At 33.3% G+C, this 72089-nt stretch overlaps 3 protein-coding genes across 4 annotated transcripts; 1 reads left to right on the forward strand and 2 right to left on the reverse strand.

Annotated features, from left to right (window-relative positions):
* Nucleotides 1-9592: 9592 nt before the first annotated feature.
* On the forward strand, nt 9593-10441 carry LOC141666080 (uncharacterized). The gene has a single exon (XM_074472064.1). The coding sequence runs from the start codon at nt 9593-9595 to the stop codon at nt 10439-10441; it is 849 nt and encodes a 282-aa protein (XP_074328165.1).
* A 12636-nt stretch (nt 10442-23077) lies between these two features.
* Nucleotides 23078-26564, reverse strand: LOC141663952 (uncharacterized). Its single transcript, XM_074469798.1, has 4 exons — nt 26409-26564; nt 24332-24402; nt 23489-23593; nt 23078-23405 (listed from the first exon to the last, which is right to left on the reverse strand). Exons 2-4 carry the CDS (start codon nt 24374-24376, stop codon nt 23286-23288), a joined length of 270 nt encoding a protein of 89 aa, XP_074325899.1. The 5' UTR covers nt 24377-24402; nt 26409-26564; the 3' UTR covers nt 23078-23285.
* A 3239-nt stretch (nt 26565-29803) lies between these two features.
* LOC141667691 (protein FAR1-RELATED SEQUENCE 11) lies at nt 29804-37061 on the reverse strand. Of its 2 annotated transcripts, XM_074474279.1 has the most exons (5): nt 36860-37061; nt 36490-36584; nt 32525-33549; nt 31488-31931; nt 29804-30758 (listed from the first exon to the last, which is right to left on the reverse strand). In XM_074474279.1, exons 3-5 carry the CDS (start codon nt 33500-33502, stop codon nt 30132-30134), a joined length of 2049 nt encoding a protein of 682 aa, XP_074330380.1. In that variant the 5' UTR covers nt 33503-33549; nt 36490-36584; nt 36860-37061; the 3' UTR covers nt 29804-30131. The 2 variants fall into 2 exon arrangements, with proteins under 2 accessions (XP_074330380.1, XP_074330379.1); XM_074474278.1 differs by lacking the exon at nt 36490-36584.
* Between the last annotated feature and the right edge of the window lie 35028 nt (nt 37062-72089).

The following is a 72089-nucleotide window of genomic DNA, read 5'->3' on the forward strand; positions in this document are numbered from 1 at the left end:
TCCACATCAAAGGTTAGTTGATATTTGTTTGTTTTTTTGCCCTGTACAAGCTGAGCTACATTGAATTAGTGTCAACACTGGTTCCTAATTTTATATCCTTCTAATGATAGCTAAAAGTTGTTTTAGCAGTCGTGGTTATGGGAGGCCTGCTTTAGATATTCAGGTTTTTATATAAAATTTCTAATCGCACTGGTGTCATCTTATTAATAATTATTTCCCAACTAGTTTTTTATACATCAGTGATCTTTTTGTTATATACGTTTGAACTGTTAGTCTTCTGTTCCTTGGGTTTTTATATGCTTCTACAGCAGAATGATTTGATTTAATATCTTGCTTATAGTTTGTTAATATATTAGCATATATTAATCCTGTCAGAATTATTTTGTGCTGCTGCAGAGAGCATATATGCCAACAGTAAGAAAGACCAAACTATCGCAATCTCATCAACTAAAACTAGTACTGCAGAAAGTAATACATCCACTTCCAAACTTGAAGAGGAACTTAAAATTACTTCTCGGCTTCAAAAATTTGCATTTAATGATCTTAAGATGGCCACTAAAATTTGTAGGCCTTATAGTTTTCTTGGTGAATGGGAATTTCGTTGTGTATTTAAGGGGTGGATCGAAGAGAATGGGACAGCACATGTGAAATCTGGAACTGGTGGTGCAAGTGGAGCAAGGAAAGCACGGCCTTGATACTTCTGCATCTCTTAGTTATATCGTAATATTTTATTATTTTTGTGATCAAGTTATAACTATTATACTTATCATGTTTTGTTAGATTTTGACCGAAACAAGTAATCTTATCCATGTATCTATGTTTTGTCATAATAGTTGAAATTGTATGACTTTAAAGTTTATTCAAGTATGAGTTTAAAGTTTATATTCGAATTAATTTGACATTGCATATCTTAGTTGGAATTGGTTTGTGTATTATTTTGATTTCTTTGGATGAAATTGATTAAAACAGGGAGGTCTTTTTAAGTAACAAGCTATTCAAAAATTACCACTAAAAATGTTGCCTTTGCCTTATAAAGTGTTGGCAAAAATAATTCAATTGGTGTAGCTATAACGTGATGAGGTGTTGGCAAAATAAGAAATGTTAATCGAGTAGTGTTGCCATAAATAGAGAAAGATGTTGCAATAACAATTAAATCAACATCAATATTGTGTTGCTATTGACTTGAGGGTGTTGCCATAGAGTTAAAACCAACACCAGTGTTAGTGTTGTTGGAACTTATTTGCAAAATGCTTCTCCATCTGCTTTACTTGTTTACTGGCATCATGTAGCGATATTATCATCCCATCGATCTTAAACATTGTATCTCCTGATATTTGTCAAAGTATAATATTTATGAACACTGCTGGTGATACATGGAATGATTTAGCTACATGATTTGCTCATACGAATATACCTAAGGTCTTTATTGTCAAATGTGAAATTGCTTATCTTAGTCAGAGATCAATGTTTATTTCCATTCCACTAAATTTAGGGCTCTTAATGATAAACCCGAGTAAATTTCTGAGTTGCCTTACTATAGCTGCAATAAGTGTATATGTGAAGTCAATAACAAATCGAACTTGTACATAAGAAAAAGTCTTCTCTCTGAATTTCTTATGGGATTAAACGATTCTTTACAGTCACTCGAGGTCATCTTCTCATGATAATACCTCATTCATCCTAAAGGGAAGCATATCAAATGAAGAATATCAAAGAGAAAACATGTATTCTAATGTGCTTGTTGGGTCATCTGCTATGTCATTTAAGACAATGAATATGGTAACAGACACTTCAATCTATGAAGAAGAAAAATAGTGTCCGTGACACTTCAACCACTCCCTTCTGTGAATTTTGTCAAATGACAGGACACCTTCATGATAAATATTGCCTTTATAACTACCTTGAATGGCCCAAAATATTTGGTAAACCCAAATCTAAACCTAGAAATCAACAAAATAAAGGTAAATCTCAAGCTAATAGTGTTATTCTTGACAAGAACTCTTAGTCTTTCTCCAAGACTTCAGATCTTCAAGTGAAACATCAGTCAACTCTTTCTCTGATGGCCAATTCAAGGAACTTATGCAGATGATTTAGGTTACGAATAGAGAAATACTTATTGCTCCTAATTCTGGAAGGTAATCTTCAATAAATGTTCTTCGTGGAGCACGTATATTTTATCAACTTGCTAGTTATACTAATGCTCATCTCCAAATTATGCAATGTTAAAAAAGGATGAGGCTTGGGGTCGAAAAGTTAAAAAATCTTAACTTGGCTATGCTCGCTAAACAAGGAAGGAGGCTAGTGAATAATGATAATCGAGGCACAGTATTTTCCTGATGGAGATTTTTTGACAGCACATCTTGGGCCAACCTTTGTTACATGTGGCATAGTATTCTGGTAACTCAATATTTGGTTAAAAGAGGATGTGGGAGAAGGATTGGAGATGATAACGGAACAAACATTTGGAAAATACCATGGTTATCATGGTAATGAAATGGTATTTTTCACTAAAATTGAAAGATAGTAAAGTTAGTGGTCTAAATAATGTGGCTCAAAACAGGTGGGATAATGATATCATAAATGATCTTGGTAATGAAAGAGACGGACAGCTGATTAAACAGATTCCTATTCAAAGAAGAAATAGGGCAGATTCGTGCTTCTGGAACTACGCCCAAAATGCTCAAATGCAATACTTTATTAATATGGCAATAGGCCAAAAAACCATTGCAGCCTGTTTTTGAATTTTGCAACAGAAAATGGGCATTACATCAGCGGCGAACGTTGGATTTGACTCCTAATGCAATGCTTTTTGTCATCAACTACAACGATACAAATCAGTGCATCAGGAGCATACTCCAATAAAATAAGTCAATTGTGTGACTTGGAATGTCACTTGATCTGCCACGTAAAATTTTAACACGTCATAATATGACATGTCATCATTTACCACCTCGGAATATTGATCCACAGGTGCCACATGGTGTGACCCAGTTTTTAGATGAATGACGTATAATAAATTAAATTTAGTTCATATACTGATATTATGTCCAATTTATCAAAAAATAAAACGAGTTTAAACTTTTAGGTACAAGTGATTGTATAGTTACAAATATATAGTAATTTTTTCTATATTTTAAAGCACTCCACGTTACTAAATTATTTTTTTGAAATATCTTTATTTCTAATATAAAATAAAATTGAATCTTTAAACAATGAAAATGTCATAACACATAAAGAGTTTGAGAAAATAATTTACTTTAATGAGAATGTTTGATTTTAATCACAAGAAAATACAACACCTTGGTTAAAAACTCCCCTCGATATCTATTAGATTATATTTAAATCCCTCTAATAACGATAAATTAAGTTAATTTTCATTTCCCTAATTTGAGGTAAATGCCAAGTTATTTACATCATTGAATTCTAAAAAATAGGTTTCCTTTATAGATTAAATCTAGGGAACCACAATAGGGTAACTATATTGCTTACTAAATCTAATCTAGGGAACAACATCGCCCTAAATAAAAATTCTTATTATTATGTGATTAATCGCATCCTTATTTAAGTTTTTTAATTTCTAGCACCATACCTGTCTATTCTAATATATATAAATTTTTACCAAGAATTTGCCTCTAGAATGTTGAAACAGCTACGGGACATCATTTTTTAAAGGTTTTACACATTCAAGTATTTTCGGTTAAAAATAAACATTTATATTTTTGATAAAAGATTATAATTATATGATTTTTTTGACACAGAATATAATAAATTTGGAGTTGATTTTATTTTCATTTTAGTAGCTTATTAATTTGAAATACAAGTAACTCTTGGTACTTTTTGTATATGTAATTTTTTTGTAAAATTTCAAGTTTAACAAATTAGTAAATAATAAATAATTATTTCAAAAATCTAGCTTATGAGATGACCTGGTTACTTGGATTTCAACGAGCACTCAATAAAATTTAAGTGAAGTGAAAATATTAAAGTGAGAGGCAGTGAAATTTAGCTAAAATATTGAGCCCCAAAGGTAGCCGCCTTACCCATATTTTAAAATTTAGGTGAAAATAATGAGCGGCAAAGATAGGCGCCAGAGACAAAGAAATATATTGTTTCTTTTTGAGAAATTTAGCATCTTCCAAATCAAGTATAAAATCATTCCCCTTCTCTCACTTCAACTAAGAAGACCTTGAACTAGGGTGTGGAGCAAAAGGGTTTCAAGTTGAGGGATTGTGTTAATTTTCAAGCTTGAGGTTTCAAATAAAAGTTAAGATTTAAAGTTGAAGCATTTACAGGGCTTAGAGTTTAACATCCAACTGAGTGCACATCAAAGCATGGTTCTAATGATGAATGCTGAACCAAATACTTATATTCCACCTCCTTCTAATCCTACTTACGAACAGGTATATTATATTTATTTTGTAAATGATGTTTGAATAATAGTTACATACAGTTGTGAGATACAAATTGTATTCAAGGTCTTTTCTTTTAAATGTAGATAATAAATCATGCAGTCTCAACTCTGGGGAGCAGAAAGGGTTCAAGCTGCATAGCAATAGCCAAATTTGTAGAAAACAATTACGATCAACTTCCAATTAATTTTAGAAAGACCCTGCTTCGTAAGCTTAAACAACTAGTTGATGTTGGAAAGCTCATCAGAGTGAAGAATTCATTTAAGCTTCCCCTTAAATGAAAAACAAGATATGAAAAGATTTCATAAGATTCTTTTTTTATTTCATGAATCATTAATACTATATAGATCATTAGTATTTCCATGGTTTTTGTTGACAATTCTCAAACTTCACATATATATGGTGGGTGAATTGTGATTTCCTTAATTATTTTTTTGTTGTTAATTTCTTAACTAGCGGAATATCTATATTTTCAAGATGAATTAATTTAAGGTGAGTACAATTTTACAATTTATAATCAACTAGTGAAATAGATTCACCCACTTCTATAAGCAAAAATAAATATCATTTAATTTGATGATGTTAAAAAGTTGGGTTATATAATATGTATGTGGGAACAAATATAAAGCATGCCTGGTCAAATATTTTTATCACCTTGATATTGAAGAAATGTTGTGCAAATTTTTTGAACGTTTAGAATTTTATACCAAGTTGGTAATGGGATATTTTTATAATTGAAGAAGTATTAGAAACTCATTTTGACTATTATTTTTTTCATGCTAAGTTCATGACGGTGGAAGAACTCAAGATGTTGAGAATTATATGTGCCATTGTGGTAGCAAGCTAGGGTGCATTATATACAAAATTTACAAATAAAAAGTAAAAAATTAGGATGTAATAATTTGTGTCAACTAAAATGACAAAATAATATAATTGTATGAATAAATTATCTCTACCTACTTTTGAACACAAGCTTTTTATTTACAACATATACATTAAAAAATTACTTTAACCGCTATAAAAATATAGTCATCTCCCCTCCATACCATATGTATACATTTTTATTGTAACACAACATCAGTGAATGATTTTTTAACACCCCACTGGACAAGAGTTGATAATTTGTTATGTAAATTACCAAGATTTATTTTAGTAGGCAGGGGAATAGATTCTCATTTCTCAGGGTTTGCCTTCTATTTTAGTACATTCTTATTTATCAGGATTTGCCTTCTATTTTAGTATACTCAAGGAGGTAGACTTGTCTCGCTTTTGTGCGATGTGGTGGTTGTGTTGAAAATGAATTGGATGGTGTATTAGGAGATCTGGATATCTCGCATCAACAACACTTTCGGCAACTATATAGCTGGTGTCTGGCAGGTAGATAGCTGGGGTACGTTTGGAATGGTGGTGAAAATCACATGTGCTCAACTCTCACAAAAAATATTTGTTCATAACATGATGTCTCTAAACTCAGTTGTTGCAACTGAGTCCTCTGAATATTGCAATATCAATCGAATTAATGTGAGGGTCAATTGTGAAGCTATTGTTTTGGGGGAGATGTTTGCTGGATTGTCCGGGAAACCATTACCTTCATTTTTAATTTTCGAAATATTTGTATTCAGTTTGTTAAGCAATCCAGAAAGAAAACGGCTAATTATTTAACTCTATTTGTTTTTTAACCTGGTTGCATGAGATTTGTCCCGATTCAATCTCTTTCAAGTCATTAGTGAAATCTGCTTTAAATTTGGCAAAAAAAAAAGGTAGACTTTGACAAGATTTTCAAAATAAAATAAATTTTGATATGAATTATCACTTACAATATTTATACAACTACACAATGGGAACATATTCTCATTTCTTATGGTTTATCTTCTATTTTAGTATATTCTCATTTCTTAAGGTTTGTCTTGTATTTAAGTATATTTACTCGGTAGACTTTGACAAGATTTTCAAAATAAAACAATTTCGATATGAATTATCACTTACAATATTTGAGTCTGCTTTTCAAAATGTGCTTGGTCCAATTGTTCACACATATAAAGGCTTGAATACAACTACACAAAACCAACCTCAACCTCACCTAAATTCTACCAAGTCGTGTCCAATTTACGTGCCCCAGTAAATTCTAACATATAAGAGTAGCAAATTAATACTTTGTATTTGTTATATTTTTTTAAATTGGGCCATATTTGTTGGCTCCAATTTTATCCCCAAAAACTGGATGGAATTTTTCTGCTAATGAATTTATTTGGCACTCCTAAATTTAAATAATTTCACTCGATTTTAAACTAATATTTTTTCGAGAAATGGACCAAAATGTCACTTTGGGATATAAAATGGCAAAAATGTCACTTCTAAAAATTATGGCCCAATATCGTTTAATGTTTCAAAAATAACCCAAAACTCTACGCGATGTAGCGTTTTGTTTCATTTTATTATTTTTTGAAGGCTATCATGTTACTTCAGGTAAGTTATGATTTTTTTTATTTTGAGCTTGTTTTGGTGTAATATTTAGGAGCGCTGAAACACCACTTAATATTATGTTTTCGACATTTTTTTCTTTTATATCTTTATATTTAAAAGTATACCATAATTTAACAATTTTTAACAGGGTTCACCAAACCGTTTTTGGGACCATTTTTTACCTCAAAATGACAATTAGGGCGACCACCTTATTATTTGTAGATGGATAATGCATACTAAATCAAGTTTCGTTTATATACTGATTTTTTGTCAAATTCATAAAAAAAATAAAGTGTGTTAAATATATGATAATTATTTTTGGTTTTTTAGTAATTAAAACAATCCACATAATTAATTAATTTTTTGAATATCTTTATTTCTAACATGAAATTTTTTTGATACTTTAAACGATGGAAATTTCATGACACACAAAGAGTTTGAGAAAATAATTCACATTAAAGAGAATGGTTAAATTTCATCAGGTAGTTAAAAAAATAAAACCCCCTTCCATACCTATTAGATTATATTTAAATCCCAAGTTCATCCCTAATGGGGCAAACAATAATTTATTTACATCATTTAATTCCATAAGAATAAGTTTCCTTAGTAGAGGTTTCTTTTGGGAGTGCTGGTTAAAACTATTGTGCTGTGAAAGAAAGTGCTGGTGAATAAAGTGATGTAAAAATTAGATGATTGTTTGGTAATTTTTTTAATTTATGCATATTTTGATATATAATATATAAAAATAATATATTTGAGAAGGTAAGATGGTGAAAGTGAAACAGCTTTTTCCAAAAGTATGGGTGACATGCTTTTTAACCAAAAGCACTTTTCCATACATGGGCTTTTAGAAGTTACCAAACACCTGTCATAACTTTTGAGCAAAAAGTGTTGTACCTGTCTGCAACAGTAATACCAAAAGAAGCCTAAAGAACCATATTAGGGTAACTATATTGCTTACTAAATGTAGGGAACAACAACAATAGAGTAAGCAATATTCATTACTATTACTATCTGACTAATCACATTATTATTTAAAAATTTTATTTGTGGCACTATAATTATCTATTCTCCTCTAGATGGATTTTCACCAAGAATTGTGTCTACAATATTGAAATAACTACTACATTAGACAAGATTTTTTAAAGGTTTTACACATGTGAGTATTTTGGGCTATAAACAAAAATTTTTAATTTTGATAAAATATTACAGTTATGTAATGTTTTGACATAAAATATAATTCTGTCAATAGACATCGGTCCTTAGACATCGGTCAATAGACATCGGTCCTTAGACATCGGTTGCTCAGACGACCGATGTTAAAGTTCATTTAGACATCGGTTATTTTAAAACCGATGTTACTTATTGTTTTAGACATCGGTCCAGAAAATAACTGATGTCTATACTTATTTTTCAAAAATAAAAAACGTTAGTTAGACATCGGTTTTCTATATAACCGATGTCTTTGTTTTATAGACATCGGTTGTATTTTACAACCGTTGTCGATGGTTAACTTAAAAAAAAATAAAAAAAAACGCGGAAACTTTCCCCCCTTATTCCCCAAATATTCCCCCCCTTAACCAAAAAAAACCCGTTTCTCCCCCCTAATTATTTTTCCTGTCTCTCTCTCACTCTCTCTCTGCTCTCTCTCTTACTCTTACTCTCTCTGCTCTCTCTCTCTGAGCTCACTCTCACTAGTTCTCTTTCCCTCTCTCTTCCATCTCTCTGCTTCTCTCCCTCTCTCTCTTCCATCTCTCTCTATCTCACACACACACCATATCAGATTATAATAAGTACATAGGTTTTAATTAAACCCCAAATTAAAGAATACCATCAGTTAATTAAAATCCATCTACGAGAAACCCGAATTTCTAAACAGGTGTGTTTGTTCATTTAGGTTTGTATGTTCGATTAGGTTACATTTGTTCAATTAGGGTTTGTTCATAAATTTTAATGGGTTTTTTCCTTTTTGAACAGGTTTTGAAATTCATTGAGCCAAATAAGGTTTGTACTCTAATTTTATATTTTTTCTTGAGTTGTTTTAAATATGCATGTATATATATTTACATAAATCTGCATTTTTTTAACATAAATTAGGTTTGTGTTCTTGTGTATATATATTTAGGTTTGCCTAAATATATCAATTAGGTTTGATATTTGCATGTATTTTTCTTTTCTGGTTGATATCTTCCGATTTTTGTCCGTTTAAAGTTTTAAGTAATAGTATGTTTTTAAATTCGATTTTGTCCATTTGCAGATTATCTCATCAAGTCTTGGAATTTGACAGTGCCTGCACATTTTACTTCAAGAAGGAGGTTAGAAATTCTTATTCGTTTGCTTTTTTCCTTTTTTTGTATACATTATGTAGGAAGGGATTCACCAGTAACCGATCTGTCATTATTTATGTATACATTATTTGATTTGGATTGTTGTTTATGTATCAGATTTAGTGTATCGTTCTCTTTTAATAGATGAGATGCCATGAATGTACTAGTTGTCATTTGTGTAAAATCTTTCAATTTTTTAAGGGCATGTTTGTTATTAATTCGCGCTTGAATATGTGCACTTGTATTGATTATGCTAGTTAAACAATGTTGACTTTCTTGGTTTTGTTTATATGCACTTGAATATGTGCACTTGTATTGATTAATTCGCGCTTTGATGTTGAAATGACCATCTGGTGGTTAGGTTGCTAGATTGCTGGTCATACATTTTCATTTATGGATAAGTCGTGGATATCGAAAGATAGGGATTCTTTAGAATTTGAAATTGGCGTCGAAGAATTCTTAATTTTCGCTGAAGAAAATTGTAAAGATCCTAAAAGAATTCCTTGTCCATGTGGTCGATGTGTGAATTTTAAAAAATTCTCAACCAAAATCATAAGGGGACATATCTACGATCATGGTTTTAGTTTGGGGTATGTTGATTGGATTTGGCATGAAGAAAAATCTACTAGGAGTACTTGGTCTTCTATAGGTAGTACACGTCCTGCTTCAGACCAACCTATAGAGCACTTTGTTGCATCAGAAACTGTTGAAGTTTGTGAAGCGGCTTTTAATTCGGGTAATTACGATAAGGATTCATATGATTTTCAGAGGTTTGTTGTTGATGCGGAACAACCGTTGTTTGAGGGTAGCGAGTGCACAAAGTTAGAGTCAATGTTAAAATTGCACAATTGGAAAGCTAGGTTTGGTATTAGCGACACTGCCTTTACTGAGCTGCTCTCTTCAGTTGGCTCGATCCTTCCCAAAGATAATGTGTTGCCTCCTAACGCATATGAAGCGAAGAAAACTTTATCCGATTTAGGTCTAGTGTATATAAAAATTCATTCGTGTCCCAATGATTGTATACTGTATAGGGGCATACATTCTGATGCTTCTCAGTGTCCTCATTGCAAGCTGTCACGTTGGAAAGTACGGAAGAATGGCCAACTTAGGGTCAATGTTCCAGCCAAGGTCATGTGGTATTTTCCTATAATTCCAAGATTTAAACGGTTATTTAAATCTCCCTCTACTGCTGAACTCATGACTTGGCATGCAAATCAGCGAATAAATGATGACAAGATGTGACATCCGGCCGACTCTCCTTCTTGGAGGAATATCGATTACCGGTGGCATGCCTTTGGTAGTGAATCTAGGAATATTAGGTTGGCTTTATCAGCGGATGGTATCAACCCGCATACTAATGGGTTAGTCAATCGATATACATGCTGGCCAGTAGTGTTGGTAACGTACAATCTTCCTCCGTGGTTATGCATGAAAAGGAAGTTCATGATGTTGTCAGTTTTAGTTCCTGGTCCACATGAGCCGGGAAATAACATCGACGTTTATTTACAACCGTTGATTGATGATCTGAAAAAACTTTGGGAAGAAGGTGAACCAAACGTTTATGACGCCTATAGTAAATCATATTTCACTCTAAAAGCAATTTTATTCTGGACTATAAATGATTTTCCAGCATATGGAAACTTGTCAGGCTGCGTGAATAAGGGTTATAAGAGTTGTCCAATTTGTGGTGACGATACTGTGGCTAAATATTTAAGTCACAGTAGGAAGATGTGCTTCCAAGGTCATCGCCGTTATTTGCCTAGGCAGCACCCTTATAGGAGGCAGAAGGCGGCCTTTAACAGACAACAAGAGTTGGGGAACGCATGTCAACCCCTTTTCGGAGAAGAAGTGTTAGCGCGTCAGGAACGAATTGATTTTTGTTTTGAAAAAGAGGTGAAGAAGTCGAAGAAGGTGGAATGTCCATGGAAGAAAAAATCTGTTTTCTTTGAGTTAGAATATTGGAAATATCATCATGTTCGCCACTGTCTCGATGTTATGCACATCGAGAAAAATTTGTGTGATAATCTGCTTGGGACGTTATTAAATATGTGAAAGTCAAAAGATAGTGAGGCGGCACGTCGTGATATGATTGATATGGGTGTTAGACATGATTTAGCTCCTCAAGTAGGAGAAAAGAAGACCTATCTGCCTCCTTCCCCTTTTACTTTGTCGAAGGTTGAAAAAAAGAAAGTGTTGAACTCATTCTTGTCTATGAAACTTCCTTCTGGACATGGATCAAACATAAAAAATTGTGTATCCATGTCTGATTTGAAGATATACGGGCTTAAGTCCCATGACTGCCATATCCTTCTCCAACAACTCCTTCATGTTGCCATTCGATCCGTTCTCCCAAAAAATGTTAGGGTCACAATCATACGACTGTGCTTCTTTTTTAATGCTTTATGCAGCAAAGTTGTCGATGTCTCGAAACTCAATAAATTGCAGTCAGATGTAATAATAACCTTATGCGATCTAGAAAAAATATTCCCTTCATCATTTTTTGATGTAATGTTACATCTTATTGTCCACTAGTGCGTTTATGTGGACCGGTATTTTATAGATGGATGTATGCCTTCGAACGATTCAATAAAGTGCTAAAGAGCTACGTACGAAACCGATATTATCCTGAAGGTTGTATGGCAGAAAGCTACCTTAAAGAAGAATCAGTAGAATTCTGCACAGAATTTATGAGCCAGACTTGTACAACTGCCGGCATTCCAGTTGAGCAAGGCAAGCAATCTGGTCCATTATCTGCCGCGATAATAAAGGTCGTGGAAGAAAAAGAGCGAGATGAGGCTCATCTGCATGTCCTTCAAAACAATGATGAAGTGTATTCCTATATCGTGTACGTTTATTTTATTAACTTGTCCTATTTGTTTGAAGATGTAATTTTTGTGGGTTATTTCTAATATTTATGCATATTCTCAGAATGCACAAGGAGTATTTGGATGAAATTTACCGAGGGAAAAAAAAAAGTGTTCATTGGCTCATGGGAGAGCACAATCGGCTATTTGCCGATTGGTTTGAAAAAAAAGTAGGTTTTGTGTATTGTCTACTTAAATAGTTGTTAGTTGTAGTTTGCAACTGATGGATTTTTTTATTATATAATATTATGTATAGGTAAGTAGTGAAATGAAGGGAAATCCCGATGCTGTTTCAGAGACGATACGATGGCTCGCTGGAAAACCATCATTTTCTGTTTTAACTTATCAAGGTTTTTCAGTCAATGGAGTCCGATACTTTATGAAAGACCGAGATGATGCGTGAGTTGTTCAAAACAGTGGAGTTTCTGTGGTTGCTAAGGCAGTCCAGGTGTCCAGTGCGAAAGATTTAAACCCCATTGAGAGTGATATGACCTTTTATGGCATAATCTTGGAAGTATGGGAGTTGGATTACCATGAGTTCAAAGCTCCACTCTTCTTGTGTAAATGGGCAGAGAATGATAAAGGCATAAAGATCGACGATCTTGGCTTCACACTTGTGGATTTCAATCGACAAGGCCATAAGAAGGATAAATATGTCTCTGTTGACCAAGTCAACCAGGTGTTTTACATTAAAGATCTGGTTGATCCTACTTGGCCGATCGTGTTAACTTCCACAACTAGAGACTATCAAGAGTTGTATAACGACGATGATTTGGGTGACACGATCATGGAACATCCTCCCTTCTGCTCTAACATCCCTGCTTCTGATGTGACCAATGAAGACGTTGCGCATAGTATTAGGCCTAATGTTGAGGGAATTTGGGATAAAAAATGATCCTGTTAATTTAGCTCTCTGTACTTTTTGCTTGTTATAATTTAATCAGCATATTTAATTTTCCTTTGTAATTTTTTTGAGTAAATGAATTATAGTGACTAATGCATTTTTCTTTTGTAATTTTTCTTTTATAATTTTTTTGTATTTTGTTTTTGTAATTGTTTTGAAATTTTCCAGTTGTAATTTTGAATGCATTTTTATTCATGCATATGTAATTTTGAATGTATTTTAATTCATGTAGAGTTTCATTTATTCAGTGACTAATTATTTCTTGTTTTATTATTCAGAGTGAAGGACAAAAATGGCAAAGAAAAAGAGAACCAACAAAAGCAAATCTAAAAAAGTTAAAGAGGTCGAAGAACATTGTGATCAGGAGGTTGAAGAGCACTGTGATCAGGATGGACAAGCACCAAGTGAACCTCAAACTGAAAAGCAACAGTCTAAACAAGAAACAACAACTAATTCTAATTCTGCGAAAAGAAGGTTGGGAGCTGCACGAGGTGTTTCCTCTCTTAAAAAAGTATTGGTAAGGAAGGCCCAGGGCAAGAGATTTAAAATCAGATACAATGAGTTTGGAGTTCCTGTCGGAGATACTAGGTGTACCTTACAGTCCTACATAGGGCACCTGGCAAGAACTATGATTCCTATCGACATTGACAGCTGGCCAAATGTGGATCGGGAATTGAAAGATAAATTATGGCTTGATATTAAGGTATTAAATTATAGTTGACACACACAACTTATTTTTAGTACTACTATCTAAGCCTTATAAACTTGTGTATTTTATTGTCCATAGGGTACATTTAAAGTTGCTCCGGAAAGTGAGGCTATGGTGCTTAAGTCTGCAGGAGAGAAGTGGAGATAGTTTAAAACTGATTTAACAACTAAACACGTGATGCCATATGCTGAAAAAAGAAGAAACTGAAGAGGCCTCCAAAAAATTATCGGTTTGTGGGTCAAGAAGCTTGGACGAGATTTATCGCGCAGAGGACAGGTGATAAGTGGCTGGTATGGATGCATTTTCTTTGCCAGTGTACCCTTTTTGGATTTAGAATATTTACTTGGATATAATTATTCGTTGTATGATGCAGAAACTACGCACCCTGCAGAGCGAAAGAGTGCGTAATCGAAAATATCATCATCGTTTGTCAAGGAAGGGTTACATTGGTTTACAAGAGGATGAAGTAAGAACCTAGCTATAATTTTTTCTCATCTTCAATAAATAAAGCACCTTTTAATTTTTTCTCATCTTAAACAGATAAAGAAAGGCAAACTAAAGCCCGAGGAGAAACCAGATCGGGCAATATTTTGGAAAAAGGCTCGAAAGTCAAAGCTAGATGATGAGGAACTTGATGAAGATAAAGAAGCAGTATTTGCCAGAATTGTAAGTAAAAATTATGAAAAAAACTGCATTTAATCGAGAAAAACAGATTATAATGAGAAATCTGTTTATTCCTTCATTATTCATAATATGTCCCTAAGATCTGATGTGTATTCATATCTGCATTAGGATGAATTACTCGAAAAGAAGGAGAAGGGTGAATTCGTACCATCTGGAACTGATGATGTGTTGACTACGGCACTCGGAACTCCTGAGCATTCAGGAAGGGTTCGAGGAGTTGGAGGTTTTGTCACCCCAAAAATGTTCTTTAATCTGCCGAAAGAGAGAAAACCTGCAATTACCAAGGCGGAGTTGTTGGCCCGTGATAGAGTGCTACAGGAGGAGTTGGTAAGAACAAGGCGGGAAATGGCTGAGCTCAAGTCATTGTTTACAGGATCTAATCAGCAGTCTCCGAATTTTTCGGAGAGAGCAAGTTGCCAACCAGTTGAAGGAGAACCAAAAGCAAAAGAAATATTGGTGAATGATGATTGTATTGCTTATGATCAACCCCCTCCATCAGAAAAGAAGGTATATTTCACAAATATTATTGTAATTATACGGTTCTTCAAATTGTAGAGTAATTATATAATTTACTCCTTACAATTATAGGGTCCACAAATTTATGAGCTTTCGGTGGATAGCATCGAAAATAAGGTTGCTTTTGGTACTGTTTTCGAAGATGATGAAATGAATGTTTCGATTCATGGAGTGCCCCTGAAGCCTGGACATGCTCGTGTGTCGGTTGATGGACATATCCAACCAGATGCTTTAGTTCCCGTGCCTATACCTGGTGAAATTGAACATGTTCGTGAAGCCGTTGGTTCACACTTGGCATGGCCTCGAAATTTAATCAGCCTACGGACAATTGTGGTATTTACATGTGCTTGTTGGTTGCTAAAGTTGTATAAAAGTTGAAAAATAGGGGTTAATTAGGTGAATAAATGTCTACTTATATTCTTTCATTTTTTGTAGAAAAAGAAAAGAGATGTGTCGCAGTCAAAGAACAAGGGTGAGGTGCATAAAATTCAACAAGAGTTCACTCACGTCAAGGTCAGCAAGAAAGTGCCACGCCAATACAAGGTATTGTACAATCATATTACGACATTTATGAAAGCCAGCGGGGAATCGATCCCTATTCCATGTGATTCCGATGTGTTTGGAGTTGAGAAGACAATATATATATTGCATGAGAATTTAAAAGCATTGTTAGAGTTTGACATGATTGGACAAGCTGCGATATCTGCGTATATGGCGTAAGTAATTTATTTTCGTGGTTATAGGTTCTGTTTGAATTATCGCACAACTGGTCTGCTAGTAATTTTAATTTCTCCCACATATGTATAGGCACTTGCATAGTACAATTAAGAGGGTTCGCAAGAATGATGATGTGGTCCTGTATGGATTTTTTGATCCTGGCGCCAACTTTAATTTGAATGCTGATTTTCAACGAAATGTTGGTAGTCGGTTGAAAGAGGGTAATCAAAATCACATATTCTTCCTGCCACATAATCATCAGTAAGTATTTTTAAATGCATATTGTAATCTATTAATTTAATTTTCTTTTAGGTTTTTAGGCTATTTTTTAAAATATCTGACTTGTGTAAATTTATAATAATACAGTTGTCACTGGATTCTGGTCGTAATATGGGATGGCGACATTTACATTCTCAATCATTTGCCTCATCCAACTCATTTTGATGATTTAGAAAAAGCTTTATCAGAGTAACATTATTCCTTTTATTTTTTAGGTTGTTTTCATTTATTTCTTGTATTTGAAATATGACTCTTGACACCGTGTCATTATAATATGCAGGACAATAAAACAAGTTAATTCTCAAACAGGAAGGGGTAACAAAGCTCCTAAAATCAAGAATCTTGTAGTAAGTAATTTATATTATAATTTTTATAGTACGACAGTAATCTTGATTTAATCAGTTTGTAAAGCCAGTTTTTTTATCTTAACAGGGATCCCCGAAACAGCCTGGTGGGGTTGAATGTGGTTATGTGGTCATGAGGTACATGAAGGAAATTATTGAGGACAGGGAAATTTCTTTTACTTCTAAGGTCCATACATTCATTTTTCTATGACTGAATGTGGCATTTTAGATGCATTTTTTTTATGATTTCCCTTTTCGGTTTACTAAATTTTTAGTGGGCGACCAAGACTCGCAAGTCTTACACTCTAGAGGAGCTAGACCAGGTTCGCTGTGATGTTATCGACTTTATTCAAGACAAAATGTAGATTGTAAATTTCCTTGCCTCGCTACTGTAAATTCTGGTTTCATAATGTACTTGCTGATCGAATTTGTAAGATGCATGTTTGACAATGTGTTAGAACTATTTTCGCTATATATTTGTTGTTGGTTGGTTAATATAGATGTTCTGAATTTTCTAGTAGATGTTTTAGGTTGTTGATTGGATAAAAACTGTTGTTGGTTGAATCTGGGTTAATTGTTGGTTGATGGGGTGAAAATTGTTGGTTGGTTGGATGGAAAATTGTTGGTTGATTGGATTTTACCATATGGAGTTTTCTGGTTCATGCAAAAACAGAGATGCTCAGTTTAATTATAATAGAAACAGACATCACATTGTTATTAGAACCGATGTTAAAAAACCATAAATAACATCAGTGTACACATATAAAAGCAATGTCTTAAAATCACAAAGACATCAGAAAAATAAAATATTCGATGTTAATAAAGGAATATTAGCACATAAAAATAGGGTAATAACATCGATTTAAAATTAAACACCCGATGTCTATTTATCATACTAACATCGGTTTTTTAGAAAACAACCGATGTCTATTATCAACATTGACATCGGGTACTTAGAAAATGATCGATGTCTATTATCAACATTGACATCGGGTACTTAGAAAATGATCGATGTCTAATAAGATATAGACATCGGTTTTTTATTTTTAACCGATGTTATTTTATAAATATTGATTGTGTGTTATAGTTTTAAACAGGCCTAATCGTCCTAATATTACATTTCTGAACTTGACATGAAACAATTATATAACATCAATGTGAATTAGACATCAGAAATTTTTCAGAAACGATGTGTAATATTACATAGACATCGGTTTTTAACCGATGTCTATGAGAAAATACATTTAACATCAGTCGCGAAGACATCATATATTTTTTACATAGACATCGGTTAAAAACCGATGTCTAAGGTCTTTTTTCTAGTAGTGTATGCAAAAAAAATAAAAAAAAATGGGGGAAAAGTCCCGCTCTACCTAAAATAACCCACACAAATTAAAATAAAAAACTTAAAAAAGAAAAAACACAAACACAAGTTCATCTTACTCTCCACACAGACACTCTCTCGCTACTGCTCATCCGCTCATCTCGCCGCCGCACATCTCCCCGCCGCACATCTCACTGAAGCTTCTCATTTAAAACTCTATTTCATCATTTCAGCTATGTTTCAAACCTCCACTTAGGTGTTATTACGGGTACGAACTTGATTTAATTTGTTAATCTGGGGTTTATAATCCTTAATTTTGGGGCATTTTTTTATTATTTGTTTACAAATTCTAATTTTAATTTGTTAATTGTGGGGATTTCAAATCCTAGTTTGGGGTGGTTTATATGTGTGCCCTATTTATATCGGTTCCGATTGTTAGATTTCTCTACGAGCTTTACTGGTCTATGGTATGCGATTGTTTCGATGTTTCGAGTGCTTTTTTGTTGTTTTGTTGAATTTATGGTGTGATTTCATGTTTTATGTTTGTGTAGGTTCGCGATGACTTGTCATTTCAGAGGTGCAAATCGCGATTGATTCGGTTGAGTTTTCCGATAGGGAGGATGATGAAGGCGTTGCTTCGGATTTTGCGGATATTGTTACTCAAATGGCTCAGGACGTGAGTCATTTTTGTCGAGTTTATGTAATATTATGTATTTATGTTGTGATAAAGAGTTTAGTGTTGGTTTACGTTTTTTGTTTGTCTCGAGAAATGTTGTAGTTATTGGAATTGAACTAAGTTGAGCTAAGTTTAGTGAAGCGGAACTTGAGTTTGAGGGAGTGTAGTGTGGGAATATAATATGGATTTTTGTAGTTGATTTTCTATAATACTGTAGGTGATACCATTTATATAGGATAGTGTTAAACAGTTAGAAACCGGATAATGAATTTTTGTCTGGATTGTACATGTAGAATATGGTGGTGAGTTGCACGTGCCGAAATAAATGAATAAACCAACAATTTGTATCACGAGTAACCACAAGCGCTTACCTAAATAGTACATTTTTTTCTGACCGCTAGGGGTCATAATTGTCGATGTTTTTTATTGTTGTTGTAGCATTGTGTAATATTATTCGTTTGTGTAGAGGATTTTTAGAAGGGTATGATGAAATCCAAATATTTTGCCCCATATAAAAATGAAAGTAGGCATGTCCTAATTCGTAAAAGTTATATGCTTTTATTGCTTATAAACTAGTTTGATACACTTGTGAGATAAAAACAAACACATTCCTACTCTAACAGGTTTGGAATTTACTGGTTCATGTTTGTTTTCATTCAAACTCTTTGGTTCCCTTGAAGCACGTAAGGAATCTAGGCTCCAAATATATTTAGTTGTAAAAAGTTTTTACATAGTTGTTGTAAATAGATTTAGGCGATGTTGAGGTGTTAGGGTGTTGTAGAGCCAAAGATATAAAACCATCTACCTGATAAAGGAGGTGGAGCCAAAAATTGTACTACTTGTATTTGATTTGCTAAAGCGCTTGAGCTTATTGGTTAGGAGTTCAAATAATTTATAAAGCATTATTCTAATGCTGAATGATGAACCAAATACTTATATTTCATCTCATCCCCGCAATCTTACTTCTGAACACATTTTCATGTTTATTTTATAAATGAGATATGAATAAAAGTTATATATAGGTCTGACTTACAAACTTTATTCAAGTTCTTTTGTTTCAAATGTAGATGATATATCATGCGGTTTCAACATTCGGAAGCAGAAATGGTTCAATCTCCATTGCAATAGGCAAATTTATACAAAACAATTATGATCGTCTTCCAAAAAAATTTACACCTTGCTTCGTAAGCTTAAACAACTAGGTGATAATGGAAAACTCATTGAAGTGATGAACTCTTTTAAGCTTCCCTTTAGGTAAAAAACAAGATATGAAAAAATGTAGAAAGATTGATTTTTAATTTCATGAATCATTAATACTATATAAATTAATAGTATTTATATGTTTTATGTTTACAATTCTCAAACATAACATATATATATAACTTTGTTTTATTCTAAACTCAAACTCAGTTTTATTGTTGGAACTTATTTGCAAAATGCTTCTCCATCTGCTTTACTTGTTTACTTGCATCATGTAGCTATATTATCATCTCATGGATCTTAAACATTGTATCTCCTCAGATTTGTCAAAGTATAATATTTATGAACAATGCCGGTGATACATGGAATGATTTAGCTACATGGTTTGCTCAAACGAATATACCTAAGATTTTAATTCTCAAATGTGAAATTGCTTATCTTAGTCAAAGATCAATGTCTGTTTCCACTTACTTCACTAAATTTAGGGCTCTTAATGATGAACTGGAGTAAATTTCTGAGTTGCCTTACTATAGTTACAATAAATGTATTTGTGAAGTCAATAACAAATTGAACTTGTACAGAAAGAAAAGTCCTTTCTCTCAATTTTTTATGGGATTAAACGATTCTTCAATGTCATTTGAGGTCATCTTCTCGTGATAATACCTCATTCATCCTTAAGTGAGGCATATGGAATGAATAATATCATAAAGAAAAGGTGTCTTCTAATGTGCTTATTGGGTCATCTGTTATGCCAGTTAAGTAGTACAATGAATATGGTAACAGACACTCCAAATTTATGAAGAAAAAAAAGAGTGTCGGTGACACTTCAACCACTCTCTTCTGTTACTTTTGTCAAATGACAGGACACATTAGAGATAAATATTTCTACCTTTATAGCTACATTGAATTGCACAAAATATTTGGTAAACCCATACCTAAACCTGTAATTCAATATGTGAATGTTCTTGAAGCAAATCTACTCAAGAAATTCTTTGATGATGCTACTGGATTTACTAGAGTTCAAGACTGAAGTTAAAGTCTGAAAACACTGACTATAAGATTGTATATGTGTTTGTATTTCTGTATTTAGATAGTTTTGACATCATCAATTAGGAATTTGTACATATTTATATAATGCACAAGTTGGGGGGAGATTGTTAGAAAAAATTGATGATATCGGTATTTAAACTATCAGAGTTTATTGAATCAGCATTTGATATCAGTATTTGACAGGGGTGATGTCATCATCATTTATCATCAATATTTGTTGATCAGTATTTGACATCAGCATTTAGTCACATCAGTAATTGTCAAGATGGAAATCAGGAGATATCAAAGGTGGAAATATTTGCATATATATGCCGGTATGGGACTTTGCTTATTGTAGCAATCAATTGATGAATATTTATTAGGATTCTATATTGTATTGTATTAGGATTCCTTATTGATTGTGTAGTTGTGCAGTATATAAGCACAGATTAGATTTATACTTAATGTGTTCGAACATTATTATATTATTCATATAACCTAGCAGCTCTCAAAGATATATGTTCATCCTTTGAGAGAGTATTGTAATCAGTTTTTATACATCAAGAATAAAAACTGTTCTTTGAATTGTGTCTGTTATTTCGATTTGATTGTTTAACTATATTCAACCCCCCTCTACAGTTCATTAAAGGCCTAACATTCCTACTACTTTGTTCTGTGATAACAAATTAGCCCTTATATTTCTTTCAGTTCAATTTTCCATAAACGTACTAAACATTAAGGATGGAAAATTGTACCGAACCGATGGATACCCGATCTGTATCGATCCGATTGGATCTTACCAAACCCGAATATTTCGGATTCGGGTTTAATTTTTAAACCCGAACTTCTTTCGGGTCCGGTTTGGTTTTTGACCTTACTATTTCGAACCCGGCCTGAAAACCCAAAACCCATTTCGTACTGATTCGAACCTGAACCCGATCCGAAACCCGTACTAATATATAAATTATTTTATATGTATACATGTATTAGCTTTTGCTTATTATTTCTTATAATTTTGTAAATATAATATGGCATGTATGTATGGTATGTATAGTTGCATATGTGTAATATGAATGGATTCATTTTTAATTTCTATGAAGACACACTCAATCAGACCATAGTCTATCATCACCCATCTCTCCAATCTCTCCGATGGAGGAGCCATGACTTCATATTCTTTTTTTTTTATTACCATGACTTCATATTCTTACATGTACATCATAAGTTCTGATTTTTTTTTCTTTACATTTTCATCTTTATTGAATATAGATTGAGGTTTCGACCCATCCTCTCCGTTGATTCTTATGCTCTGGTACTTTAATTGAGATTTGACTAGGTTGAGTATAACTTATGACATTTGTTAAACCCGAACCCAAAAAAACCGTCCGGGTTCGGGTTTACTGATTCGGGTTTATTTCGGGTTTGGGTTCGTATTCAGCAAAAATAATCGGGTTCGAATTTAATTTTTACAAAATCCATTTCGACCGACCCGTTTGTCATCCTTACTAAACACATTGACATTGATTATCATATTGTTCGTACTAAGCTTCTCAAAGGTATTATCAAAACTGCTCACTTATCCACTTTTCATTAGCCTGCAGACCTTCTCACTAAGGCTATGTCATCTTCTTCTCTGCAATATCTTATATTCGAGATTGGGGTTTGCCATCTATTTTAACCCTCAATCTTGAGGGAAGGATGTAAATATACAAGACAAGTCCACGTCAGTCAAACAAGAAGGTCAACAACAAGATGGCGGTAAAGTTAGTTAAAACAAAAGTCGACAATATGTTAGAAATGAGAATGTGAGCTAGTATTGATAGTGAGATAGTTTGATAGATTCAGTTAGAGATTAAGATAGATAAATATACATCATCAACGATGAATGTTCTTGTCTACTCCTTTCTCATCCTTCCCTTGGCGTTCTGATACAAACGTACGAGTTCAACATCCACCCCAACACGCACTATATGAGGCCTAACACCTACCCAAGTAATCATTTTCTTAAGTTTATATAAGCTACTCCATTATCAACCCGGCACGAAATAATTGCTTTTATGTCTATATTAGTCAACCTCAAAACTATCAAACAATGAAGTAGCTTGAGAACAAACATAAACTCAATATCTTGATAGAATATATGACCCATTAATCATCTCAAACACACAAATTTACCACAAAATTAATGATTTATTAAACTTTCCAGAAACTTTCCTATGTTTTCTTGAAGAGCAAAATGCCATACTGCACAACAAGACCCTTTCGAAGGGTGATGATACTAAATATGTCTTTCGAGCTACAATCGACGATAATAGATGTGCTGAACCAAACCTCTTTAAATTTAAGACCAATAACAGCACAAGAACAATAGCAACACTCCTTAATTGCTAAGAACATAAAGTTACTCGTACCATGTCCTTGACCTTGTTACAGTTTTTTTAATTTTAAAAGGGAATCATAAATTAATAGTTAAAATGATAGTTTATTTCCTTCTGACTGAATGTAACATACTTAATTATTAATATGAGAACCGCTGTTAAAAAACATATCATTCAGAATCAGAACTCATTATAAAAAATATAACTTAAAAAAGGTCTGTTGGCATGCCAAGTATGTCAATATCATATCCGTATAATGCTAAAAACAAATTTTAATATTCATACTCAGATAGAGGCGTATTCCAGAATACCAAATAATAGGTATTCTATCAGGTAACTACTTTATGCTTATAACAATAGATATACTTGCTGTAACAAATTATTTGTCCCATATTAAGATGTTGCTTTTCATTTTTGAAGAATTAAAACCTCCACATATGTGGATGTATTTCACTATCAGAACTAAGCTTGCGCGAGATTCTTCTCTTCGATGCTAGCATCGAGCCTTTCTTTCCTGTGAGCACGTAGCCTCTCCTTGAGTTTTTTACTCTCTTCAAAATTTGCTTTTCGCTTCATGGCTTTCTGCAAATTAAATTATTTGAGGCTCCTATATTGATAACACTATAATATAAATCAAATGAAACATCACACTACGAAGATCTTACTTCCTCTCGGAAACAACGATCAAGCTTTATCTTAAGATTAGTGCAATCACCAAAGAATTTCCCAAGGGGGTGGTCTACATGACACTTCTGGAACTGCTCAATGATCTATACAAAACAACCAGAAATATCACATTTTACCAAGTATTATAGTTACCACATTCTGTAATTTAATGCATGGGTTAAATGGGAATCAGAATCGTAGTGAATACTGAGAACCAAAATTTTGAAAGAAAAAATTGCACATCAATAAAGGACAGAACCGGGCTTGTTTACTTTGAGATAGTTAACAATGTATATATAACTATGTACACGAATAATAAAAAAAACGACAGCCCTACCAATTCTAAAGATCCAACATAGGTTTTGGATTTATGATTTAATACATCTAGAAAAGGGCCTACTTGGGTACTTCCCTATTTTCATAGTAGCTTCCATTTCATTGTCTTCTCTAGTTGTACGTGTTTGTATAAAGTTAGGATTTCAAATCGTGAATGTATAAACTCTGTAAAGAGTACTCTAAATGAGAAAGTTGATCCTTGTGTAACTAAAATGACTGGGATCAGCATAGAAATTTCAAAACAACTTAAATTACTTCATTTAAAATCAGGTCAATTATGTCCAATAAAAGTATAGAAGTTTCTTCTGTTACCATTATCCACAACATACATATTTGTCTTAAAATTGAATTTTACGCAAATCATAACGAGGTAAACCCGTTCCAAACATTTATTATATAATTATACACTTCCGCATAACAACACGGCATTTAAAAAATCATTTTGTGTCCGTAACTTCTACATAACACAAAACCTAAATTACACAAAACAGAAACAAGAAACTTACTTCAGCACACATCGGGTGTCTGTGTAAAGTTAACGGAGGATGCATTTCGCAGATTCAAGCCTTATTACACACTGCAACATGAAAAACAAACAAACGTTTAAACAATGTCAGCTAATTTAAAAACTTGCTAAAAGGCAAATCTGTTAAACAAACATATAGAATCATATTCAAATTACAAGTTCTACTAATGTTTAGTCCTATATAACACACTGCTAAGATCGCAAATATTATCAATCATTGTAGCTCTAAACACCTTCAAACTTTGATGCCAATCATCTTATATTTCCTGTAAGATAATATGAGACACTTCACTGGTTCAAAGCAATGACGAATTTAGCATCAAATTGCAGTGGGATAGAGTCCGTGGCCAATTCTGCACTACGCATTTAGAAAATAAATCAATTGCTTCTAAGCTTTCATAATTGTTTGCCAACCATTGTTTTGCTACCAGCCTTTCATTTCTGACATCTTCTTCCAACATATTAAGTAAATATGAGTAGACATATGGTGATTTGTTTTCCTTTTGAGTTCAGAAACTTTCTCATGCTGACTTTGCTTTATGTTGTTTATTAACTTTTACGTCTTTTGTATGTGCCTGTGTGTCACCTGTTTGTAGACAACACTGTTGTCGGGAAACTGGATCTTCTCATCAGATGTCGTCTCTAACACTCTATATGTGTTCATTACTATCGCTTGATCCTTATATTCTTCAGTTGAGATGTACGCACAATAAGAAACTTGAAATTCTTTATCATCATATCTATTAGACATTAGTTGTCGACTACTCTGGCTGCTCTATAATGCTCAAGTTTTCCAAATTTTTGTGTTTGATATTTGAACATTTTTTAACAATGACTAGAATGGAGACTAAATCAACAACCGTCTTTGAGATTTAATTCTTTCTTTTATAAAGAGGTTTGTGATCTGTTGATTCAAACACGGAAATCCTTAAAAATCCTAAACAAAGTAACTGGATATGCGATTGCTTCTTATCACTACTACTAAATATAAAAAAAAATGGGTTCCATATATAAAAAAACAAGCATTTTTTTATTTTCTTAGTACACAAGACATAAAATATAGATAGTCAGGCCTAAACAGAGTGGAACTAGTATACAAGTTGAAACTAGTACTGATATTTCATTACTAAAAGTGAAACCTCCAAAAAATATCAACATAATAATGAACTAATATATTTCAAGAGCACAAATACAAAGCACGCAAACTTACGGGTGACCCATCAGGTCTAGTGATGATTATAGTTCATACAGACCATACCGATTTAAATTAAAGTTATGTGTCCTCTAGTAACTGAGTTAAATACACAAATACAAGGGGTATAAACAATTTAGCAGTGAAATGCAGAACAAACAAAAATTAGGACTCGGGACTAGAAAATTTAAGTGCGTAAACGAGTTATCAGTAATACTCCCTCCGTCCCAAATGTTTACATTTGGGTGGGGCGCGGAGTTTAAGAAAAATGATAAAGTAGTGGAGAAAAGTTGAAAAAATTAGTAAAGTAGTGGGACCGATTAATATTATAAAGTGGGTATAGTGGAGGAAAATAGTGGATGTAGTTAATTTAAAAATTATAAAAACTTTACTATTTTTGGAAATTTTTGAAATGTAAAGAATTGGAAGGGACATCCCAAAAAGGAAAGTGTAAATAAATGGGAGGGAGAGAGGGAGTACTAATAATGATAGCAGCAGCAAACATGAACACCGTAAGAAATCTACACACAAATACTGATAAATGTTATCAGTAAAACAAGATTGATTGATGTCTCCGGTGGAGAAATTACACAATTAGGGAGTGTTGAATATTCGGAAAAAGAAATCAAAAATTTGTTAATAAACTAACAAATTAATTTTGTTGCGGAGGAAATGGTGCGATCTAATAAACGGAATGAATAAAATTAATTTGTTTAACAAAGTAACACATTAAATCCAAATATTTTACACCTAACTAAATTAATTCAAGCTTAACAACTACATACATACATACATACGAGTTTACAAATCATACCTAATAATAAATCTGGGTAAATGAAAAACAGGAAATGGAAGAAAATCAAACCTGGAACGGTGTCGTATAGTGAAGTGGAGAAACCGGGTCACCGGAGCTCCGATTAGGAACACGGCGATAAAGATTTTGGCCAGCAAATTAATTAAACCTCCGTGTGTTTGAAGTAGTTTTTTAATCCCAAAAAACTCTTTTTAGAAATGCCAACAGGGGGAGCTTTTCATTTAAATAATACAAAAAGCTATTTAAACATTTATTTACCGAACAATTTTATTAGAAATACCTAAATTCTCTGAGCTGGAAAATAAATTGAAGAGATATTTTAAGATTTACTTAGATTTTATTTTTATTTATTTTTATGATTAAATAAAGTATTATATTAATTATTTGTAATAATTAATAAAGAAAAGTATCCCTAAGTAGGTCTATCGATAAATCGGATTATCGGATTAGATATGATCATCCATTTAATTTTACGGGATTCGGATTCGGATCATGATCGTATTTTTTAGAACATGATCTATATCACGGAATTTCGGATTGGAGTTCCGATCCGTATATATTTTTGAAAAATAAAAAAAATTCACTTTTTTATGTAAATATTAAAGAGATTCGGTATGATTTTAAATTCTAATAACTCAATATTATGATTAATTATTTTCCATAAACTCAAGTATTATCTCACACAATTTTCATTGCTCTGAGATGTGATTATAAATGGGGTTATGCAATACAAGACAGGTAACCCTGTTAAAAATTCTACAAAATGCAGTAGCATTTCTAAATGCCTAGATCCAGTACACTCAAGGTCTTTACTGACTACAATCTGGTGTAATTTTAATAATTTTTAATATAAAGTATAGTTTTAAATATATTATATATCATATAAATTCGGATTGAATTATTAATGGATCGAATCACATCAAATCCATATTTTATGTTTTTCAGATCGGATTTTTCTGGGTTGGATTTTTTCGGATCAGATTTATTTTTAAATGATCCGTATCCGCTCTATTAAATTTTGGAACAAATCGGACCGGATATCTGATCCATTGATCCATGACAGCCATACCCCTAAGTAGAGATGCACAAAAAACTTATCGGTCCGGGCTTTAAAAAGCGCGGTTTTTTGAAAACGAATAGGGCCGGGCTTTTTCAAAAATCAGGTCGGGCGGGGCTTCCTAAGAACTATAGGATCGGGCCAAACCGGGTTTTATCCTGGCTTTTTATTTATATATTAAAAAAAATTAATTTTTTATAACTCGAATTATGAGTAGTTTAAATACCGGAGAAAATAATTTTTTGATATATCAGATAGAGTAGTTTAAACACTGAAATAAATAATTGTTTTTTAATATTATATATAAATAGTCATATATACATTAATTGCTTCTAATATTAAAATATAATATTTTAAAAATCATAAAAATTATTGTGTATTTTCAAATTATATATAAACAAGTCGGTTTTTTAATCTGGATTTTCAAAAACCCGGGCTTCTATCCGGGCTGAACCGAGCTTTTATCCGGACCTTTTTTGAGCCGGACTTTTATCCGGCCATTTCGGGTTTCGAGCCGGGCTAGATTTTTTGAGAAAAAAGGAGGCCCATTTTCCGGATTTTTTTCAGATCGGATTGGATTTTGGGTTTAGGAATTTTTTGAACATCAACCCCTAAGTCAATGAAGTTACATAAGGTTTTAGTGTATTTTAATAATAAAATTAGTAAATTTATAATCAAATTATATTATTACAGATATATCCACGGGCATTAACATTAAAAATTTATTTGTACTCATCTAATACTTACGAAAATCAAGTTCTAACTAATAAATTTATACGTACTCGTATTTTCTTAAAGGTTCGAGTCTCCAAAAGTAGATGAATTTTAATTATTAACGTTAAAATCCATTAATCAAACATTTCTTTATGCATAAAGTGGTCAAATTTATTAAATTAGATATCAAAATTTGGTCCAAAATTATGTAACATTTTTATTAATTAAATTGATGTAAATGCAAGATTTCATTATTAACAATTATTAGAGTTGTTCAAAAGAAACTGATTAAAAGCAATGCACATAAATAACTATTAGTTAGAAGAATACATATTTATATATCTGGTGAACCTAAAGTTTCTAAACAAAATTTATAAATGTTAAGCAGAACTAAATAACATTTTAAAAGGCCAACCCTTTCGCTTAATATACATTTTAGTATCAGTAGTCTAAAATTATATTTAAATAAAATATTATTTTATTTAGTTAAAATATAATAAAATGAAAAATGTATACAGTTTTAGTGATTTAACTGGTCGGAAAAAATGGTGAGTTTTGTTACATTTAATAAAGTTAGTTAAATGTCATTTATTCATGTCTAGAAGTAAAACCTGATATTACTTGTATGCACATTGATGTAAATTGAAAAAATCTATTTATTTTCGTAACTACAACATTTTGTTAATAACCATTAATAAAAAAAAGTTTCTGAAAGTTAAGATCATTTAACTATTAAATTGAATAGGTAATCAAAATTATACAGGGTATTTCAAAGATACATTTTTCAAGTTTTTTTAAAAAAATGGCTTTTTATGTTTTAATTTGAAAAATATGATTTTTCAAAAAAAAAATTGGCAAAAATATGATGTTGCAACCCGTGAGTTCTCATATGCAACAAAAAAGATTTCATACTTTTCGTTGTTTTTAGTTGCAAACTGTAATTTTACAAAAAAAATCAAAAAATAGTAAAAACGCAAACAAACTTAGAAAGTATTATTTTTGATATTTCTCGAAATTATACGATGCAAATAATTTTATGTCGCCGTTTTATCTAAATATTTGATTTTAATTAATAATTAATATTTCATATTGAAATGATCATTTTAATGCTAAATTAAAAAGGTCCACTTAATTTCATAAAAACAAATTAAAACAAATTTAATATATAATCAATAGGTAATAGGTGTAATTAATGATCATAATTATGTTATTGAATGTTAGAAAAATATTTTAATAAAAACTTCAGAAAAATGAGAATTCAACAAAAATAGCTTCAAATATTTTGGAGTCTCTTGCTATTATAATATATATATAAATATAGATTTACTTATAATACAACATGTGATATTTGAGTTTCACTATTATTAATTATTTTGTATGCAATGTGTTGGAGTTCACCATTAATAATTATTTTGTAACCCACAACGTTGCATTTCGAATTCAATTTTGGTATCAATTTTGTATCTTTAACATTATTTATTTTATTATAATGGATCATTTCGAATTATTTTTGAGATCATTTCAAGATTATTTTTGGATGTAAATTGTTAGTCAGGTCATAAAATATGTGATATTTTTCCCTATTCTAATCCTTATTTTTACTATCTCAATAACACTTAATTATTTTTAAGTTTGCACTGAAATTTTTTATAATAAAAAAAATACAAATTCAAAAGACTGCAAAGGCATTGTTTACTTGACTGTGGTCTCATGAGAGGCTCAAAGATTGTGCTTCAACTTCGAAGAACATACAATTTGACACAAGAAATATAACTTGCACAGACTCCATGTTTTTAGATATGTCAGTACCAATTATATCATTATCTGGCAAGTACATCAAATTGTAGTTACAAAAATGTAGGCAGGGACTAACAGCAAGACATCTATCAACTCTTTTTCCGAAAGTAATACTAATCTCAAATGTAAATCACTTAATTCTTATATTTCGACGAATGTTGATCTCCGCTTTCTACAACAAACTCTTGCTATGGTTCTATGGTGCATCACCTGTAATCAAGATTCTTTTTAAAAGAAGCATTTTCTCTCATGCCTGATGACGAAATGGGATGCTCTTTAATCCGAGACAGAAGTATAGAAACTTGGTCAGTTGCAATACTAAGACGATCTTTTGACTTGGCAGATTCTGTGATAAGAGTTGACACCATATTTTGTAATAACTGCACCCGTTCTGCGTGATCGCTTGAACTAGTATGGAGGAGCTTGGCAGACGGAGTGCTGATTCTACGCCATCGGAGGGGAAGGTACCTCTCTGGGATCTGAAAGCAATTTCCCGTAGAAAGAACTCGAAGTGCATGCCGACAAAGTATTCCGGAGAACTCAAACTGATGGCAACTGCAACTTATTATTCCTTCCTGTGGTGACCAGTAAACACTCCTTCCTCCTTCAAGTTTTGTGTGGTGCCTAACAAGAAAAACTTCATCCATCTGAAATGAGGCATAATGGGCCGCCAAAACAAGTTGTTCTTGAAGCTTTGAAAATGCAAAAGGGGTCAATATTATGGCAGCATGCGACTCCATAGGAGCCCCAGTTTTGAGGCATATGTTTTGAATATTCTGTTGCATTGTTTGTTGTTCTCCTGCTTGATCTTTAAAATCCACAGCAGTGGCAACCTTTTACATAACTATGTTAGTTGTTGCAAGTAATGACTATAAATTGTATACTAAGCATGTGTAGACTATAGATTCATCTCATGCAAATATACAATGACAATTTGCTGCATCATCAACTGTTTTAGGTGATTTAAACTAGTCAACCAAACGTTCGTTTGCATATTACTATACAAATTCATCTTCTCCAATGAGTTCCAAACATTAAAAAAAAACGGATTGAGGAAGTTTGAAAGTAGCTCCCGTCATTTGACAAATCTGTCACATCTTAACTTTTTTATTTTAAAATTTGATTTCCAACAGGTAAGATTGTAATGAGCATGTTAGATTACATTATTCATGAACGCTCGTGAACCAACTCCATAAGTACGCACGTGAACAAAATCTTGAACAAACTCAATGAGTAGGCTCGTGAACAAAGTACATGAACAAGCTCGTTTAAAGCCTTAGCCACTGGAGATTCTATTTGTGAAACTTGCTGCCCCACAAGTTTTACATTGTGCACACTATTCTTCTACCATTCAGGAACCTCTATGATTACTGGGATGCATAAAAATAAGTTATTTTGCTTATATTAAGTAATTCGGGACCTTTTTCCTTATGAAGTATGCATATGTTTGTTTATAACTGTCATCGCCGAAACACAGGGAATACTACATGATATCTCCAATTACCGCAGTAGAGAAAACAAAATTAAAAAAAATGTTAACTTGGAAGATAGAATGAACATACTTGCTCCACAAAATGTGAAAGTCTTGTTTGTGCACTGAGAAACCTCTGGATGAAAGCATTAATAGACTTTGCATGTCCGGCTGTGGTCATTCCAGCGAAGAAATAGCTTCTTAAATACGGCAATGCCCAAAGAGATCGTAACGCAAACAAACTTGCTATATGCCTGTTTGTATGAAGTCCAAAGGAAGTGACCATGTCCCTCCACCCAAGTTCAAATTCCTCAATTGACTCCATATTAAATAATCGATAAAACTCCACCTTCCACTCATTGTAGCGTTCTCCCAGGACTGCATTAAACCAAGATGGGAACTTTGCCACAATCAACCAAATGCAAAGTGCATGCTTGGTGGTAGGCATCTCAATTGATATTGCTTCTTTCAGACACATATTTTGATCTGTTAATATTGTCTGTGGAGCCTTCCCATTCATGAAATCGGTGAATGCCTTTTAACATATGAAATGGAACAGAATAAATAAGCTCACAATGATCTCATCTTACACCTTTATTTGCATACAAAAATTTTAACATTAATTTTCGTCATTTAAACAACTCATATATGAAACATAAATATGCTAAAAACATCCGATACATTATTACGTTGAAGGTTTAACAGGTCATTAATATATAAAAACCCAGTGAATAACAAGGCAAACAAAATCTTATAATATATCTAAGGATAAGAATGTTACTACTTTGCAATTTTAACTAGTTTTATCCGGAACATGTTATTGATTATAATTTGTATGAAGCTAGACATGAGAACAAAATACATGCTCATCGCAAGAAGCAATTGAATGCTTGATGTTGTAAAATCTAGGATTGACAATTTTTAAAGGCTAGCTACTAATTGAACTGACTTTTCGACCGAAGGACTAATTATTACCGTTCCCATAATTCTGAATCTGTTTCACAATTTGCCACTATCCCTCTTAATGTTTGAAGAAGTCAGCAGAGTTGATAGTTCAGAACGAGTTAACAAATGTGCTAGAGAAAAACACTGGTTAACCTAAGAGAATATGATAATTCTATGATTTACCTTCAGAGCCCAGGAGAATGATTTCAAGTTTTCCTCCCTTAAAAGAACACAACCAAAGAAGCAAGGCATGCCATAGTTATTCATTCCAACCCATATTCCAAGGGGCATGTCAAATGCAGTTAAACGACGCGTTGTATCAAATACAAGTGCATCACCAAACACCTCATATGACCTAATTGAAGAGGCATATGACCAGGCAATGTTCTCCAGCCTGTTGTTCAAATCAAGCGTATACTGAAACTGAAAATTAGGGTCTTTATCCTTAATATTTCTGCACATTCTCAGTAAATCTATGCTCTCATCTTCTGGATCAACTTTTCTAAATGACTGAAGTAGATTTCGAACATCCTTCTCCGTGAAGGGCAGATATCCAGGTTCCACACACTTCTCAAGCTCCATGAGCCTCATCATTTGTTGTACTGAAATTCCAGTTTTGGCAAACATGAGAATCCTGCTCTTGTCTGTATCTGAAATGGTTCGATATGCAGGAAGAAAACGAACTTGGTTCGCCTCCAGAAGTTCATGATTATGATTGTTTCCAAATCCAGTAACTCGCCATTCTGCTGCTCCCATTTCTGTTGTCTTGCTTATCCGCATATATGCTTGACAATTACAGCGTGAGGACTTGCGATTTCTTTGAGGTTTATTTTCAGTCAAGGCTTTGACAGGAGTATTGCCTGCACGGTGGCAAACGAAGTATCGTCTCGTAAGCCCTTTGCCCACCCCATCTTTACCTTCTGTGCGATGCCGGCGAATAGAAAATCCATTTCTTTTGGCAAATTCACTGTAGAAGTCATAGGCAGCGTCATGAGTGGTAAATCTTTGTCCAATATAGGGAATTATATCATTTGATTCCAAGGAGAATCTTGAATCATCTGGCGATTCCTCAGTGCTGCTTGTATCATCCAAAGACAGGGACCTTTGCTCAGAGTGATCATCGTAAACAACCATAAGATTTTCAGTCTCTTCAGACATCATAGCCCCCTCAAATCTTATTGCAGATCAAACAGAAATCATCTAGTAACCTGCCACATCAAAAAAAATAACCAGAAATTTTTTTAGTCAATTCTCATGGGGGAATACAGAAGCACCACATTCAACATAAGGAGTTGTGACAATTAAATATGAATACTAGCATATGTTGGCATACCGGCCGCTCAAATAGTTAAAAGATTTAAGACAGACTAAATTAAAACTCTCAATGTCTACTCCATTTCAATATGACAGAATAGTTAAACTGTTTGCATAAAAGCACCTGTACAATTTTTTGTTTCTAGTACTCTATCAGCCCACCGTTAAAGTCCAATCGTGATGTTTCACACTTCTAAGTAAATATTACCATTTCATTATAATCACATAATGGCTGATTACAGGCATGTCAGTTTTGCTTTGTTCTCGGAACACAACACCCCCCCCCCCCAATTTCAAAATGATACGAAAGGTGAACTAAAAAGACAAAAGAAACTTAAGTGATCATAAGCAATAGCTAATCTCAACAAAAAAGATTACTTTCTATTAACTGTCAATTATCTTGGCTAAACGCGAGAAACCAACCATACACTGTCTTAAAAAGAGCCAGTAGCACACAAGAATATCTAAATGATCTGAAACAATCAAATAAACCAGTACATATAAAATAATGATACAACTGAACTTTGAAACGTAAGTAAATGAAAGCACACCTAACAAGACTTGTATATATCACAAATTAATACCAGCTCATGCGACATAGTCAATAAAGCACCAAAAGGCATCAATTGATGCTGTACAGGCATATACATTGGACCTGCAGAATCTAATTGTATAACTAAATGGAGGGGATGTAAGGCATATACAACTTCATCTAATAACAAATACACTACGTTCACCCACATACCTTTCAAATAACTAACTAAAACACACCCATTATTTAAATGAAGGAGATGCTGTGGACTACTGACACCATCACGATAATTCACTTCATTGGGAACTCTATGGTAGTTCCCCATAGGTGGTTATACTGTGTAACAGGAATATACGCCACAACACCAACAAAAATACCATGTAAGAAGTCAGAAAAATTAAATGAAACACAAAGAACCGAACTTCCATACAAAAAACATGATCTGAGCAAGTATCTTAAGATTTCAGCTAAGTGATTCAACTTTCTTAGATTTTGAGGTAATGCTTAATATTTGAAAGTAGTAAATATATCTTAACTCCTAATGAAATTTGCAATGACCCACTAAACTTTTGGCTCCGCTGATCACCCAAACATTATAAATAATTATAATTTATAATTTTATATTTAATATATAAATATAAGTACTTATATAATTAACAAATTATCAAAACTAACATCTTTTTCCTTCTAGCTCCTATCGATAAATTGCTCGTTCCTGGTCATATTAATGTCACTTAATATTTCATTATTATAAATTTCAATAAATGTGTAAATAGTTTACCCTGTTCTATTAAATAATCTTTATATCTCAATTAAAACTTTGACATTTATATATAATCTAAATAACCATAAAATTAAATCAATCATAATGGCCACTGATTGATTGTCGGCAACATCGCTAAATAAGCACACTGAATGTTATCTATACTGATTCAGTATCATAATTACTACACTCCAGTTTTCCCTTTTCAAACAATTCTAACACATGTTATATGAATTTACAATTCAAAAGCTTAATAGCTTGATTCATACATCTGTTGGTTATCATAATTCATACATAATTTAATTATAACTTTGAGCAATAGAAAGAAGTGGAAATACGTAAAAGTTGTAAAAAAATTATTAAAAGCAGATACAGTATGACAACCAAACCCTGGTCGCAGAGTACAATGAATATAAGCCTTCTTATAAATGAGACTTATCACCTTCCATTCACCTATAATACCTCTATTAATTTTATTTTGGTTTACAATCTTGTTTCCTCTTTTGAAATCATTACACTTGTCATATACAAGTACATATTTTATTTACATAGTAAATTATCCTTTACTTTACATACTAAAGTTATTTATTTGAATAGTCATAATTGTGTATTTTAATTATATAGTAAATTATTAAGTTCAAAATAATAAATAGGCCCTCTATAAGTAGAAAAAGAGTTCATACCCATTAGTATCGTCTTCACTCCTTCAATGTAAGGTCGAGGTTTCAACCTTGCCAAAGAAAAAAAAGTGTGTGCGTGTGTGTGTTTTTAACTAGCAGATAACGTCTAGTACTTTGTTAAAGGAGGTATCTTTCACCTATTTAACGTGTTATTTCATTGTACTCGATTATAATTTTAATTTCTAAGTAAGTTGTTATTAAAAGAAACAAAAAATTTAAAACAATTAACCGGTTATAGTTAGATCTCAAACTTACAACCTCAGGAAAAACATAGCCCCAGGTTTTTTAAAATTAGTCTACCTGAGCTGACTGAAGCTTATGGTCAAGATATTATTTATTCAAATTTATTTTTCAAGGAAGACACTTTAACTATATTAATGAAGTTCTCTTAAACAACAAAGCGAAGCTCTTCATTAAAGGGTAGATTATCACACAAAAACTGCTACCTTGAAACATTTATCACTTCCAAACGTAACCAAGTAAAAAAGATCACTCAAAAATCTCACTTACCAAACCAGTCAATGAAAGATATTTAGCACAAGATTATGATTTTTCCAAATTCGCTTCAAATTTTGTACAATTTCATCACAATACTAATTTAAGCATCAAACATAACTGACCTGAATATACATAAATTATAAATACAACCAAATATTATGCAATGAGGGTGCTATGCCTATACCTCCCCTAAATTTTTTCTATTGCAGAAGGCAATACAGTACCTCCGAGCTAATAGTAAAGATATATATATCAACTAAAACTATTTTCAAAAGACATTTCATCTGTAACTATGAATAATCGACTCAAACTAAAGCTCTGCATCCTGATGTTAGATAAAAAAAACCTCACTAGAGCTTACTCATTGCCATAACAAACACAATGACCACATAAAAATGCTAGCTTCAGCAGACAATCTAAAAAACCGCAACCACCCGAAATCAACCACAATCTTAGCTACAAAACCAATTAAAGAAAAAAGATTTAGCACAACAAACCATGATCAAGAATCTTCCAAATTTGCATAAAATTTCAAATACATTTCCTTAAACAAACCAAACTAAACATCAAGATAACTACTTTTGTCATTTTCAGACATTACCAAAACCTTAACCAACAATAACTCAAACCTTAACTGAGATATTATATACATACAAAATGTTTATAAGCTAGATTGAACATACCATGATCAAATAAATAGAAAGATAAAAAGTGGGTCAGTGAATACTTACAAAATATAAAAAGTTGAGTCTGTAAATTAAAATAGTGGCTTTAAAGATGGTTGAAATTTGATGGGGGGTGAAAAAAGAGGGAACAAATTGAATTGAATTGATGTGGAGGAGGGGGAGGAACCCTAATTTGCGCAGATGGGGTGTGTTTATAACGTGCGCATATGCCTTATCTAACGCCTGCTTGCCTTGTATGTATCATGGATGCAAGCTTACTAGATTTTTGAGTTTAAGATATTATGTATAAATATAAATATAAATATAAATATAAAAAATAAAATTGAAAATTGAAAATAATTTATAAATAAAAATTCAAAAATAAAAATTACTAAACCAACTCAATCAAATCAACTAAACATATACGGTTTGTGGGGAGGTAAGATTTATGTGGAACATGCCCTTATTTCGAAAAATAAGGGAGACTGTTTCCGAAAATATCTCCGGCTTGATGTACGATAACAAAAATGATATGGTAAATATAAAAATAAAAAAAATGATAAATACCGATACAACAAAAAAAATAAGATAAATGCATGAAACAAACGTGATCTCATGGTTGTATTCACATGGAAAATACATGCACGGAAGCCTCTCTGAATTTTAGATGTTTTATGTTCCCAAACTAATAGTGTCCGTGATTTTATCAAAATTGTAAGGACTTACTAGACGGAAAACCAGTAAACATAACCTATCTACTTTAATTTTGCTCATCTACTCTAATTCGTCGTCTCCAAATAACCTTATCTAATATCATTTTATATGTGAGATTTAAGGTCTCCATATATAAATTCAATTGATCAGCCCACGTTTTACGCGGTCGATCTCGAATTTGCTTTTCCCCTACCAATATACCTTAAACCCTCTAACCAGGCCTGATGCACGTCGTCTCCGAACATGTCCATACCAATATAATCTACCTTCCCAAATTTTATTTATAATAGACTAAACACCTAATGCGCATCGAAATGCATAATTTGATATCTGATCCATCATTGTACAACCACGGATCCATGCAACATACGCATTTTCGCCGTTTCTAACGACGTTCTTAAGCCTTCCTCAGTGGTCAACACTCTGAACCATATAAAATGTTGGTTTAACTGCAGCCTTATAAAATTTACCCTTTAATTTGAAAGGAACACTTTTATCACATAATACTTTTGTAGCAACTTTTCATTTAATCCATCCGGCCTTAATACCATGCGTAACATAATAATCAAGTATCCCGGTTACTATCAATAATAGAACCAAGATACTAAGAATCAAAAAATAACTAGAGATATTTTTAGCTTAGTTATCTATTCCAATCTTATACTTTAATAATAGTTGGTGTTAGGAATTTGTAAAAAAAATTATATATATGTAATATGCACTGAATGTATTTTTTATCATAAAAAAGCTCCTTCATATGATTTGAACGTAGTTTAGTAACGTTTTTTCATGAAAGTTGTGTCGAACAAGTTTTTACTTAAGAGTCCAAAACATCACATTTGCATAAGCTTTTCGTAGAAAAGATTGTTTGATGAAGTTTTTGAAATATGAAAGAAAACCCACAATTAAAATAATATTGAATCATATTTTTGTGGAAAAAAAATTACAATAAAGAAAAAAGTTACATGAAAAAACTACTTCAATACCCGATACTTTTACTAAATAAAAGAATTGAGATAATGGGCACAATTAGTGCAATTGAGTAGTCTTGTTTTGTGGTTTTTGTTATTCCAATAATTAAGTACGTACACATATTTCAAAATCTAGTGCCCTAAGACCAACTAGTTTAAGAATCATTGGCTCAAATACCACTACGAGGTAACATCGAAAGCCTATGAAAACGGATATTGTATAGTCAATTAAAAAAACCGTGAATTTTGACTAGATACTTGTTTTAATAGAGATTAGTTAGTTCAATATTTTTTAATATTGCGATAGAGGAAACGTACTTACCCGATTGATTCTTCACAAGAATACTTTCACGACACACCTTGAAATTCGCTAGTAAATGTTTAGAGTCGATATAAGTGGATTGTTGATACCTACATATTGGTTATTATTAAAAAAAGTCCTAAAGGTGTGTATTTTTTAAAAAGAAAAACAATTATCTTGACGCTCACAAATGTTATTGTTGATAGAGTTTGGACATTTGTTACAATATTTCACAAATTTTATGAATATATTTTCTGTAAATTCTTAGGAGACAACCCTTCTCTTCTTGAGATTGTTTACGAGTTTTACGGGTTAGTACATCTAAAAGTATTCGCGATTTCTAAGATAGTAAGTATAGAATTTTTAATCTTTTTTATTTTTTCGAGAACAAGCAAAACTAGGTGTGGGGGCATTTGATGTGTCTATATTTAACATTTATGTAATACATATTTTACATCCATTTATGTAATTTTATTATTTAATAATTTGTTTTATTTTTTTTTGTCGAAAAATAAATATTGTGCAAGACATGCCTATATATAATAATAAGACTAAGTCACATTGACGACCATGAGATTTAGTTGTATGATAGTCTAAATCTGTATTATGTATTGTATTTCTTGAGTCTGTAAAAAGGTTAGAAGATTAGACTAGTGTATTTTTCTGTAAACAGTTTCAAGCCTAAGAATAGACTTTGGAAGAAGATCAAGCAAAGATCATGCCTCAGAGAAAAGATGTAGAAGCTTGGAGTTGAATAAATTTGTTTTATGAAAAATGTTCTAAGTCAAGATATCTACAAGTCACCGATCAAGTTATATAGAGAAGTTATTCGAGAACTCCAGAATGACTTATCGAGAAGTCCAAAATGGCTTATAAAGAACTCAGAGATATCGACAAGTCAAATGAAGATGTGAAGATTGGAGATATCGAAAAGTCATTTCTACATGTAGAGAACTCAGAGATATCGACAAGGCAAATGAAGATGAGAAGATTGAAGATATAGACAAGTCAATTTCTCATTAGAGATCTCAGAGATATCGACAAGTCAAAATGCATATAAAGATCTCAGAGATATCGACAAGAAAAATTCTACATGTAGAGATCTAGAGACCTCGACAAGTCAAGTACACTTATAGAGAACTCAGAGACCTCGACAAGTCAATTACACTTATAGAGAACTCAGAGATCTCGATAAGTCATTATACTTATCGAGATGTCACCTCTCTATAAAACAAACTGGAGATCTCGACATGAAGCTCAAGCACAGTAATACAGACAAGTTAAAGATTCAAGATTATCAATCAACAAACGATCTATTCACTTAGATTGAAAAGTCTACAAAAGCAGTTTAAAGAGTGCAATATCAAGGGCCAAGATTAACTGATAAAGGATGGTCACAGACCTACAAGATTTGCAAAGATTTATTAAGCCAAAAATAGAAAGATTCAGAGATAGCTTAGAAAAGGGTTTAGTACATCTTATTGCATGCTGTGTAAACCTGTGTTTACTAATCTATAAAATAAACACTGGTCCTTTGTTTTTTGTAGTAACAAACATTTTGTAAGTCATATGTCATAGCCTATTTGTATATTCGAGGATTCAACTCAACTCAAATAAGAATGTAATAAGTAAATAGTGGATCTACCGTCAGAGAGATCTCGCAAAGTAACATCTGTCAAAGGATAAAGAAACATTGTTCATCTGCAGACTTGAAGATTCACTGGAAGAAGTTCAAGAATTTGATCATGCATCAGTGATATAAATCAAGATCGTGGATTTAATCAAGTGACAGAGATCTCGTCAGAGTATCATTAATTACAAGGATTTAATCTGAAGAAAATCAAAGTGTCAAAGTCAAGACATGAAGAAACGTCACGGAAGTTAGTCACTCATGAACCAGACAGTACATCGAGTGTCAACGTTGAAGTGGCGGAATTGATTCATAATTCTCAGTGATTTTCAGAAGATATTCAGAAGAATGGATGCTGCTCAGGGTTAGTATTAATTATCTATTAATTAATTAAGTCATATAATTTAATTAAGTAAATAAATTATATCTGCAAAGATTAATTTATTGATTAATTAAATTAATTGATTAATTAATTCAGAATTAATTTTAGGTATTTTCAGGAGTTTAATTGGATTAAATTCAATCTTAAATCAGCAAGACAATTGAAAATGAACTAGCATGACAATCTGGATTGTCATACCGATTGTCATGCCAAGTCATTTCAATTGTCATACCGAAAGTTACACTAGGAAGGAGATTGTCTTGCTAGTTCAACTGATTGTCATACCGATAGTCATTGTAGTTCAATCAGATTGTCTTGCTAGTACAATTGAAAGTCCTACTGAAAGTCTTCCTGAGCCAAAGAGATTATCCTACCGATTGTCATTGCAGTTCAAGTAATTTTGTTGGATTGCATACAAAAAGAAAAAGAAGCAGAAGACATTCACTCACTGAAAAATACAAAAACACAGCAGCCGCCTAAGAAATATTTCATTGTTCTCTGCTGAAATTCAAAGATCAATTTCTAGATTGCAAAGTTAAATCCAATCAACTAGAAATCTTTATCTTGTTCTTGTGTAACAATCTAGCGGATCAAAATCCCTAGAACTTAATCTCAAATCACGTTTAGCATTTGATTCTAATTATTGCAAAAATAGAAAAAGTTCATGTCGAATTTATTCTAGATTTGTGATAATTGATTTGAGATTAATACCTTGTAATCGATACAGTTGTTGTAACACCTTTCAAGTTTAATAATATTTTTATTTAACTTGAATTTTGTTTCACATTTTTTATTCCGCATTTATTCGATTATTTGGTACTGTTTGTATTCAACCCCCCCCCCCCTTCTACAAACAAATTGGGACCTAACACATTTCTAGTTTTTGTTGTATTCTCTCAAGAAAGATACTGAGTTCTTATATTTTTAAGAACCCATAATTTGTAGCAAGATAAACTGAATTAATACAAATTAAGTGGGATTTTGAAATATTGTATTTGTTGTGCTTGTTGTTTTAATTCTGCTAATATAGTATCTTTACAAATTACACTGCTTTGTTCACACACCATTATCCAAACCTCAAAAAGGCTAAAAATCAAGAAAACACATTCACCCCCCTCTGTGTTGTACTCAATAGCTAACAAGTGGTATCAGAGCAAAATCTGAAAGAAAATAAGTAAAGATCTTAGAAGTATGAGTGCACAAAAGTTAAGTAGCATCAAGATACCAACCTTTGATAAAACCAACTACACGTTATGGAAAAAGAAGATGATGTTGTACATAAGGATGGCCAACCCACTGTATGTCCAGATTCTCAAGAATGGCCCATTTACTCCTATGGAAAGGGTCGAGGAATCTATAGATGGAGACATGATCATCCCAGCTCATTATGCCCCTAAAGACCCCTAAAAATACACTAAAACTGAATAGGAAAAAATCTCTCTAGATAGTGGCCTTCAAATAATTCTGATAGAGTCACTTGACAATGTCATGTACAACAATATTGTCAACTGTGACATATCCAAGCAAATCTGGGAGAAGAGTGAGATTTTTTGTGATGGTACAGAGGAAGTAAGGTCTAATCAAAGGAGGATACCGGTGTCTCAGTATGAGGGTCTTATGACCAAGCCTAAGGAATGAATAATTGAAGTTTTTGAGAGATTTAACAAACTGATAAATGACTTGCAACTTCATGATAAATATTATGAAGCTGATGAGGTTAACTTAAAGTTCCAGTAAGTACTGAGTAACAATGCACCCTGACAGAGATTGACTTAAACAATACAAATTACAAAAAACCAAACCTCGAAGAATAGAAAATGACTTAAACACTATTACCACTTGATACTAAAATATTTATTTTTTTAGGAAATAAATCATGCATTCTACTGAACATTAAAGCATCCTTGTGTCAACCTGGCTATCCTCATTCGCCACTGCCACATCAAAGTTTGAGCCACCGGTACTAGCTCCAAGCCTTGGACTTTTCTTCAAAATCAAGATCATCACCCCCGATATTAAAATGCCTTGCAATCCACTTGAAAGTAATATTAAACTACACGGTCTTCTCTTTAAATAATGGACAAATTTTATCATCATAATCACTCGGTCCCGATTTAATCTTAATAAAACATTAATAATTGAAGAATGATTTGAATGGATAAGAAAGCTTGCATTTTTCCAAGGCCCATCCCATATGCGTTCAGTAATAAATTGGCAAGTTTTCATTTCGGCTACAAATGGGTCATATGCACTTACGGGACCCGAAAAAAATAGAGGGGGTTCCGGATTGTAGAGCAAGTAAACTTATGTTCACTTTTTCTCTTATTTTGCAATAATATATATGGGCATTCTAATACATCTCCACCCTAACAGCCCATTAATTATGCAATTAATTATTGTCATTATGATTACAAATAAAAAATAGAGGGGTTCCAGATTGTGGAGCAAGTAAACTTATGTTCACTTCTTTTCTTATTTTGCAATATATGGGCATTCTAATATACCTCCACCATAACAGCCCAATAATTATACAATTAATTATTGTCATTATAATTATGTTTGTAACTTACAAATATAATAATCACACAATCAATACAATAATTTGTAACTATCAAATAGATTTGTGTATTTATTCTTTATATTCTATTCGAGAAATTAAGTTAAATACAATAATCTCTAGATATGTATTTTGTTGAAACGTGAAATCAATTTTTTTGAAATATAAATTATGAAAATTGATATTTTGAAATTAAAATTTATAATAAGCCCTTAATCTATATAATACACCAACATGGGAATGAACTTAGTGAGACATTTTATTCATAAATTGAAATATCTAATGTGCCCCTTTATTTTATATTTATTAAAATAAATTATTGGATGGCATCGCTCGAGCCTATACATTCAAATATAGATATTCATACCAATATACCAAATTGTTATCACATATTTTTTTAATAAAACACATAATATGTGAGTGTAATAAATAGTAAAACACTTTCTTTTTCACTTCAAACATAATTATTAGATCATTCGTTGGTTAAGTTTATAAAATTGAATTTATTACTATATAACACACCAACATGGGCATAAAATTAGTGAAGCGTTTTATTAATAATTTGTATAGACTACTTTGTACCTATGTTTAATATTTATTAAAACAAAATTTGTTAGTGGAAATCGAACTCGAGTTTACTCATTTGCATATATATATTTATACTAGTTTTCACTAACTTAAATTTTTACCAGCAAGTCGGAAATTATATAGCCAGGTCGTTAACTTCCTATAAATATGACAAAAAAGGTTGTTAACCTCATATTAGTTATCACTAACTTAAATTTTCAGATATCTCTAATATAAACAGATATCTCTAATATAAACTGATATAAATCAAAACAAATTATGTAATATACTGGAATTCATCACCATTATCGTATCATCATTATTTTAGATATTTTATTTATGAATAGAAATTTTATAAATATGTAATGACAAATTTGCCCTCGTGAATTATTATGTTGATATAAATAGCTTTTAGAGAGAATTGGACTTACCTATATATTTCTAAATAATGTAAGTTTACTATTAAAATAATAATATTAATCAAAATTTAACATGTAAAATTAGCAATTTTTCGAAAAAATATAAATGAATTAACACATAACATGTATTTTTATTAGTAATGTAATACTTTTTTTTAATTTAGCAAAAAAATATAATACTTTTTTAAGTAATCATTATATTTATATTAACGAAAATACACATAAGAAATGATTATTAAAGTCTTATAGTCAATTATGCACATATAATAAAAAACTAAATAAAAAAATATAATTTTAGTTTATTCTACATTGATACAATATGTATTAATTACATATATAAGAGATGGTAATTAATGTGGGAAAATTAATTTTTTTGTCACCCAACTTATTGTGTGTGTTTAAAAACTTACCACTCAACTATAATTTTTTTTATTTTACTAACTAATGTTAGGTTCAGATTTTTTTTAGTCACTAACGTTAGGTTCGGATTTGATTATTAGTATTTTGTCAATTTTCTATAGCATTATTAAAATATAGTGATAACTAGTACAAAGGTGTCATATGTGTCTTATAAGAAAGCTTATATGTGTCTGAGTTTGCTAGATGAATATGGAGGAGTCGTATAATATCTTAATTATATACGTATGTTAAAGGAAGAACACATATTGTTTTAAACATCTGGTCAGAACAGATGTATATACATTGTAAACAGACGCATAAATCAGTTCATATATGTCTGTTACTTTTGTTACTTTTTAGGTGGGGTACTAAGCTCAAAACCAAAATTATTAAGAAGAGACATCGCAATCCGTACTAAAATTATTGAGAAATAAAAAATAAAAAATTCAATATAATCAAATTAGCAAACTGATCATAAAGTATTTATAAAAAAAATTAAAAATTTACATATCAATATTTTACCAAATGACACTTTCAAAAACCCAATGAAATCACCAATCACAACTCCTTCATGCAAATCTTACCGACCCAAAATCAAAACTATAAACCCATTCATTCTAATAGAATTGTGAAACAAGTATATATATAAACACAAAAATATAATAATGTTGTAATAATGTGAATTTGGTATTAAATCAAACAACTTTCACAAGATATTTATCTTATAAACATAGTTTTATAACTTATTTTTAAGATTTTTTTTGTATATAAAAATTTAAACATTAAATTATTATTTAGAAGAAAAAAAAATAAAAATAATTCATGAAACAACATCTTTTAGGAGTCTTAAAATGCTTGTCAAACTCTCATCACCAAGTTAAACGTCTTAGGGACATACGGAGTACTATATATAAAGATATAGACATATATTATATCATTAATATATTACAGACCATCACTATATTTTAATAATGCTACCAAAAATTGACATAATGCTAATAATCAAATCTGAACCTAACGTTAGTGACTAAAAACAAATACGAACATAACATTAGTGAATAAAAGAAAAACAATAATAGTTGAATGGTAAATTCCTAAAAACACGATAAGTTGGGTGACGAAAAATCCATTTTCCCAATTAATATCTAACGATCATCTATATACTTATATTGAAGCAAAACTTTATAAAACGTGTTTATTCAATATTTAACGATATATTTGTTAAGGACTCTTTAGATTAAAATCACTGTTACAAGACACATGAACATTATATCGACTAAATAATTAAAAAAAAATATTTTACGTACATACACGCGCACATATGACATCATCTTGACTAATTATAAAAGATTTAACTAATTATGTTTTCAAATTCATTGACCAATTGGAGAGTAACAAAAAAAATATGTTATGAAATTAAGAATCATAGATTGTATTTGAAATTTTGTTCACTAAGATAAAAATTAGGCGCTTTAAACCAATTTTAATTGATAAATTATGACGTTGACAATTATCTTGCATCCCATATAACTATGACTTTGCTCAAAAGGTTAAAAAGTTAAATACATCGGATCAAGTTTAGTTGACATTTTATGACATTGATAATGATATAATATAAACCTAGATGACGATATTTCAAAATCTAACATTTTTCTATTAAAGAATAACTTAAATTTACGTTTGTGTAATTTTTAATTTGTTCAATACTATGATTGTAAGTTTTTACGACTTTGTTCAATAATACAGTTGTAAGTTTTTGCAACTTTGGTTATATAATTTTAATGGCTTTTTGATTTTCTTTAACTTGGTGAACAAAGAAGATATGAAATGTAACAATATTATGCTAACTAAAATAAAGACAGTGCACACAATATTTCAAAACTCACTTACTTTTATATAAAAATCAAGCTAGTGTTTGCTACAAATTCTAGGTTCTTTGTATGTTAAGAACTCAGCTTCTTCCTTGAGAGAGTTACAAGAAAAACTAGATCTGTTGGATACAATTAAAAGTAAAGGACTGGTGTTTATTTTATAGATTAGTAAAACACTGGTTTACACGGCATGCAAAGAAATGTACTAAACCCTACTTTAAGTTATCTCTAAAGCTTTCCATTTATGGACTAGAAAATCTTTGCATATCCTGTTGAATTGTGACACTCCTTTGTCAGTTAATCTTGGCCTTTGATCTTGCACTTTTCAAGCTGCTTTTGTAAACTTGTCAATCTAACTGATTAGATCATTTGTTGATTGATAATCTTGGATATTTAACTATTCTGCATTCTGTACTTGAGCTTCATTCGAGATCTTCAGTTTGTTGTATAGAGAACTGACATCTCGATAAGTATAATGGCTTATCGAGACCTCTTAGTTCTCTATAAGTGTCTTTGACTTGGCGAAGTCTCTTGAATCTTCATAAGTGAACTTGGTTTGTCGAGGTCTCCAAATTTCTGCATGTAGAATTGACTTGTCGATATCTCAGAGATCTCTATATAAATTTTAACTTGTAGATATCTATGAGATCTCTAGTGATACTTTGACTTTTCGATATCTCCAATCTTCATGTCTTCATTTGGCTTGTCGATATATCTGAGACTTCTCTATAAGCTATCTTGGACTTCTCGATAAGTCATTCTGGAGTTCTCGTATGACTTCACTATATGACTTGATCTGTGACTTGTAGATATCTTGAATTAGAATATTTTTCCTAAAAAGATTTATTCAACTCCAAGCTTCTTCACAATTTCTCTGAGGCATGATCTTCTTCCAGAGTTTATTCTTAGGCTTGAGACTATTTACAGAAAAATACTCCACTCTAATCTTTCACATTTTTACAGACTCAAGTAATACAATACAAAATACAAATTTAGATTATCAAATAACTAATTCTTAGGGTTGTCAGTTTGACTTAGTCTTGTTATGATACAAACATGTCTTGCACAACAATCTCCCCCAATTTGTGAGAAGATTGTTTATCACAAATTCATGCCCGGTAATAAAATTAACCCCAAGTTATAGATACATACATACATACATATTGACATATTTAATACATCTTGTATACACCAATAAATTACATGAGTATAACAAGTATATTCATCAAACAAATTTCTCATAACCTGTTTCTTTTCTAATGAGGTCCTTTAGATATACAAGCACTTGCAATTCCTCTATGATTTGAGTCCCTCTTAGAGCTTCCACAAGTTTGAGTCAATCATTCAATGCATAACCATTCAAATAATTTATTCTGAACCTTGGAAATATGCCAATTCTTATGTTTAGACAGTTTCCATCTTCAGTCACTCTGCTCATTCCTTTTGCCTTTAGTTCCTCTGATCTTTGCTCAAACATTTCTATTTTTTTAGCATATTTCCTTTCTCTCTCCTCTCTTTCAGCCTTGTCTCTTGATCTTCTATCTTCCCTTACTACCAACCATACACACAATACAGACCTTCATGCCATTGTATTTGTATCATTCTCCTTCATTAAGCTGATCACCCTTCTGATTTATGTGGCTGAAAAAGTATCCATCAGATCTCTGCCAAGTCGAGTGTAGGTGCCATCATGAAATAGATTCTGACTTTCTTTAGTGATACAACACAGACTTTGACTATTTCTTCAGATAATTGTTGAAAGTAGTCTTCATCTGAGATGCACCAATTAAGTGGTAGAAAGTCAGCTTGATCAAAACAGTTCCAGATGGCCCTCTCTTTAACTTGCATCTTCTTTGGTTTTCTTCCAACATATTTGTAATGAGTTTTGATTGGTGGCTTAAATGAAGGTGGGTTTGAGATTTTCTTTAGGTTGGTTTGGCTGAAGGTGATTGATATTTTTAGTATGGTGTTTGTAGTAAGTTTGTATAGAAGTTTAGGTTTTGAGGTTGAAGGTGGTAAGGTGTTTAAATTTGTAGGTTTAGTGTCTTAAGCATATTGGATTTGGATTTTTTGGAAATTTCTTTTGGTCCCTATAGTGTCCTCCCTCTTATTTCTTCTCCTCTCATCACCCCTTTTCTGATCATCTTTCTTCTTCTCTTCCACTTTGCTGCCAGTTGTTCTAGAAGAGTGACTTGGATTTGAGCCAGGTGATTTTTTCTCATCATGCTTCTGCCCATCATCATCCTTGTCTTCTCTTAAGTTGTATTTTGAATTTGGAAACATGGAGTCAACATTTTGAAGATACCTTCCCAAGATTCTGATCATCTCCACATCTCCAATCTTCTTGTTCTTCTTGGACTTTAGATCAATCTCAATAGTAATTATCAATCTCAAGTTCCCTCTTACATAATTATTTGGAACTGTGAAGAATTTGCATCTTTTAGACTGAGGACAAATGTACGGGCCACCCCTTGCTTGGATGGAGATAGGCTTCAGGAAAAGCAGCTATCTGAGCCTTCTTGAGTTCATTTAGCAATTGGGTGTCCTCAAAAATCATTGGATTAACTCTGTCAATAATTACATCTAGTTTAGATGCTTTCATGGATTGAAGAGTAGAGACAGACACCTGTAGACATCTGACTAAGCCACAATCATTTACATTTGCAATAATTCTCTTCTCCAGAAAGTTATCAACTTTGACAATCACAACTCTGAGAAAATTTATGTTGTTGGCCAAAGCTCTTTTGTAGGTAATATAGTTGTTGTGAAGAGACTCCCTTAAGGCTGTCAATAGTTTAGTAAATTCTTGATCCTGACAGGGTCCTTCTACAGCTTTTAGGAGTCTATCTTATCCAACATCTTTAGATAATTTAGCTTGTGAAAAGTTTTGACCAATATGAGTTGATGTCTTTCCAGTCTCTTTTGATTTACCAACTTCCTTAGATTGTTGAATCCTTGCTTCTATCTCCTTCTTTAGTCTTGTTGGCAGGCTGGAGTAGTGGATTAGGAATTTCTGGCCTCACATCCTCAGGCAGTGCAGGTAAAGGGATATTCAAGGCACCCATGATATCTCCCAATTGAATTGAATATTGCATTTGAAGATGCTTGTGGGAGTCTACCAGGGTCCTGATGTCATTCTGTTGACTCTGCAATAAGGAGTTTAAAGCCTGAACTTGAGCTGTGAGTGATTCATTAGAGTCCTGGAGTGTGGATACTTGTTGTTGGAGAGATTGAATTTGAAGATTTGATGATGTTGATGTTGAAGTACCAAAGTTTTCTTGCACAACCTCCCTTATTCCTTCCATTAATAAAGCAAATGGCTCAAACCTGGCTTGGTGGAGGTGATCCATCTTGACCCTCATGTCATTAGTGTTTGTGATTTGTTTTTGAACAACTCCATGTAAGGAAATGAATGATTCCCTTAGCTTCCTGATGCTCTTGTCTACAGTTGACAAATCAAACTTGACCATCTGATCTGTGAATTTAGAGAATTATGGTTTGATTTCCAACTGTGAGGGAATAAGCTCATCCATTTTGTCCTTGACCAATCTCCTAGTCCTGTCTTGATGATCAGTTAACTACATTTGAAGAGCTTTACCAAAGAGATGGAAAGCCTTGAGTTGAGCTTTGTAGACCTCATTAACTGCATCATAGACTTCCTCGGGAGTTAAGGCTTTTACATTGCTGCCCAGTATGGTAAGATAGTCTTTCTTGAATTTGGCCAAAACAGCATCCATCTCAAGACTGTAATCTTTGTTCATCCATCTCACTATTATGATCTCATCATAATCCATAAAAAGCTTTACTCTAAACTATGGTATATCATATTTAAACACTTAAATAGATAAAGCCTGTAATAAAAACAAAACTAGTCTTTTATTAATATCACTGAAATCAAAACAGATTACACAGAAAGTTATTCCTAAATCCTAATACATGATTGGACTTAGGACATATTCCTTTCAGCTTTAAACCATATATGGTTTGCAGCAGCTTACACACTAGGTGTTCATTTCCCTTGGAAAGAAAACCCTCTGGCTGTGTCATATACACTTCCTCTTCAAGTTTCCATTGAGGAATGCCGTTTTCACGTCCATTTGCCAGATCTCATAGTCGTAGTAAGCAACAATCGCAAGCAAATTCCGAATTGATTTTAACAGGGCTACAGGCAAAAAAGTTTCATCATAGTCAATCCCTTGCCTTTGTCTGAATCCTTTTGCCACGAGCCTGGCCTTATAGGTCTCCACCTGTCAATCTGCTCCAATCTTTCTTTTGTATACCCACTTGCACCCAATAGGCTTAACACCTTCAGGCGCCTCAACCAGAGTCCATACTTGGTTGGTATACATAGATTCCATTTCGGATTTCATGGCACTATGCCATTTCTCTGAGTTAACACTACTCATAGCCTCATTATAGGTCACAGGGTCGTCATCATCAATGATTGACAACTCATTGTCATTCTCAATGACAATGCCATAATACCTCTCAGGTTGGCGAGACACTCTCCCTGACCTACGAATGGGCTGTTTCACAGAAGGTTGTTCAGTCTGAACAGGTGTTTCCACTTGATCCGTAGTAGTTTGCGCTTCTTGAACTTCATCAAGTTCAATTTTGCTCCCACTGTTTCCTTCAAGGATAAACTGCTTTTCCAAGAAGGTAGCATGTCTGGAGACAAACACCCGATGATCGGTGTAAAAGTAATACCCTAAAGTCTCTTTAGGATATCCCACAAAATTATATATTATAGATCGAGATTCCAGCTTATCTGGGTCAACTTTCTTGACATAAGCTGGACATCCCCAAATCTTAACGTGTTTAAGACTCGGTTTCCTTTCTTTCCATATCTCATATGGAGTTTGAGGAACAGATTTGGAAGGCACCTTATTCAGTAAATATGCTGAGGTTTCCAATGCATAACCCCACAGGAATACTGAAAGATTCGCATAGCTCATCATGGACCGAACCATGTCTAACAAAGTTCGATTTCTCCTTTCAGATACCCCATTCAACTGTGGAGTATATGGAGGAGTCCACTGGGAGACTATACCATTTTCTTTGAGATAAGCTAGAAACTCTCCATTCAAGTATTCACCACCTCGATCTGATCGAAGAGTTATAATACTATGTTTGGTTTGTTTCTCCACTTCATACTTATATTCTTTGAACTTTTCAAAGGCTTCAGACTTGTGTTTCATCAAATACACATATCTGAATCTAGATCGATCATCTATGAAAGCAATGAAGTATGAAAATCCACCCATGGCTTGCGTAGACATTGGTCTACATACATCTGTGTGTACCAATCCTAGCAAATCTGCAGCCCTCTTTCCATGTCCACTAAATGGAGATTTGGTCATTTTACCCAATAGACAAGACTCGCATGTAGGATATGATTCAAAATCAAAGGGGTCAAGTAACCCTTCCTTATGCAATGTCCGCATTCTATTTTCACTAATATGACCAAGTCCGCAGTGCCACATGAAAGTGAGATTTTTATCATCCATTTTTCTTCTATTAGTATGTTCAATTTATAGTAAATTATGCTCTACGTCACATACATACAGACCATTGTTTAAAATACCACTTCCATTAAGAACGTTATCTCTAAGAATTGAACATTTATTATTCTGAATAACAAATGAAAATCCAGCCAAGTCTAACATGGAATAGAAATAATATTCCTCATAATCGAGGGAACAAAATAACAATTATTTAGAACAATAGTCTTGCCCGTAGGCATATGTAAATGAAATGATCCTACAGCTTCAGCAGCAACTCTTGCTCCATTTCCCATCCGTAGAATCACCTCCTCTTCTTCAAGAGTCCTACTTCTCCTTAGTCCCTGTAACGAATTACAAATATGAGAACCACAGGCGGTATCTAATACCCAAGTACAAATTTGACTTAGTGACATATTAACTTCGATCATGAACATACCTGAATCAGAAGCGGTAGTCTCACTACCCTTCTTCTTCTTCAATTCTGCAAGGTAAACCTTGCAGTTCCTCTTCCAGTGCCCCACCTTATTACAGTGAAAGCAAACAACTTTGCTCTTGGGGTCTTCAGCTTTTTGTGGAACCGTCTTTTTCTCACCTACTTTCTTCTTCTTGGAAGGGTTCTTCTTTCTTTTCTTAGGATTGGAACCTTCACCAATTAGAAGAACAGAACTCTTCTTAGGGGGAAAATTTGATTCCGCAGTCTTCAACATGTTGTGGAGTTCAGGCAGGCTGACATCCGGCTTATTCATGTCAAAGTTCACAACAAATTGCAAGAACGAACTCGGAAGTGATTGCAAGACCAAGTCTTGGCTCAGCTCCCCATCCATGGCAAAACCAAGTTGTCCAAGACGTTCAATCAAATTGATCATCTTAAGTACATGGTCATTCACAGATGATCCCTCAGACATCCTACAACCGAACAGTTCATTCGATATCTCATATCGAGCTGTCCTCCCTGCCACATCATACAACTCTTGTAGATGCATAAGGATAGTATGAGCATCCATATGCTCATGTTACTTCTGTAGCTCAATGTTCATGGAAGCTAGCATAATGCATTGAGCAACATTTGCATCATCTATCCACTTACGATACATAACATGTTCATCATTATGTGCATCGCTAGTAGGTTCAGTAGGCTTAGGTGAGTCAAGCACATATTCCAGCTTCTCAACCCTGAGAACAATTCTCAAGTTTCGAAGCCAGTCAACAAAATTAGGACCAATCAACTTGTGAGCATCTAGTATACTCCGGAGTGATAGTGCAGAAGACATAACGAATATAGTAAATCTGTAAATGATGAACACATAACAACACTTAGCAAATATTCAATTTCATTTCAAGACACTATATGAATCGGGTCTTTATTCATAAGTGGCCCCCACTAGTTTATCTAATTTATACAACCCCTAAGTGAAAATTAAGCATTCATAATGCTAGTGGGAATAGGGATCCTACATTCCATCACACAACCTCGGCTGTAGCACGAAACGTCATGTGATGTTCAATAGGCAGACAACTCTTGTCAATTACATCTTATGTTATTCCCTAATAAAACTTTAGCCTCTTGAATAATTGAGTCACGGCTGTAGCACGACAAACTCAATATTCTAAGTCAAGTCTAACCCAACATTCCGTACAATTGAATTAGTCTCCAATGGCCCACGGCTGTAGCACGTAACGACCTTTAGATTCTAATTCAATGTACACATCTCTATGTAATAGACAAGTATTTCTTATTTCAAAATCAAAGCCCTCGGCTGTAGCACGAAACGACAATGATTTAAAAATAAGAACCACTTTCTACCATGTTGGAAGGTTATGACCGACACAAGCCCGTTGTGTCATTGGCCAATTACTACTTGATATTATTTAATTTTAGAGGGATTATATTATGTTACAATCATAATCATATTATAAAGAGATTCTTCCTTTTAAATTAAATATTTCAAATCAATAATCGATAATCAGATGATTCCCAGATCGGGGGGAGCATTTAAAGAGGCGTCACTTAATACCCCTTTCTTACAGATAGAAATCTGCTTTTGACAGAATCATCCTTTCTCTCAATATCGAAAATTCATATTTAATTACGTGTTTCATAAACACAAGAATCTCATGATTGTATTCATAATATTATTGTTAAGGCAAGAAATGATTCCTATTCTAGATTTTCTAGAGCATGCCTTATATTGATTTAAGTTCACCTAAATCTATCATCGCATGGTAAACATAGGCATATATCTCTTATATAAAATTAAATAAACAAGTAAATGTAAAGTGCAATAAAGTAAATGTGTTTGGTTATGGCCCCATCCTATATGATCTTTATCAAGCTCATGATAAAGATCAAGGTCAATCTAATATGGTGATGGAAATAAATACAACTGCTTATTACATAAGTCTTCTTCTTTGTTTAGACTTCTTGTATGCCTCGTCTTCTTCTTTGTATCACCTCCATTGGATAGCCTTCTTGAGTCTTCAATTATATTACATGATTGAAAGTAAAACTAATCTAATGAACTTACAAGAATAACTCGAGTTACATTCGAGATTTATGATTATAAAGATTGACGACATGCAAGTCGTATTTAAAACCAAAACCAAAACCATTACACTAAAGTCGAAAGGCCATAACCATCCACCATGCTCATACAACACATAAAAGCATGTTAAAACACATAATCTGATCTTAACATATCATATTATCCATGATCTAATCATAAAAAAAAATATGACAAAAATCAGAAAAATCAGAATCAAATCAGAAAAATAAGAATCACTGTTTATGGGCAGTAAACGACGTCAAACGCCTTACAGACGAGTCTTGATAGCATTAGCTATCAGTTTTGTTTAGACGCTCGTTTATCTATGGAATAGGGTATTCGTTTGCGTAAATCGGACACCAGACCCAGATTTCAGCAAATCTGCAGCAGCCAATTCAGAATCCGTATCTAATATGATTCTCATAATTAGAATAAACATAAATCATGTATATATCAGTATATATACAGATTACATAATCATCTTATGATTATACAACTCACATGAATATCATATATTCAAAACCATACATATATAAGCATATTATATCAACATCAAATCATGGCGAATCACGTACATGCTCATATATCAAAAACAGTTAAACACATAAACGAATTAAAAACTTTTCGCAAGTAGCTCTGATACCATTGAATGGTTTTTAGCACATAAACGCAACGAAAACGTAAATTTAAATCTTAAAAAACCGAAACCCTCCGCAGGATCCATGCGAAAAATAATATTTAATTCGTAGTTCAGTATGTTTACCTTAAGAAGTTTTACGTTAATGGAAAAATGGAGGTCTTTAATAGCGATCCAATAACGATGAACGGAAATCCCTAGCAGCTGCTCCTCAAGTGTGAAGCACTCCACCGGTATCCACCAAGAGTACAATGTGATGGAGGAGGAAGAGGTTGAGAGAATTAGTTGCCTCCCTCTTGTTCTACTTTAGAATTAGGGTTAATTATTTGGGTTGAGGTAAATAGGGTTTATAATAGTATATTTATAGGCAAAATTTTCAGCTGAAAATTTTCCATAAAATATTATTATTATTAACCCTTTAATTGATTATTCTTATTAAGCAATTAACTAATAATTAAAACACATTTTAATCATTAATCCCTTTTCAAAACACTTTAGAAAAATAATTCTCTCACTTGACTTAATTTCCAAAATTAAATTTTTAATTAATAATATTAAGAATTAATTAAATCTCATTTAATCAATTATTAAATCTGCTAATTAATTATTTATTTCACAAATAAATAATTACCAGTCATTATTAATTAATTCCTCCATCATTAAATCATTCTCTTTTATGGTGTGACCCTGTAGGTTCAATATTAAGCCGGTAGTAGAAATAAATAATAATAAAACTATTTTATCATTATTTATATAAATTCTCGAATTCATTAAATATGATTAATTAATAAATTAATCATATTTATTCTACATCGTGAGGGATACTTCTCAGCATATCGCGACTATCCGGATAATACGAATTCACTGCTTAGAATACCAAGAACCTATTCAGTGAGTAGTTACCGTACAATCAATTCCTTCTACCCTGCAATGTCACGATTAAATACAAGGCATGGAACTTGTGTCAAGCCTATCTTATTTAATCATTTGTTTTCCCATTCACTCTGTCAAGAGATTCCTGAACTAGCATAAGTGGACCAGCATTGAACATTCTCTTCCTTCACTGGAAGGGGTAGATCCTTTATTGATCATACACTATCTTCGTGTACAAATTCCTATACCCGGTAGAGCCCTTATAATTGTCCCTAGAGACTAAGAACTAAACCAAGGCATAGTTCAGTATACACAAGATGACTATGATGACCTCAAGTCTAAGGATACTTGTACAACTATCACTATGTGAACAACTGCTGATACGTGAGTGAACTCCATCAGTTGTTCAGCTGTGTGAGTCATGTTCAGTGAACATATTCTATAATAAGCACCTACATACTAGCTATAGTATTACCACACAAATGTCTATGAGAACAGACATCCTTTATAATGAAGCAAATATAGTATGTACCGATCTTTGCGGATTAATAATTACCAGTTAGTAATCCTACGACCAGGAAATATTTAAGTTTAGAGTTATCATCTTTTAGGTCTCATTATTATGATCTCATCATAATCCATAAAAAGCTTTACTCTAAACTATGGTATATCTTATTTAAACACTTAAATAGATAAAGCCCGCAATAAAACCAAAACAAGTCTTTTATTAATATCAATGAAATCAAAACAAATTACATAAAAGTTATTCCTAAATCATCATACATGATTGGACTTAGGACACATCTCTTTCACTTCATTGGTTTCTTGGGTGTTTGATCCACCATGAGCTTCTTCTCAGCTTTAGGAGTTCTTCTCTTTGTCTTCATCAGCAAGTTCTTACTTTATCAGCAACTCAACTTCACTAAAATTTGCTTCAAACACTTTGAACAAAGTTCATCCATTTTCCTCAGCATAACTGGGATATCTTCATCTACTTTGGTTTTACCTCTGTCACCTTCAACCTTTTTGTTGTTGTTCAAAGCAGCCAATAGCTATGTTTGCACATGGCTTATTCTTCTCATGGTACTGACCCACTAACTGAGATGCATTCCTGAATGATTTCAGTTTCACCTCATTCTTCTCAATCTTCTCTCTTAACACATCTTCAATCTCATTGGCACACTTCAGCTTGTTCTTTAGATATTCATTTTCTTGCTTGACTGCCTCAAGCTCCACAAGCAAAATCTCAAACTCATGTTTCTCACTCTCAAGCTTCTCTATAGCCTTAGTTAGCCTACTGACCTTCTCAGTAGCTGCTGCCATACTACTATGGATATGAAACATTTATATGCTTATTTTTTCAACAGTCTCCTTATATTGACTTTCATTTAAATCAATAGTGGTAAGAGTTGGTACCTGAGCTATTGATGAGGATGACTCTCCTTGTTCCAAGGCCATGAGTGCATAGTTTCCTACTTTCTCATCATCATTGTTTGAATCATCCCACTCTTTCCCTCTGCAATATAAGTTGTTTTGAAATACATGCATGTACAATAACAAGACTAAGTCAAATTGACAACCCTAAGTAAGTTGTATTGTAATCTTAGTTTGCATTTTGTACTTGTAACATTTAAGTCTGTAAAAATGTCAAAAGAGCAAACTGGAGTCTTTTTCTTTAAACAATATCACGCCTAAGAATTCTATCTGGAAGAAGATCAAGAAGATCATGCCTCAGAAGAATTATGAAGAAGCTTGGAGTTGAATAAATCTGTGTTGGGAAAAATGTTATAAGTCAAGATCTCTATAAGTCACAGATTTATTGTTATAGAGAAGTCGTTCGAGAACTCCAGAATGACTTATAGAGAACTCAGGAAAGCTACTAGAGAACTCAGAGATATCGATAAGCCAAATTGAAGACATGAAGATTGGAGATATCGACAAGTCTTTTCTTTACTAGAGAACTCAAAGTTATCGACAAGTCAAAATTTATTAGAGAACTCTGAGTTATCGATAAGTCAAATTTTACTAGAGAACCCAGAGATATCGATAAGCCAAAATTCACTAGAGAACTCTGAGTTATCGACAAGTCAAAATTGACTATAGAACTCTGAGTTATCGACAAGTCAATAAGTCACTAGAGAACTCAGAGATATCGATAAGTCAAAGTGAAGATATAAAGATTAGAGATCTCGATAAACCAAATTCTCTTATAGAGAACTCAGAGACCTATAGAAGTCAAATCAACTGTGGAGTATTAGAGATCACGATAATTCAATATACTTATCGAGATGTCAAGATCTCTGTATGCCTAACTGGAGATCTCGAGGTAAAATCTCAAAGTACAAATTGCAGATCAGTTCAATATCCAAGATTAACAATCAACGAACAGTCCAACCAGTTGGATTGACAAGTCTACAAAAAGCAGCTTGAAGAGTGTGCAAGATCAAGGGTGAAGATTAACTGACAAAGGAAGATCAAAGTTAACATAGTATGCAAAGATATGTTAAGGCATAAATAGAAGATATACTTTTCCTAAAATGGAATTATTAGTGACAACTTACTAAAGTTAATAGCATGTATTATTATACACTGTGTAAACCAGCATTTAACTGAGATATAAAGTTAACACTGGTCCTTTGTTAGAAGTAACAAATTAGATAAGAAAATCTTGTATTTCTCTCAAGACAGAAGCTAAGCTCTTTATCAACAAAGAGCCTAGAAATTTTGTAGCAAAATATTCTTAATTTTAATATAAAATTAAGTGAGTTTTGAAATATCTGTGTTATTCATAGTTGCATGTTTAATTTCTGTTTTAACACATCTCACTACAAGATTTGATTTACTTTGTTCAAACCATAAACACTTCAAGAAAAGCATAAAAACATAAAAAACACATTCACCCCCCCCCCCTCTGTGTGTAATTCATTACCTAACAAGTGGTATCAGAGCAAAATCTAAAAGTAAACAGATTCAAGATCTTGGAAGAATGAATACGCAGAAAATCAGTAGCATCAAAATTCCTACTTTTGACAAAGCTTACTACACTCTTTGGAAAAAAAATGTTGTTGTTTATCAGGATGGCCAATCCACTCTACATTCAGATTCTCAAAAAGGGGCCCTTCACTCCTATGGTTAGAGTTGAGGAATCTAAAGATGGTGATATGGTCATTCCAGCTCATTATGCTCCAAAAGATCCTTCTGAGTACACTGATCCTGAAAAAGAGAAAGTTTCCCTGGATAGTGGTTTACAGCTGATATTGATAGAGTCACTTGACAATGTAAGGTACAACAACATTGTCAATTGTGACACTGCTGAACAGATCTGGGAAAAGATTGAAATACTCTGTGAAGGAACTGAGGAAGTTAGATCTAATCAAAGAAGGATACTGATTTCACAGTATGAGGGTTTCATGGCTAAGCTAAAAGAAAGCATCACTGATGTGTTTGAAAGGTTTAATAAGCTGATAAATGACTTGCAGCTCCATGATAAATGCTATGAGGCTAAAGTAGTGAACTTAAAATTTATGCTTACACTCCCTGACCATTTTGAACAGAAAATTTCAGCAATCAGAGAAGAGAGAGACTTGAGTAGAATAACACTAGAAGTTCTATATGGAATTCTAAAAACATATGAACTAGAAATGATTCAAAGAAAATCATTGAGAACTGGTCAAGGGCATGTTGTGGATGGTTCAAGTGCTCTAATTTTCAATTAAATCCAGACCTCTAATGATGAGCCAAGACTCCAGACTCCAGTTGCTTCAACAAGTGAGCAAAGAAACAATGATTCACAGGAACAAGTCATTCTGGAATTGGAAGAAGATGAGTTCTACACCCTAGATGAAATTGATGAACTTGATCAGGCAATGGCTTATCTGGCAAGAAAGTTCTCTAACATTAGAGTAAAGAAGCCAAGATTCTTCAAGGGTAAAGGTCAATCATTCAACAAAGACAGCAGCTGGAAAGGAAAAGGGAAGTGCACATCTGATAGAAAGAATGGCTACAAAACTGGATATGTTGACAGATCAAAGATAAGGTGCTTCAATTGTGATGAACTAGGCCATTTTGCTACAGAATGCAGGAAAACCAAGAAAGCAAAAAAAGACAAAGCTTATCTTGAATTGGAAGCAAAGTTTGAAACTCTTCTGAAGAAACAGCAAAGCAAAGCTAATATTGCAAAGAGAAAAAGTTGGGATGACTCTGATAATGATGAAGATGAGGAATTTGGAAATTATGCACTCATGGCCTTGGAGCAAGGAGAATCATCCTCATCAAAATCACAGGTACCAGTAAGTCTTAAGTTAACACCTTTCATGATTGAAAGATTTAAGACTTACCCTTATTCTATGCCAGACATGAGAACTAGTGCAAGTCAACTTAGTGCAACAATGGTTCCTGAGCCTGTGGAAGCATAAACACAGGCACACCCACATGAACCTACCCATGTTGAGCCTGTTCCTTCAAAACCATTAGTAGCTAGGAAATCAACCACCTCATCTTCTCAAAAGGATGAGGTCAGTAAAAGGAAGAGAAAGGAGGTAACCTTAATAGTTATGAATGAGAGTGGTGAAGACCAACCAGAAGCTGAGTCACCCTTGGTCAAGAGAACAAAGAAGGATAAGAAATCTGAGCTGACCACTCAAACCACCTATGTGTCCTCCCAAAAGGATGCAATTATAAATATGTGGATTAAACAGACTCTAGATATATCCTCTCAACAAGGTGTGTCTATTGAAAAGAGCATTCATCCCAATGCATCCTGTATAGAATCTTCACAGCCTGCATTTGATCAAATTTAAGTATATGGTAGAAGAAATAAGGATGGCACACAGAGTGATGGCACATCTTTCGAAGCTCCCTCATCTATTCAGGGGGAGCTACCAACACTCACTTCTCAACAACAACTTCTAATCTCACAAATTTCATCTCCAACTACAGCACTTGAATCCAATTCTCAAATGCAAGCTAAATTAAGTCACTTGGTTCAAGAAACCTTGCTCACCACCTAGACACTACAATCAAATGGTGGGAGGCTACTAGCTGGGGTAGACCTTGATGACACCATCTAAACCATGGGGGATTCATCAGTTTTTACTGAAGACCCCATGGAGATCCTAAATGCACCTTCATGTGCAAATTAGTCTTCATAGGCTGTTAGGTTTGAGGATAGTACTCCTGGGGGAGCTATCTAAATCCTCTTCAGTTCAATTGGAGGTTCCTCATGTAGGAACAACTCCCCTCAAAACCCTAGCAGAAATTGCATTAGTAGTTGAAGCTAGGAGTACAATTGTCAATGATCCTGCTATGGAGGAGGAAAGTTTATCACATTCATGTGACAGTGCTTTGCAAGAAGCACAAGGGTTTGAGGCTGGTATACATGATAGTAACCTAGTTAAATCCCCTCCAATTTCATTGGAGGTTCCCCCTACAAGTGGAGGACAACACACTATCATAAACACAGAGCAATCCAGTGAGTAAAACTGTGACTTCAGTCACAGGTGGTTCTATTACTCCCTCACACCTACCTTTAACTTCACAACCTCAACAACCACATCTCCACTCACAACGGCTGCAAGAATCAGACTCTCAACCTACATCTGTAGATGATCTTCTAGTTGAGCAGATTTCTGGGTTAGCAAACATCTCACAGCACCTACTCACTTCAAACATGAGAAATCAAGACTATCAAGCTATCATGCTTACTTACAATGAAGAAGTTGAGAAGCAAAAAGAGAAAATTGTCAATGATGCAAAATAAGATGGTAATGTGGATGCATGGCTATCTCAGGACTTTGTATTAGAAATGGATCAAGTCTTGTCCAGGTTTAGAGAAGAATATAGCACCATTCTGGGAAGCAATGCCAAGGCCTTGACACCATAAGATGTATATGATGCAGTTACAGAAGTTTACAAAGCTCAGCTCAAAGCTTTTTACCTTTTTGGTAAAGCTATTGAAGTCAAACTGACTGGTCATGAAGACAAGATAAGAAAGCTGTTAAAGGACAAAATGGATGAGATTATACCATCTCAAATACAGATCACCTCCAAGTTCAAGGATTTTGCTGATCAAATGTCAACGGTGGATCTTACTACCATTGAAAAGGAAGTCAAAAATCTCAAGCAATCCTTCATCTCTCTTTATACAGTGCTCCAATAGCAAATCACCCATTCAAATGACATAAAGGTCAAGCTGGAACAACTTCACCAAAGCATATATGAGCCTTCAGCCTTGCTTATGGAAGGTATCAAACAGGATGTAGAAGAAACTTTTGGCCCCTCATCATCTACAAGCTCTTATCAGCCAGGCTCAACTTCCACAAATCTTCAGATTTAGTCTCTTCAAGGTCAAGTCTCCACTTTACAAGCTTCAAATGATCAACTCACAGATCAAGTGCAAGCTCTCACTACACCGGGGAAGAGTCAACAGGCAGATATTCAATCCTTGGTGGACTCCCACAAGCACCTACAAATGCAAAATTCAGTTTCTTTGGGAGCCATCATGGGTAAACTTAATATTCCATTGCCTGCACTTCCTGAAGCTGTGAGGCCTGAAATTCCTACTCCTCTTCTCATGCCTGCCAACAAGACTAAGGGGGAGATAAAGGCTAGGCTAGCAAGATCAATATCATCATCTACTCAAAATGTCCAAGGTGCTGAAAAGAGCTTAGTTCAAGAAGTAGATATTGGTATGGAGAGGCTCATTAGGGCTGCTGAAGGACCAAGTCTGAGCAGGGAATTTGATGAATTACTCAAGGCTCTAAGGGCTTCTCTCAAAAATAATCTCTTCACCTGCAAAAAGGCCTTGGACAGGACAATAAATTCATTAAGGATGATTTTGGTGACTAAAGACAATTTTCAGGAGAAGAGGATAGTGGTCAATATAAATGACTCTGGTGTAGATAAGTGTATGCAGGTGTCTCTCAATTATCTTATCTCAAGGAGGGCATCTTAGTTGGATATTCTGATAAATAATGTCAGAGTTGTGATCCATGAAGACACTCTATTTCTAGCTAACTGAAAAATGCTCAAGTGGTTGCTTTTCTAGAAGCATACCTATAGCCAAGCAAGGGAGTGGTATACATCTGTCCTACCACCAAATACTTCAAACACTTCCAAATCTCTAAAAAATGTGTCATGGCCAACAAGAAGCTAATCATGACTCTGGAAACTGCTTTAAAGGTAAAGAAGAATAAGTCTTTCAAAGATGAAGAGATGATTAAGCTATTGGGGAGATATCTAAGGATGTTGAATCCAACTTGCCCAAAACTCAAATTAACAAGGATAATTTGGATGATGATGAGCAGAAGAAAGATGATCAAAAACCTTTTGGCTCAAATCCAAGTCAATCCATTAAGGCAGCTGGAAGCAAGGGTGGAGAGAGAAAGGAGGATGAGAAGAAGGAAAGTAACAAACCCTAAAAATCCAAATAAAACTAGCTCAACCCTTAGCTCAACCCTCAAAGTCAACTACCTCAAATATCAAACCACCTCAACCCTCTAAGCCCAAATTTCTATACAGACAAACTGCTAACTCTTTTCTAAAAATTCCAATCACCACAAGCCAAACATCTCTTAATAAAATCTCAACCTTACCTTCTGTCAAACCATCACACAAAACTCTTTTCAAGTCTATTGGGAGAAAACCTAAGAAAGCTGAGCCTGCTGAAAAAGTTGAAGTTACTAAAAGGGCCATCTGGAATTATTTCAAGCAGAATAATTTTCTACCCTTAAACTAGTGCAGTTCAGATGAGGATTATTTTCAACAACTGGCTGAGGAAATAGTTAGAGTCTGGGTTGTTACTCTAAAGGAAGTAAGAATCTACTTTCAAAATGGGTCATTCACTTTTATAGGCAACAATTTGATGGACACTCTCTCTCCAACAGAAATCAAGAGAGTGATAAATTTGTTGAAGGATAAGGATACTGCTACAAGAGCATGGAGATCTGTTCTGGCTGAATGGTTGATTGCAAGAGAGGAAAGAAGAGCAAGGGGTAAAGCGGAATATGAGGAGAAAAAGAGGAAGTATGATGAAGAGATTGAAATATACATCAAAAGTTCTGAAGATCTCAAAGCAAAAGTGTGGCGCCCTCCAAACCCGGGTCAGAAGTTTGGGGTCCACAACACATACTCAATATATAAACCTGTATATATAAAATATTATTTGCAATGACCCTGCTTTACATAAACACGGATCACAACACGAACCGTGCCGGAGACCTACTATACAGTCGCACTCAACCTCACGATGACCTTTTTTTTTCTATTTCCTATTCCTGATCCTAACCCTCTACCCAATCCCGACAATCTAGGCTTGTTTCAGTGACTTATAACCTGTAGCTCTGATACCAACCTGTAGCGCCCTCCAAACCCGGGTCAGAAGTTTGGGGTCCACAACACATACACAAAAATATAAACCTGTATATAAAATATTATTTTTAATGACCCTACTTAAATTAACCACGGATCGCAACAGGTTAAAGTATGAAAACAAGCCACAACCTTAACTTTTATTACAACGTACCAAATCCCAACTAATTTAATTTACAACTGATATGAAATCCCGCCGCCGCCTGGGTTCGTTTTCCGGCGAGCTACACATGAATTAATTTGTTTTTCCAGGCGGCGGCGGGATTTTCCCGTTCGTTTTTCCGACGATTGGCTGAATGGTTGACTGATTTGAGAATATATTTGAAAATAAGATATAATGCAAATGTTTTTAAAATTCTCTTATGACATACTGTTAATACCCAAATAGCCCTGTTTTATACTGTAAATACTTTGAATCCTTCAGCCTTGAACCTGAGCCACATCATTTGATCTTTGAGCCGCAAGCCTTATTCTTTGTAAACCATTTCTTGTTGATTTACCAGATATTAAACCACATAAATACGATACTACTCCACAAATATATAACCATCATATACCAAACACTGGAATAAAATTATTTAAACATACAGAAACATTCATACTCACCCATACCTTGTGATATCAAAGTACTAAAACCTTGTACAAACACTATTCATCTAATACCCGATTATCCTACCGGCTGGAGGCCACTTCTTTTATGTACTTTGACATACCCTTTCGGTAACCATGAATTTTTATTGTGCTCTTATACAAGTGTTTTATTGTTATTGATTATGATCCAGTTTATTGAACTCTCTTGTTTATTATATTGTAATGCTTTAGAATTGGATAGTTTTCTTTGTATGGACCAGATTCGTGGTCAGACCATATCGATGATCAAGTTAGGCCAATGTGTGCCTTGGATCCAGTAGTTAGAGCAGTGTTGTGTGCTCTGCTCGAGGTTAGTGCGTGACTGATCAGCAGCCTAACCTTGGTTTTAAAAACTTAAAATGAATATCCAATTCTATTGGTTGTTTAACAAGAAACTTGATTCCTTTAAATCACCTCATTTATTATTGTTTAACCTCAGTTATTGATAATATGACTTGCTGAGCTAGTTAGCTCACTCTTGTGAATCTTTTTATGTATTCTACAGTTAAGAAGGATACGGTTGATAGCGAGGTTTCCCAGTTCAATGTTCGAGCTAGGATTCCAGATTATGATTGATCGAGCTAGCAGGAGCTTAATGCAATAGTGAGATAGTAAGGTTGTAAGAATAATTTTATATCAGTTGTAAATTAAATTAGTTGGGATTTGGTACGTTATAATAAAAGTTAAAGTTGTGGCTTGTTTTCATACTTTAACCTGTTGCGATCCGTGGTTAATTTAAGTAGGGTCATTACAAATAATATTTTATATACAGGTTTATATTTTTGTGTATGTGTTGTGGACCCCAAACTTCTGACCCGGGTTTGGAGGGCGCCACAAAAAGGGATGAGCAGAATTTCCAAAGATGGAAGATTTTTAAATGTAAAATCTGGCTCATTTTCAAAATTCAGAATTGAAATGTTAGATGGTTATCCAAAGCAAGACAGACTTAAGCTGATGGAAGCTCTTACACGGACTCCAATTATAGAGGATCTTGAAATTCTTGTATATTTAAAGGACCTCATTAGAGAAGAATCAAAAGTTCCAGTCTTTGTCTGATGCTTGTAAATACTCAAACTCAAAATCATCTAATGTACAATTGCTGTAATTGTGTCAATTTTTATATTAGTCTTATTTTCCATTATAACTTGGGGTTAGTCTTGTTAACCGACATGAATTTGTGTTAAGCAATCTTCTCACAAACTGGGGGAGATTGTTGTGCAAGACATGCATGTACAATAACAAAACCAAGTCAAATTGACAACCCTAAGTAAGTTGTATTGTAATCTTAGTTTGCATTTTGTACTTGTAACATTTAAAGTCTGTAAAAATGTCAAAAGAGCAGACTGAAGTCTTTTTTTTTAAACAGTCTCAAGCCTAAGAATTCTATCTGGAAGAAGATCAAGAAGATCATGTCTCAGAAGAATTATGAAGAAGCTTGGAGTTGAATAAATCTATTTTGGGAAAAATGTTTTAAGTCAAGATCTCTACAAGTCACAGATTTAGTGTTATAGAGAAGTCATTCGAGAACTCCAGAATGACTTATAGAGAACTCAGGAAAGCTACTAGAGAACTCAGATATATCGACAAGCCAAATTGAAGAAATGAAGATTGGAGATATCGACAAGTCATTTCTTCACTAGAGAGCTCAGAGTTATCGACAAGTCAAAATTTATTAGAGAAGTCTGAGTTATCGATAAGTCAAATTTCACTAGAGAACTAAGAGATATCGATAAACCAAAATTCACTAGAGAACTCTGAGTTATCGACAAGTCAAAATTGACTAGAGAACTCTGAGTTATCGACAAGTCAATAAGTCACTAGAGAACTCAGAGATATCGATAAGTCAAAGTGAAGATATGAAGATTAGAGATCTCGATAAGCCAAATTCTCTTATAGAGAGCTCATAGACCTTTACAAGTCAAATCAACTATGGAGTATTAAAGATCTCGATAAGTCAATATACTTATCTAGATGTCAAGATCTCTATATGCCTAACTGGAGATCTCGAGGTAAAATCTCAAAGTACAAATTGCAGACCAGTTCAATATCCAAGATTAACAATCAACAAACAATCCAACCAGTTGGATTGATACGTTTACAAAAAATGGCTTGAAGAGTGTACAAGATCAAGGGTAAAGATTAACTGAAAAAGGAAGATCAAAGTTAACACAGTATGCAAAGATATGTTAAGCCAGAAATGGAAGATATACTTTTCCTAAAATGGAATGATTAGTGACAGCTTACTAAAGTTAATAGCACGTCTTATTATACACTGTGTAAACCAGCAGTTAATTGAGATATAAAGTTAACATTGGTCCTTTGATAGAAGTAACAATTTAGATAAGAAAATCTTGTATTTCTCTCAAGACAGAAGTTAAGCTCTTTATCAACAAAGAGCCTAGAAATTTTGTAGCAAAACTTTCTTAATATAATATAAAATTAAGTGACTTTTGAAATATCTGTGTTATTCATAGTTGCATGTTTAATTTCTGTTTTAACACATCTCACTACAAGATTTGATTTACTTTTTTCAAACCATAAACACATCAAGAAAAGAATAAAAACACAACAACATATTCACCCCCCCCTGTGTGTAATTTATTACCTAACATAAGCTTTTCCTGTTTGTTTTCTTGGAGGAGCCTCATATTTTGCCTCAAATTCAAGATAAGCCTTGTCCTTCTTCACCTTTTTAGGCTTCCTGCATTCTGTAGCAAAATGACCCATTCATCATAATTGAAGCACCTGATCTTTGACCTGTCTAAAAATCCTATTTTATAGCCTTTTTGCTTCCATAATTGAACTGTGTCTTTCCCTTCCGGCTGCTGTCTTTGTTGGATGTTTGTCCCTTATTTCTAAAGAACTTTGGCTTCTTTATTCTAATATTAGAGAATTTTCTTGCTAAGCCATGGAGTTTTCTAACTCATCCAATTCATCCAATTCATCAATGATGTAGAATTCATCCCCTTCAAGTTCAAGAATAACTTACTTCTGTGGTTCCTTGTTCTTCTGCTCACTACTTGAAGCAACTGGAGTTTGGACTTCTAACTCAACATCAGATGATTGGCTGTCATTAACAATTAGGGCACTTGAACCATCCATAATATGTCCTTAATCGGCTTTCAAGGATTTCCTTTGGATCATTTCCAGTTCATATATTTTTAGAATACCATACAACACCTCTAGTGTCATACTGTTCAAGTCTCTCCCATGTCTTATTGATGAAATCTTATGTTTTAAGTGGTCAGGAAGGGTGAGAGAAAATTTCAAGTTAACCTCCTCAGATTCATATTATTTTTCATGAAGCTGCAAGTCTTTTAACAACTTGTTGAATCTTTCAAAGACATCAGCTATACTCTCCTTTGGTTTAGCCATAAAACACTCATATTGAGAAACCAAAATCCTCATTTGATTTGACCTAACCTTCTCTGTTCCCTCATATAAAATCTCTATTTTCTCCCAGATTTGTTTGGCTGTGTCACGGTACATTACATTATCAAGTGACCGTATTAGAATCAGTTGCAAGCCACTATCCAGAGAGACTTTTTCTTTTTCAGGTTCAGTGTACTTTGAGGGATCTTTAGGTGTATAATGAGCTGGGATGACCATGTCTCCATCTGTAGATTCCTAAAATCTTTCCATGGGAGTAAAAGGACCATTCTTGAGAATCTGAACATATAATGGGTTGGCCATCTTTATAAACAGCAGTTTCGTCTTCTTCCATAGTGTGTAGTTAGTTTTATCAAATGTCGGGATTTTAATATGTTAGGCCTCAATGATACTATAGAAGGGGGTTGAATATAGTATCCACAATCAATTCGATTATAAACACAAGTATGTAACAGAAAACAAGTTTATTCAATACATCAAACTCTGTTACAGTAGGTTTAATCTACTCTCTCAGTGATGTATGATATCACTAAGAGCTGTTAGGGTTACAATGAATAATATTCTCGAGAATGATAACACATATAGTGTAAACCCTAAGCTGTGTTTATATAGTACACAGTTACAAGATATCTTCTAATTGATACGAAATATATCTCTTCCTAAAATATATCAATCAGATATTATCTACTGCAGTCCTATAGCTGTCCAATTCTTCATGCATATCTTTACTTGTTTAATCCAGATCCTCTCTTGTAAATCAGCCGCTTTTCATCCCTGAAGTGTATCCGCACTTAAGTCCTGATATAAGTTTTGATGCCTTAAGTTCTGATAACTTCCTGTCTTCAGTAAGTTCTGATTTCCAGTTAAGTCTTGTCTTCCTGTATCTCATTACTAAGTCACAAACTAGATTATTGCTTCTTCTTTGTTAAATTCCGATGTTAGTAAATATTAAGGATGAACTACATGCTTGATAAGCCTCACTTATCTGAAGAAAATAAAAGAAAAGAAAAATTGAAATCAGGTACTCCTTTGAGATCTAGAGTAAATATGTGAAAGGGAAGATCCAAGTGCATTGCTGGTATTAAGTTATATGCATTAGAAAAGCAATAATTTTTCTTGGTGACTTTTCACATTCTCTGATTACTGGAGAAATATTCTGATAACAGCATAAATTCTGACAACTGTTGTAACTCATTTACACTGAGAAGCCATTGTCAAAAGAATTTCAAAAGATGCATAAAATAAGCACAAATAGTTGAGGTGGATTCTTGCATAACTTTATTCTATAGTAGACTTCATAATTCAAGACAAATTTTAAGCATTTTTCTTAGATATGCCTTATTTCTAAGATATACTGAAGTTTATCAGACTTTAATCTATGTCTAATCATTTGCACATACACACACTATCATTCCATATGAATGATGAAAATTACTGTGGTGATTAAGTTGTTTCTGATAAACAGTTAAGTATTATTTGCATAAATTCTGAGGACAAGTTCTGATTATGTTTTGATGATTAAACTTTGAAGAAACCAGTCAGTATTTGTGTGAAGAAACACAGAAACAGTCATTCACTTTTTGACTATAGAAGCCATGTTCTGATGACTGTTAAATTTTGATAATAGTCAAGTTCTGATACAAACTCTGATGCTTACGTGTCACATTTTAATTGGTTGATTCATTATTAGTTTTTACTGTAACAGTCATTTTATCAGAAAGTAATTAAGTGAGATAAAAACAGTGATAATCATTTGATTATTGGGTTGTGTGTTTGTTTTGGTAACCGCATGTGAGCAATAATTACTGCACGTTTACCGTGCCCACTAATAATGTTTTGACTATTTACATGCTGCCAGGTGTCAAATGTCGATTCTGCTTCAGAAATTAGTCGTTGTAATTAGTGGAGAGAATATATACGAGAGATAAAAGATTTTACAATCTTTTACCTACTTTCTTACTCTTTTCTAATCTCTCTTATTTTCTCTCACTCTCTATTATTCTCTGAAGCTATTTTCTCACAGGCATTCTATCAAACACTCTATACACACACAACTTTTCACTTAATTTTCACAGAAATGGCACCTATGGATCTTATCTATGATGGAGCCAAGTTTGTCCCCAACAACTATATGGCTATTCTCAACAAGGACGAGGCTCCTTCAGAACTTCACTTCATTCAAGATTTTCTCGCTCGAAGTGAAATTGGGTATGCTCTGACCCAACCACAGACTCTCTCAGGCAAGCAAATTATGGAGTTTTGGAGGTCTGGAGTCTATGATAATGGTGGTGAAAATGGGTCCCCAAGCATTATTTTTACAACAGGGGAAGATGAGCACTTGGTAACCTTGTCCACTGTTCGACTAGCATTTTATCTGCCAGAAAACTGTACTTACAATTCACAAGTTGGGGAGTTAGTTCTTCAATACATGATGGTAAATCTTGGCTATGAGAAGTCTTTGTCCAACCTGGAACAACTGAAGAGGCCCTATTTCAGGAGGGAGTGGAGCTTCTTTTTCGATTATATTATCAAAACCTTTGCCAATAAATGCTTAAATTTTGGTGATATTCCAATCATGAGTCAGCAAATAGGGTATGCACTTCTTAATCAAACTCATTTTGATTATGCTACTGCTATTTTGGGTTTTATAGGTGATAGGATGAAAGAAGATAGCAACATAGTATATTTTGCTAGATTCTGTCAGCTTATATATAGTTTTTGTTATTCTGATGCACCTCAAAACTTTAGTGAGTTAATTGGACCATTTAAACTTCACAAAAGGGCTTTCACATACTTATTATCTGCTGACAATAAGAAGGATATATTAAGACCCCTCCAAATTCCCCAATCTGTCAAACAATTCTTAGTAAATTTTGATCCTCACACATACACAACCATATATCCTGATGTTGCACCTACACACCCTACTACTTCTCAACCTCCACCAACCCAGCCTTCGAATACTCAACCACAGCCTACTATTAGAACCTACTATCAACCAGCACAATCCTCTCAACCACAACCATCAGCACCTACTATTAGAACCTCACCTCTCAAATCCAAAACCAAACCAACCTCTGGTACTTCTCAAGAGGTGCCAGTTGTAAAATCTAACACATCCTCTAGGCCCAAAACCAAAAGAACTATCTCTGTGCCTAAATCTCCACCAAGGAGAAGAAGAAGGATGATTCTGAGAGATGAATCTGATGAGGAAGAACAAGTCCAGGTTCCTGCATCAGAACCTGTGACATTAGAAGCTGAAGAGATAACTCCTCAGAAACATAATGAAGCTGAGGGTTCTGGGATTTTGAAGAGGAAAAGACCTTCAAATTTTGATACAGATCATATCACTCCACCATCTATAAGATCAAGGAAGACTTAAACAGGTGTGCATATTACACAAATTCAATTTGAGGATGCTGAAGATGCTGAGGAAGGGGATCAGGAATCTCTGATCTAATCAGAACCTATAGTCATTGAAGCTTTGACAGCTCCACCTCAACCTGAAGACACTGTTCAAGACAAAGTGATCACACCTCGT

Source organism: Apium graveolens, chromosome 6 (genome assembly GCF_009905375.1).
Source record: "Apium graveolens cultivar Ventura chromosome 6, ASM990537v1, whole genome shotgun sequence".
NCBI lineage: Eukaryota > Viridiplantae > Streptophyta > Magnoliopsida > Apiales > Apiaceae > Apium > Apium graveolens.

What these genes read in the sequence shown, in the direction of transcription:
- LOC141667691 (XM_074474278.1), bottom strand. Translation starts at nt 33,502, where the DNA reads ATGATGTCTGAAGAGACTGAAAATCTTATGGTTGTTTACGATGATCAC. An exon ending in CATTCTCCTGGGCTCTGAAG is followed by an intron (nt 31,932 to 32,524) that starts GTAAATCATAGA and finishes ATATGTTAAAAG; the next exon opens with GCATTCACCGATTTCATGAA. An exon ending in TTTCACATTTTGTGGAGCAA is followed by an intron (nt 30,759 to 31,487) that starts GTATGTTCATTC and finishes GTTATGTAAAAG; the next exon opens with GTTGCCACTGCTGTGGATTT.
- LOC141663952 (XM_074469798.1), bottom strand. Translation starts at nt 24,376, where the DNA reads ATGCATCCTCCGTTAACTTTACACAGACACCCGATGTGTGCTGAA. An exon ending in GACACCCGATGTGTGCTGAA is followed by an intron (nt 23,594 to 24,331) that starts GTAAGTTTCTTG and finishes TGTTTTGTATAG; the next exon opens with ATCATTGAGCAGTTCCAGAA. An exon ending in ATCGTTGTTTCCGAGAGGAA is followed by an intron (nt 23,406 to 23,488) that starts GTAAGATCTTCG and finishes TTTAATTTGCAG; the next exon opens with AAAGCCATGAAGCGAAAAGC.
- LOC141666080 (XM_074472064.1), top strand. Translation starts at nt 9,593, where the DNA reads ATGGATAAGTCGTGGATATCGAAAGATAGGGATTCTTTAGAATTTGAA.